Below are 72,089 nucleotides of genomic sequence, written 5' to 3'. Positions count from 1 at the left end.
GTGAAGACATGGCAGGTGTAGAGCTCCACCCAGGAGATGTTAATCTCCTACTGTAGAGCCAAGGAAAGAGTACTTGCCTTCACTCCCTGAGCAATGTAAATGTACTGATAGTGCTTTGCATCCTACCAAGGTAGGATCTTTTTCTCTATGAATTAGTCAACAGTCAAACCAGATTCATGGAAAGTTTTCTGCAGGAGGTCTTTTATTTCTCTGGTTGCCTTAAGCCTTTCTCTGGTTGCCTTAAGCCTTTCATACATTCCTGTATATGCATACTTAGCAAAAGCATAACAATTCCCTAGGGCAGAGGAAAAGACAGAGGAAATACCCAGTGATATTTGATTTCTGTATTTGAATAATTGCCAGCAGATATGTCTTTAATAATCAAGAAATTCCAGCTGTTTCCCTAAAAACTGCCTTAATGATTGTAGTTCACCCATCAAAAGCTGGCCCACAAGGCAAATATCAGATAAAAAGATTTTTTCAAAAAAATTATGGCAGGTCCATACAGAAACATCACAGCATTCAAAGCAGAATTGGCAATCAATGCATGTGCGACTTTTAAAAAAGCATCAGGGAGTGAATGCAACTACCTGATTGCCTTTAGGGGTGGATTGTTTGGTGGTATTTTTTTACGTAGTGTTGAGATTCTCATGAAAATATCCATTTCACACATCCCAAGGCTTATTGCAAGACAAATTGTACCTTGCCTTGTAAATTCAAGCATTCATGTGGTTCATGGGGAATTTTGGAAAAAGAAAAAATCCACAAAACCACATGTCATCTATATTTTATCAAATGCTCAGAATCCTGTTCAACAATAATAAAAAAGAACTTTAGTCAATGGGGAAGTGCACAGGAAACTACATACAAGTGTGCGAGAGAATGCATGGATTTCTGTGCAGGAAGGGAGGGATGCCACACAGCCTTTTACAAACAAGAAATGGAAGGAGAATGCAGGTAGAAATTGAAGAAATGTGAAAATATACTGTTTTTAAAATCCTTATTGGACTATTCTAATAGAAAAGATTATACCTAACCTGTCATATTATATTAACCTTTAGATCAGGGGTCCACAAACTTTTTAATCAGAGGGCCAGGTCACAATCCCTCAAACAGTTGGACAGCCAGATTATAATTTGAAAAAAAAACATAAATGAATTCCTATGCACACTGCACATATCTTATTTGTAGTGCAAAAAACACTTTAAAACAATACAATAATTCAGTTTTTTTGTGGGGTTTTTCGGGCTATATGGCCATGTTCTAGAAGCATTTCTCCTGACGTTTCGCCTGCATCTATGCCAAGCTTCCTCGGAGGTGAGGTCTGACCTCACCTCTGAGGAAGCTTGCCATAGATGCAGGCGAAACGTCAGGAGAAATGCTTCTAGAACATGGCCATATAGCCCGAAAAAACCCACAAAAACTGAGTGATTCCAGCCATGAAAGCCTTCGACAATACAATAATTAAAATGAAGAACAATTTTAATAAATATAAGCTTATTTCAATGGGAAGTGTGGGCCTGCTTTTGGCTGATGAGATAGGATTGTTGTTGTTGTTGTTGTTGTGTGCATTCAAGTTGTTTCAGACTTAGGTTGGCCCTGAGCAAGGGCCGGGTAAATGACCTTGGAAGGCCATATCTGGCCCCCAGGCCTTAGTTTGAGGACCCCTGCTTTAGATGATAGATTAGCTAAAGACTGGTGTTGCTACAGAACTATTGGTATATAGGAAAAGTCTCAAAAATATTCTGAGTGACTGGGAACATTCATAGGAAAGCGGGTAGTCCTTGACATATATTGTCTCTTTATATTTATGAGCTAAAAGGCAATGCTTTTTAGGCAATGCTTTCACTTTCTATTGGGCCTTGGAACTAACTGGAAGCCAATACACCCAGTACAGTCAACATTCGCTCGGTGTAGGGGCACAAGACCCCCACAAAAGTGGGAAAAGCGAAGGCAAAGAGCTATTTTTTTTTACCTGAGAGAATATCTACTTAGGAATCTCTAGGTCCCACAGCACAACAGTATGATCAACTTTCTATCATCTGGATGACCAGAAGAAACTTTTATCCGTTTGTGGCATGTGGCCAATGTAAACAGGCCCTATGATGAAAAGGAAATACAAATGGGCTTTAGAAAAGCTCAGTGAAATCAAGATTTTAAAAGGCTTTCTGAAATCCCCACATAGGACTATCAGTCATTTTAGCCTTTCATAATTTTAGTATTTCACTATTTGACATGATTAATGGTGTAAAGTGATCCATAATACATGACAGTATTATTATGCTGTGACATATACTGGCTTTCAGATTTTGGCTTGTTTGCCACATAAGATAAATGGCTTAAAATAATCAAAGTGTTAGTTAATTTTTTCAACTCCCCATCGCCCCAAATACCTGTACATTCTAGAAGCTGGTAAACTCTAGATGAAATCTCATCATCCACAATACCAGGTTTGGGGTTGTGATTATCTTTAGTTTTAAAAACATGCTTAGAGTTATTTTATCATTTCCATGTATTCTGAAAAGTTTACTATCATATCACATAGTGTTTAAAACAGTTTTAATTTACACTGCAATCCACCTCAGTTCCCATATTTGGTGAAAGGTGGGCATTACGTACTTACTTTACTTACTTACTTAAATTACATTTTCCACCAAGAATTTAATTAATCAAGGGAATTAATTAATTAACATAATGTTCAGTTGGATACCTCAAATATACACAGTAATGACAGACTAACAATGAGCAAATAAAGCCGATCCAGCAAATTTATGGATCATATTTTTCCTAATTAATTAAGTCAATTGTGGACTTAGACAAATATCCCTTTTATAATATGGAAATTGTTTCTCCAGTAAGTGGAAGAAGAAGAAAAATATGATATTTGTCTACTATATCTCTTGTAACAATGAAAAAGATAATTTTGGTTAAGTGCTTTGAAAGCCAAGCATTGTGTTTACTATAATGTTTTTCACTATTGTTCTTGTTTCCAGTCCTGTTGCTAAAAGCTAGATATGAAAACTTATTTATTATGAAAATTTTGGGTGCTTTTTTAAAAAAAGCAAACTTGAAAATTAAAATATAGCTAAACAGCAGAAAGAAAGCAATTTCAGATAATTACTAAAATACATCATGGAATGCAAGAAAAGTTCACCTAAAAAATCTCTTCCCCCTCACTATTCACAAGCTGCCCCCCTTTCCCCCTGTCATTCCTCCCCATATTTCCATAACAAAAAAATTCTGTAAAAATGTTAAAATGGAAAGCATGCAGGGCTGGTATGGGACAAAAAGGCAGACTTATGAAGGGGACATGGAAAGGTAACATGGGGACATTGATTTCAAAACTAGCGCTGTAGCTCTATTGTGGAGATGTGAGCTAATGAATGTTCTTATCCTGGGATATTTATGCCTCCTTGTGAGTGTGAATATGACAACATAACAACCTGGTGTTATAAAGCCCTTCAACTGACTCACTGCATATTTGGGATAGAAGACCTGAAGAAAACGAGAAAACCATAGAAATAACCATATATATATATTCCATATTTATATTCTACCCTTTTCATCCTGAAAGGGACTCAGAGTGGTGCATATAAAGGCACAATTCGATGTCATACAACACATATCAAGCAAATAAACATATACATTTAAAAAGCTAAATAATTCATTGCTAGAAAATGTGACTATCTCCAGCCATCAAATAGCATGAAATAATAGATATGCCCAGTCTGAGAAAATCTTATAATTTAGCTCTATAAAAATGCTAGCTACTTGAGAAGATATTTAAAGAAGGGTTTGAGAAACTAAATGTCCTGTGGAGAATAAATAGAGGAGAAAAGCAGAGCAAGTGGGAAATTCTAATATAATGTTAAGAACTCGTTGCCATCAATCTCAAGTTGCAATAATAAAGAAATTCACTTGTCCCACCACGTTCACTGCTGAGCACAGAATTTTTCTTTATCTGCACAATTCCTAGATGAAGCCTTCAGCTCCACTAGTTAATGAAGCATGAAGGCTGCAAGACCCAAAGGGAATTGTGCGAACAAAAAGGAAGTAAAAGAAATAACAGCAATGAGGCAACACCTGCCACAGGCTGCTTTCCTCCTTTTCTTTTTCTAGAACATTTGTGGCTTTGTCAACAACAACAACAGCAACATGATCACATTTTGGTGCTGACTTAATCAAAGGATCAATAGCTCAAAGGTAGATATATTTTTTTTAAAAAAATTGTCTCAAGGTACCTTATCAAATTTGATGAACAATACTATATATGTTTTTATTTTGAAATGAATCACAGTTGCTGCTTGAAGGGAAGCAGGTGTATCTATGTGATTGTGGTGGGGGGGGGGGGAAGAATCTCAATTCTACTGAAAAGGAAGCTGAACAGCTGTCCATTTTAATTGGCTGACTTGGAGTCTCAATTTTTCATCTTTTGGGACAATGGGTACCTTCACCATGCCTCTGTTTCTTGAAAATAAATGCACAGTCTTAAATTGTGTCCAAATATCTTCCCACCCCTATGATAGGTATAGGTAGTCATATAGGAACTAAGAATAAAATCCATATAAAAATATAATAAAGATGGGAGGGATATAATTTCCAAGTACAAATGCATTTAAGTTCCTGTATTTGTTCAGTGAGCGTGAATTAAGTGAACATTGATGATGAAGGAATTCCAGTCGTCCTACCCTATTCCTCCTCCTCCTCCTCCTCATCATCATCATCTTTATTTTTTAACCCACCACCATCTCCCCAAAGGGGACTTGGTGCGGCTAACATGAGGCCAAGCCCAAAGATACAATACAGCAAAATAAAATACAAAATGCAGACAACAAAAATTACAACAGAATAAAATACATCAGTAGCAAAATAAAATACATAAAGCAAATTGACATAATATAAAATTGAACACAATGGGCAGGCCAAATGGACGAGGTAAAATGATAAAACCCTGAATGAGGTAGGGATAGAAAAAGTGTAATTGAGAGAAGCCCCAAAAGGATGAACAGTGGGGTTAGGCTTTCATTTTAGGACAGGGGAAAGTGCATCATAGGGGCAACACTGTAGATGGAACAAACAGAAATGGGATAAAATGGTCAGTCTCCAAAGGCACATCGGAAGAGCCAAGTTTTCACATTTTTCTTGAAGACTGCTAAGGCGGGGGCTTGCCTAATCTCACCAGGTAGTGAGTTCCAAAATTGGGGGCCACAGCGGAGAAGGTTTTCTCCCTCATACCCACAAGTCTTGCCTGTGATGGAGAAAGGGGCGAAAGGAGGCATCCCCAAAGGATAGTAGGGATCATGCAGGTTGGTGGTAGATGCACCACGAAGGTAGGTGGGTCCCAAATTGTTCAGGGCTTTATAAGTAATAACCTGCACCTTGAATTGGGACCAGAAGATGAATGGCAGCCAGTTGCGCTCCTTAAACGGGGGGTTGACCGCTCCCTGTAATTTGCACCAGTTATTAATCTGGCTACCGAACGTTGGACCTATTGGAATGTTGGACCAATAGCATAGGACTCAATGACTCACTATGGTAGTTTAATTAAATATACTGTAAAGTCCATTTTCACAGTCTTCCTCCATTTTCTACCTTTAAATCTGGTCTGTGTGGGGGGGTTCCCCCCCCCCCCCAAAATCTGAGGTCTGGCAATATTTTGTATCTTTTCAATTACTTTTGATACTTTTCAAATTGTATATTTTCCTGCATGAAGTAACTCATTGACTTAAGTTTATATGTACATATTATTTCTAGATGGATTTTCAAAATGTGCACAGTGTGTCAGATATGTCTTTCTGAGGGCCCTTCCACACAGCACTATATCCCATAATATCAAGACAGAAAATCCCACAACATCTGCTTTGAACTGGGCTATCTGAATCCACACTTAGATAATGTGGGATTTCCTGCCTTGATATTCTGGGATATAGGGCTGTGTGGAAGGGCCCTGAATCGTGAAAGTTGCAGATGCAAATACAAAGCATTTCCATTTCCATTTTGTGTGAATTCAGAAAATACACATGAAAACATGCTCTGATACAACATATTCCTCACACAGCTCTCAGTTTAATACAATGCATTCACCCTGCATACATTTGCATTGAACCAAACTTTTCAAAAACTTTCTCTTTGAAGTGTAGGATTTAATTGTGTGTCTAGTCAAATGGCAATTATAAGCAGGTAGCTGATTAAATGCTCCAAGTGTTCATTCACATAATGATTAGAAGTGTCGTATGATGATAGCTATATCATGTCAGGTTTAGAATGTCTGATTATCACCTGCTGATTGTAAAAGCGAAAGTCTGTAATGGGATTAATTTTAATGGCAGCGCTCATTATAATCTAAGTGCGATCATATATTGCTACGATTATTTTGTTGTGTCAGGTCCTGATTTAAACAGATAGCATTCAGTGCTTGATCTACCCTGTCAACAGGGAAAGCACATAAAGGTGTATTTAGAAATTAAAATACTAAGCCATCATATCCTCAAAAGGGAGATTATGCAAATAATAACAAGTGATGTTGGAAGCAGTGCTGTTGAATGAAAGGATTGGTACAGAAATCACTCACCACATATTATATTACAACAAAGTTGTGAAAAGCAAATAACACAGCTGAATACAGACAGCAGAAATAAATCTTATAACAGCCAATATAATCCAAAAGATATTATAATGCTTCAAGAAAAAAAAAACAGTGTAGAAATGGTTGAAGTCAATTTCCAAGTAGTTGTAAAATACATTGGTAAGGGATACATTATGCAGTTTGCTCTATTCTGGGGTTGGAGAATCAAAATTTATCCTTGCCATCCTTTGACCTTTGATTAATAGCAATTTGCCCACCAATCCCCGAAATAAGAGACATCAACAACAGAATGGAGTAAACTAGGGCAACTTTGTTGAATGTTACCTATTGAACCTCAAGAACTGAAAATCAACTATCTGAAGTGACCTGAAAATTTGGTGTGTAATAAATCCGGGGTAGCGTTCCTTCCTGTCCTACCCCTCGGCTGCAAATGGGTGAAACACCAGCCTCTGGATGGAATAATCCAGGATGACCTTGTACAGCAACATAACGACTACTCTCCCCCAAGGAATTTGAGGTCAGAATATCTCATTTGGGCCATTTTGCATACACCCCCACCTGGCTATAAGAGTTATCAGTGAGGGTTTCCATCCATGACCTAAGCCAAGGTTGTATTGGTGTATGCCAAAATGTCTTTTCTTTTCTAATTTTTGCCATGGATTAGGGGCAAGGGTGCACTTAGCCCTTATCCCCCACCAAATCCTCTATAATGTGCCTAATACCTTCCTGTAGGTCAGCTAGGAATTGTGTGTTTCCTAACTCCGAAAGATGTATACCATCATGACAGTAAAATTCTAGTTTGTTGTGTGTAATCAGTGGGTGAGGTATGCAAGAACAAGAACTTTCCAACAGAACTTTGAGCATTGCATGATTGACCCTTTTTCTGGCCTCGTCAATCTTTTGTGGCTCTCCTCCACCAGGCCACTTCAATCTTGGTACCAACTCAGACCACGTTATGTGCGTCTGAGGCCAAAGTTCTCTGATCCTGTGGAGATCACTCACGGCTTGGAGGAACAGGGCCCTGCCCTTTAGCAGGCCCAAATCATTACCACTAAGGTGAATAACCAAAATGTCGGGTTGTCCCACATAACCGGAATTAAACAATAATGGGATAAGCCCATCCCAGCGGAGGCCTCTTCTGCCTCTCCAATCAATGGCTGACATGAAGGCAAGCCCCAGGTGCTAGCCATAGGGACCCTTACAATCCTGATGTCTGCCCAGTGTATGAAGCTATGACCGCAGATCAGTACCCATCTTCTATGTGCCATCCGCACCGCATCTAGGGAGAAACAACAAGTATAATTACAACTGAACTGTACGGACATACGAACGGTAGGCTCCCGATTTCCATCTTCCTAGATTCTTTATTTGACCCACTCCATAGCCCATAGCTGCTGCCGTTTATGCGGCTCCAATCCGGAATGAGTGAGTACCAAATTTTTGGTTGTGAATCCCCATCTCTTTTAGGGCTTTGGAGGTCATGGCCCAAAATTAGTATTTTGTTAATGGGGTTCTATCCTGATGAGCAAACAGGGGGCCAGGAATGTTTCCCCTAACTCTCATGTAATTTGTCATGGCAATAACTGGACACAGACTCAACTCACTACACCCCTTCAATGTAACCTGCAACCCTTTCCCTCTCTGATCAGATTTTGATGACCTTATGTGGAGCTGTAACTCGGCATGACCCAACTGTAGATCAGAAAATAAAAGTGCACGCTGAGATGTGTCAGTTTTTGATCTCACCACTAATTCACTAACTCTCAGCACGCCAAAAAAGGCAGTTAGCGAGGCTGCATGAAAAAGTAAACTGTCATAGTTGGAATCACATATCCGGGGCCAAGTCAATTGTAAGCCCCTGATAATTTCTGGCATTAAGGGCTCTTGAGTATCACGTGGGTTACCACGTTCCCTTGTTAACCCATCCAGCCATTTACGAATTCCAAACTCGCAGGTGTGGTCGGGGAAACCTTGTGCGTTTAGCCAGAAAGCAAGTGCAGCTAGCTTAGAGTGAATTGAGTTGGGGGCCAAACCCTTCTTTTGTAGAAAAATGGCAAACTGTGCTACCTGAGCGTACGGCACGGGCACTTCACAACTTAGCGCATAAACCTGTCTGAATTCAATAAACTCCTGTACGGCTCTGATGTAAGATCTTCTTGAACTTGGAGCCAAGGCTAACTTTATGCCTTTAACTGATTCGTAGCTCCAATTTGCCAAAGATGGGAAGGCATGCAGTGCGGGAGGAGATCTGCGTTGGGAGCAAGTATTCTGAAGCGATTGATCTGTATAGGGGACAGAGCATCAGCTATGGCATTGTCTGTCCCAGCAATATGAAATGCTCGAAACAGAATGTTGCATTGTAAGCAGTGTAGGGTAAAAATTCTCAGGGCCCTTATAACTCTATGGGATCTAGATGTAAGTGAGTTGATGATTTGGACCATGGCTGCATTGTCACACCAAAAATGTATGGTTCAATTAGCAAATTCTTTAGCCCATATCATGAGGGCCACTAAGATGGGGAAAAACTCTAAAAAAAAAGTAAGGTCTAAAGTAATCCCTTGTGTGTACCATTCTTTGGGCCATAATTCAGCACACCAGTGACGGGCGAAATAGACTCTAAAACCAAGTGCGCCAGAAGCATCAGAGGCTATTTGGAGGGCTCATCAACAGCTCTTGTCAGCAGAATGAGACTCCATTAAAATTTGATAAGAATTGTAACCAGACAGCACAGTCACTTTTAATTGACCTTGTTATTCTAATACGATGGTGTGGTGCCCTGACACCTGATATTGTGCTGCACAACTTATGCAAAAATGCTCTGCCTGGGGCTACGACTCTGCAAGCAAAGTTTAGGTGGCCTATGAGCTCCTGGAATTCCTGCAACATCACTTTATTGCGGTCTAGAAATTGACTCAATCTGGTCACGAGGCTGAAAATCTACTTTCCAAGGCTCTCTTCGGGGGAAGCAGGCAAATTTCCTTCCCCACCCCAGCTGTGCGGGGGCGGCGAAGTCCTGGTCTTTAAAAATACTAGTCTTGGGAAATTTACATGCTTCTAACTTTATTATCCTATTTAATATGCTAATATGCTTAATATTGCTATTCTCTTAATTTTACAACTTCTCCATAGCTGGGCACGTAAATTCAACAAAAAATGTAACATCATTTCCTTAAGATTTTTTTTAATCTTTATGTAACTGTAGAGCCTATCTATCTATCTATCTATCTGGATTGACTCAGGTTTTAGGCAAAACTTGCAGAAACACATTTCCCTGTGGTGACCAAAATCCACTGATTATGGTAATGAATGTATCTAAATTAACTCAATGCATACTTACAAATACACATATCAACAAAACACAAAGCTGTCACATTCACATTAAGCAGAAAAAATTGGTTCTTCTCTTGAAGTATGAAACAAAACCTCCATGTGAGTAAGAATAGTCCTTGAATGTCAATAAATGTCCTATTCTATATTGCATACGAGTAGACTCCAGTAATCACAATAGGTGTCCTATTTCCTTTGTTACGCATGAGTCAACTCCAACCTGCAACCAATTTTGACTCACAAGAGCCTTCATCAGGTGGTTGGGTCTACAAACAACACATATCATTAATACACACATACAGTTGAACAAATTGTGACAACAAATTTGTAAGTATGTATACAGGCACTCTACTGACTCATTTATCAACAAAGGCTCATTTATCAAAAAAGGCTAACCTTTGAGGTAAGTAATTCGCCAACAATGTTCTTGGGAAGTGGATTCTAAGGGGACATACATAGTGCCTAGAGGTAGTATTGGATTGTAACATGGATTATAAGCCATTCATAACAGAAATGTAATATATATGAAATAAAAATAAAATATAATACTCACAACTAGTCTCTTTTGATCAGTATACTCTGCAAAGGGTTTTATTCTGTAGCTAGTATGGGATTGAAATAACTCAACCCATTACTAATATAGCAAGTCCATTGGTCAGGTGATGATAACGTCATTATCAGTTCAGAATAGATTGGGGGAAACCTCCTCTGTTACAAAAAAAGTCATATGAATTGGTGTTGTTTAACCCTTTCGGATGTTCTTTTTGCAGGGTAAAGATCCAGAAGGATTCCTGTTGTAGAAGTTTAGTTTGGAAATCAGTGTCTCTGGGTGGAGTAACCACCTCTAAAATCTGTACTTGAAATGATTCAGGGCTGTAATTCAAGTCAACAAAATGCTTGTACAGAATAGAATCAGTGGAATGTTTCCTGATTTTAATTTGTGCTCAATGATCCTGAGTCTGACTTCTCTGCTTGTTTGACCAATGCAAATAAGTGAGCAGGGACATGTGATGGCATATACTACACATTCCGTGGAGCAGGTAGCAAAGTGATTGATTCTGTAAGGAGATTTAGTGTGCTGGTTCTGAAAGAACTTCGTTTGTACGAACTATGAGCATATGGAACAATGATGAACTGTTGGGGTAGTGGGGACGTTCCATCAAACCAGGCAGACACACCTCTTGTGAGCATAAGCTTTCCTGAAACAAAAGGAGGATGTTGGATCTAAACCTTTGTAATCAGAAATCTTTGTCCAATCCACTAAATTTTGACTGTCGGTGACACCTAACTAGATTACATTTTCTCAAACAATGTTGAAATGGTGAGTTATCACCTAAGCAAATCAAATTGGTTTTTTTCTGCTTTAGTTACTTAGCACTAAATATAGGATTTAGGGTTTTGTTTAATGAGGTGGTGCACATCTAATGAAATTTCTTGGACATGCTTTCTATGTGCTATCATTTGTGCCCTTAGTGAATCTCCCATTATTATTGTTGCTGTGTGTGTCTTCAAGTTGCCTGTGACTTTCCACTAGTTTTCTTGGCAGTATTTGTTGCCCTTTTCTGCGGCTGAGAAAATGTGACTAGCCCAAAGTCACCAAGTAGGTTTCTATGACTAAATGTAGATCCGAATTTTGGGTCTACATTTACAGACTGACCACAGATGTGTATATAGAAGGCTCCACAGTCTCCAGAGCCACAGTTCAAACCACTAGCCACACCATTATAGGTGACAAATCCATTTTAATTGTACTGTTCATCCTCCATCGGTTGCTTCAAGTAAAACACAAACTGTATGTTATCTTTTTAAAGATCTGGCACCAGCTGTGCTCTCCTTCACATCAGATAAGAATGACAATAAAATGGAGAAAAGATTTATTATCACAACAGCCATCTCTGCTATCACCCCCCCCCCCCATAGATGCACATAGGAATAGGCAAAAATAGCATTTGATTTTGTAGTTTTGATAAGACTTTTCCAAAATTCTTCAGTTGCTTCATAAATCCATCTTTCAATTATTAGAAAAAGCAAAACTGAAAAAAATCGCCACCCTAAAAGTTTGGCTTTTAATCCCATTATATTTAACCATGGTTCCATCCACAATACCATTGCAGACTATGATTCCACTTTTTCTGCTAAGGAAATTTCATTTCTATGGAATTGTGGAGTTTGTTGTTTGTGAGACCTAAATGCTCCCCAACTGACAAGTCTAAGTGCACTCTTCAAAATACAAATAGTGGAATTCCATAGGACTGAACCATGGCATTTGAAGTGGAATCACAACACTATGATTGATATTCACTAGTGTGAATAAACCCATGACTGTTTTTGTGAATTAGATTTGCCAATATTTCGGGGGAGGGGGAGAACAAATTTTTCATATTTAATATTTATATGGGTAACAAGTCAAACATGGTCATCCACACTCTTGAAATAGCTAGATAATATATATTGTAATTGGCCTGCATAGATGGCTCAGATTTCATTATTTTCTTTTTTATATGAAACTTTCAAATTTTCATAGAATCATAGAATCAAAGAGTTGGAAGAGACCTCATGGGCCAGCCAGTCCAACCCCCTGCCAAGAAGCAGGAATATTGCATTCAAATCACCCCTGACAGATGGCCATCCAGCCTCTGTTTCAAAGCTTCCAAAGAAGGAGCCTCCACCACACTGCGGGGCAGAGAGTTCCACTGCTGAACGGCTCTCACAGTCAGGAAGTTTTTCCTCATGTTCAGATGGAATCTCCTTTCTTGTAGTTTGAAGCCATTGTTTCGTGTCCTAGTCTCCAGGGAAGCAGAAAACAAGCTTGCTCCCTTCTCCCTGTGGCTTCCTCTCACATATTTATACATGGCTATCATATCTCCACTCAGCCTTCTCTTCTTCAGGATAAACACGCCCAGCTCCTTAAGCCGCTCCTCATAGGGCTTGTTCTCCAGACCCTTGATCATTTTAGTCGCCCTCCTCTGGACACATTCCAGCTTGTCAATATCTCTCTTGAATTGTGGTGCCCAGAATTGGACACAATATTCTAGGTGTGGTCTAACCAAAGCAGAATAGAGGGGTAGCATTACTTCCCTAGATCTAAACACTATGCTCCTATTGATGCAGGCCAAAATCCCATTGGCTTTTTTTGCCGCCACATCACATTGTTAGCTCATGTTTAACTTGTTATCCATGAGGACTCCAAGATCTTTTTCACACGTACTGCTCTCGAGCCAGGCATTGTTCCCCATTCTGTATCTTTGCATTTCGTTTTTCCTGCCAAAGTGTAGTATCTTGCATTTGTCACTGTTGAACTTCATTTTGTTAGTTTTGGCCCATCTCTCTAATCTGTCAAGATCGTTTTGAATTCTGCTCCTGTCCTCTGGAGTATTGGCTATCCTTCCCAATTTGGTGTCATCAGCAAACTTGATGATCATGCCTTCTAGCCCTTCATCTAAGTCATTAATAAAGATGTTGAACAGGACCGGGCCCAGGATGGAACCCTGCGGCACTCCACTTGTCACTTCTTTCCAGGATGAAGAGGAAGCATTGGCGAGCACCCTCTGGGTTCGTCCAGTTACCCAATTACTGATCCACCTCACTGTAGTTTTGCCTAGCCCACATTGGACTAGTCTGTTTGCCAGAAGGTCATGGGGAACCTTATCGAAGGCCTTTCTGAAATCCAGGTACGCTACATCCACAGCATTCCCCACATCTATCCAGCTTGTAACTCTATCAAAAAAAGAGATCAGATTAGTCTGGCATGACTTGTTTTTGATAAATCCATGTTGACTATTAGCAATGACCGCATTTCTTTCTAAGTGTTTGCAGACCATTTCCTTAACAATCTTTTCCAGAATCTTGCCTGGTATCGATGTGAGGCTGACCAGATGGTAATTGTTTGGGTCATCCTTTTTTCCCTTCTTGAAGATTGGGACCACATTGGCCCTCCTCCATTGCAACTATTGTCATATATTTAAGAAAAAGATTTTAAAGTATTAGTCCAGAAAGTTAGGAGCAGTGGCCCCAAGGAGAAAGAAACTCTGAGCCCTGATGAGAAAGAAACATTATACTTTTTTTTCTTTTATATGATGGGACCAGTCTAAATGCTTACTATTGATCTCATGGCTGGACTTGGCTGGGGAGCAGGAGGTGGCCCCAAAAAGAAGGGGAAAACATATTTATTTCTCCTCCATTTCACACATTCCCCAGCTGCTCCCAGTCACAAGATCAATTGTGATAATTATTAATAAAAGAATAAATTAGATCAACAGCATTAATGTTAAACACAGACCCCAACAAGGAGCAGTGAACATTTTTTTTTAAAAGGAAATGCTTGTCAGATGGTGCATGCCACCCTCTAATCTGTCATCCCATACTACTATGATCCAGATATCAAATAAATGTTGTTGTTTTTCCTCCTGGAAACTTCAGTGCAAGAAATGATTTTTTTTAAAAAAAAATCTCCTGAATGAAGTTTTTTCACTTCATATAGGACCTCATCACATTGGGCTTTTTACTAGGCCTGGGTAACAACGGAAAAATTTGTTTCTAATATCGTTTCGTTTTTAGGGTGCCTCAGCGTTTTGTATTTAAAAATATATCCGAAATTTTCCATAAAAAAAGTTTGGTATTTACGAAATTTCGTTAATATTTACAAAACGTTTTGTAAAGATGGCGCCCACGGTTGCGCATGCGCAAAGCATCAACGAAATTTTTTTCAATATTTTTTCAATATTTTTTAATTTAATTATTAATTTTTTTAATAATAATAAAAATATTTGGCAGAAAATGCTTGCCAAAAAGAGCCACAGGGCAAACAGACTGAGCCTCCCCGCTGCTCCCAGCTCCGTCCCACCCTCCTGAGTCCTGCAGGCTCTCTCTCTCTCTCTCTCTTTCTCTCTCCACCAAGAGGAGGGAAAGGAGAAGAAAGAAAAGAGGAAGGGAAAGGAGGGAAGGCAGGCACTCACTCTGGCGGGCCCTCAAGCGCTGCTGCCGAGTTGGGCCCGGCTCCTCCGAAGCACACCCACCGCAAAGGTGAGGAAGGAGGGACGGGGCCGCCTTCCCGCTGAGGGTCGCTCGCCCTCTCGCTCGCTTGCTCAGCTGGCGCCTTCCCCGCCCTCTCCTCCTCCTCTTTCAGGCTCTGACTGGCTAAGGAGAGGAGAGAGAGGAGAGCTCCCAGCAAGCATCTAGCCATCTTATGTATTTCCGAAATGGACGGAAATACAAAAATATTTGGCGCATGCTGTTTCGATTTTGAAAATACAATTCTGGGTTTGGTATCGTTTCGTATATGGGAAATTAACGGAAAAAAACAATATACAAAATTAACGAACGAAACCGCCCAGCCCTACTTTTTACCTCTCCTAGGATGCTACCAAGACAGAGCCAGGATGGAACCTGCCAGAGACCACCACATGATGCAAGGCTACTGCTGGCAGGACTCTATCCTGTCTCCATGTACACTGTGTCTCAGAGGCAGCCCTGAGACCATGGGCAACTACCCATGTTCTCATATACCAAGCCAAGAACAACACAGAAGCAAGCTGGGGACAGACGGGAAGCAGTGTGGGGTGGTAAAGGGGTACCTGATTGTTTCCCCTGCTGCTGCATGGATTTGCCCCAATGCTCAATGGATTCTGCTGCTGTCCCTAGCTCATGGACCTTCATGAGATGTGGTCCTTAGTCATATGTTGTGTGTTCCTACCACATTGAAACAAGGGTACATGCAGTTTCTTTTTGCTAGTTAGTCTAGATCTATGAATTTTTCCACTGATCCTATTTTATCAAATCTATAGATTCTGCCATTTCCAAAACCCAAACTTGAACTTATTCATAACCTTATACTGATAAGTATTGCAGGAACAGTTTTTTCTTTACATTTAACCTATGACAATTAACTATAGCAGCAAAATTATTATTAATATTATTACAAAGTACAGGGAGCAGCACACAGTATAATAATCTAACCATGTAATTTAAGTAATAATCCTTGGATTCAAAAGATCTTTTCCCATTTGTCTTCCCTCAGTATTACAAATAGCCTCAAATTGCTAATGATACAACAATCTAGAAATCTGTTCTCTGTTCACCCTTAACTTGTTTTATCTGAAGATCAAACAAAGTTTTTTTAAAAAAATAAAAGAAAATGGAGTAGGACTTACAGTCTCACTTATTGTGAATAAAATTACTTGTTCCTAAATTAAGTGTATCATTATGCAGCTTTATTTATGCTCTTGTATGCATACCTTTTATTGATCTAATTAGGGTGTCACTTAAAAATTACTTGCCAGTCAACCTTATCAGGGTTGTTGCAATTTATGGTTTTTTATTGCACGAAAAATAGAGAATTATAGGAGTCACTGGCAATGGTTATGCTGTATTTCTGACTGATAAATAGTTTGAAATAACAATTTCTCAAAAAAAAAGTAGGCAAGGAGCAGGCATGTAGCCGGGGGGGGGGGGGTGCTTGAGGGGCTTCAGCTCCCCCCCCCCCCGAAATTCTCATGGTGGTTCACGAAAAGGCCTTACTGGTGCATTATTTAAACTGTTATGTTCATTCATATCATGATCTGATCACCATACTCAATATATCCCATATGCATGGGGGTATTGGGGTAACAATACAAATGGGTTGCTACGGTAGACCCCCTTTCACTCAGATTCAGCCCCCCCCAAACAAACTCACCCCCCCCCCAAATCAAAATCCTGGCTACGGGCCTGGCAAGGAGCCAGCTAACACACACACACACACACAAAATAACTTTTATTATGAAAGAGAGAAAATATTGATTGGTGAACTTTCAGTATTTAGAGTGTATAGATTTGCTTCAAATATTTAAATTGAAACATTTTGCGAACATTAGAGATCTATATATGTTTATTTGAGCAGGATCTCAAAAGTTTTTTTAAAAAAATGTTTAGAATTGATCATAAGTCCAATTGTTATATAATATCTAATGTCTTTCTAATAGGCACTTAATTTTTATATTTGTATGGGAGTAACCACTTGCTCAACTTAGTCTAAGGGCACATCTACACTGACACTATAATGCATCTTCAAGATGACTCAAAATCATGGCAGTGACAAAATGCATACTGCCAATTTGTGCATTGATTTAAGACTATACACATTTTTTTAAAAAAAAAAAGTCACAGGAAAGTTCCAGTTAAGTTCTTTAATGCAGTGCAGCAAATCCCAATGTATCTCGATCCCAGGACAAAAATGACTCTGCAGAATGCAGAATTGCTGCATTACTTTGTAGGCTGCTGAGATATGTTCTAAGGGAATAGCTGGCTACCATGGGGCTAATTGGCCTCCTGTGAGGGGTAATTGATCACTCTTAACTGTCACATCCTCTTTTTTTTAGTCTTCCGTGCCTCTGGAAATATCTTCTGGAAATAGAAACAAAATCCATGCAGAGTGATTTGAAAAAAGGTTCTGAGGTTAATGTAATGATCCACCTGGCCTCAAATCGGTTCCAGACTTGTCAATCTAATTACCCATGCAGCAAAACCATTTCCTCCAAACTGGTTCCAAATTGTATTATAGTGTCAGCATAGATGGGGCTGAAGTGAATCTGCCTGTCAGAGTATTACTCAAACAAATGGTCTATTGACCAGTTTTGGTTTATTGGATATTGGACACCACTGGCTTGAATTTACCAGTCAATTCACACATTACATTGTGAATGTATAGAATCACACATACCTTGGGGGTGGGAGAATAGTATCATTTCTCTTAACAATGTGTCCTAAGAGATGTATAGGACTTCACTTGGATAGAAATTATGATGTCTCCCATCATCATCATGGGAAGTCACCACTATCCCACATTTCAGGAATGCTGAAGCACAACCAACAAGAGGTTCACATATGTTAAGGTCACAGTGAGTTTGTTTGGATGTCATAATTGAACTGGAGTTCCATAAACTGGAGCTTCCCAAATGTTACAGTGGAGTTTTCTAAACTTTAAATGTAGAATATGTTGCAACCTATAGACTCCTGACACCCTTTGACTAACTAATGGCTCTTCCAGGCCGGCCCTGTAACCCAGAAAACCTGGGATATAGTGCCTGTCTGGGATTTGGGGTTTGTCTGGAAAATAGCTGCAAGGGAACTGCTGAGGACTAGACCGGAAGACTGCAATCTCTGCATCGGGGGGGGGGGGGGGGGGGGTTAAAGGGTCAGAATCTTCCCTTCCAAGAAAACAATACACAAAATAGCTAAACCCATTTCAACTAAGAGGACAACTGAGGCTTGACAAAAGAAATCAATTAAAGTCTTTGTGGGGGCATGACAAACCCCTTCACTCAGATTAGTTTACTCAGAATATGTTTAAATCTGAGTTCAAATATATGTCTGTCTCCATGACTCTGAATCTACTATTCTATTTGAGAACATTATCACAAAGGGATTCTTTTGTAAGTAAATATTCATTGTATTTTTAATCATGCAAGAAAATATGTTTCTTTGATTTTTTATTTTAAATATATATTAACAGATAAGAAGGTTGAGATTCTTACTAAAACTATGCTTTCTAGTAGCTAGTTCTTTTTTCTTCTTGCCTCATTTTCTTTCCCACTCTTTCTCTTTTGTTTATTGACCCTTGGAAGTTAATTCTGCTTTGTACAGATGTACTACCCATATGGAGAATTGGGCCTGTAGGGCAGGATTGGGAAACCTTTTCTCATTCAGATAAATAGGATTACAAATCCCATTATCCCTTACCATTGATCATGTTAGTTTCGGCATGTGAGAGCTGAGGTTCTAAACAGATCCAAATTCATTCTATGCAAGATTAATTTCTTTTTTTCTTGTTAATCACATTATAAAAGATATACTACTCATACTTTTCTACAATTAGTATTACTGAAAGGTTCAGCAGTGTTGCCAGTGCTTCAAAAGTCTGTTTCTCTTTGTTTTATTTTGCTACTTTTGTGTGTAGCTCTAAAGTTAATTTATATTTGGGTTGACACATTGGAATTAAAGGGGAGGGAGAGGGAATTGATTTAGTCTCAAAATGTATGTGATTCAACATTTAATACTGAAATTTTATAATCTGCGAATCAAGTAGAAATAAAATAAATGTTTGTTTGGAATACTAACAGCTGTAAATAATGTTTTTAAAAACTGAACAGTTTATTTGCAACTGCACTTACTAATTGGCAAGATGCAAATTCCTACAAACCATTAAGAGCTCACACGGAGATTTCAGATTTTTCTTCTCTAATGAGAGGCCTGAATACCACTTGCGTGTCCAAACATATTGACTTTGATATTAGGAGAAGCTCTTTGGACATATCCATCAGCATTCTCTGATCACACTCTATTAAGGCAGGCTTGCTGGTTTATCCCTTAGCAATGATGAATATTAATGGACCTTGAGTCAATATTTTGAAGAAGATTAGAAGATAAAGTACAGGGCTTTTACTTCCAAGACAACATCCAATTTTGACCTATAACAAGACTTCATTAGTCTTAATAGGGAACATGAGGAAATTGTGAACCTATAGTATAGAGGTAGCTTTTTACCTTAGCATCCTTCAGTAAATACTAGGTTTTTTTGCCCTTTGGAAAGCTAAAACAAAGGATTAGAGGAATTAGCTATTGAAATGGCATGCTTAGCTTTTGCATATGTTATATTGACTGAGCTGTTTTGTCCAATATAAGGGGTGGACACTATGAGCACATTCTTCAATCATTATAAGTTGTGGGTAATATATACTAAAATTTTATCCAATAGATGTAGATAACCTTCTTTCTTTAGTAATTATTTACAGCATAGAACATGCCTGAGTGGAATGTAAGATCAAGGCAAAATCACAGTTAGAGACAGCTCTCAGATTCAGCCACAGTTTTGTCCAAGCAGAATCCAAAGTAAACTAGAATGGCTGGAGCATTATAATTACAAATCCAAAATGTGAGTAGGGATCAGTGGCTTCTGAGGGCAGATCTAGGCAGCCTCTTTATTGTGGAAACTTCTGCAATAAAAAGGGAGCTGTCCAGACAAAGTTCTGTCCAAACCTGGTTTGTGGTGAATTAATTTGATAGTAGGTTTATTCTGTACCTTCTTGGAAGGTGAGGGATAAGCCCACTATTTCCTGTGTCTGAACTGCAGAATACTGCAGTCCAGACAATATTCCCACAGTTTTCTGGGCTAAATTATCCTGGAAATGTGTGGGAATATCAACCTCCTCTCCAAAAGCCCCTTAAACTGAGTTTAAAAAGAAAAGAACTCACCCGGCCTCCATGGAACAGCTGCCAGAGTTCTCCTGGCATGTACAAATGACATGCCAGGAGAAAGGGAGGGTCAGGAGCAATTTCCTCCTCCTCCCTTTCTCCTGTATGCGCCAGGAGAACTCCAGGTGAGTTCTTTTCTTTTTAAATTCAGTTTAGGGAACTTTGGGGAGGGGGTTACGGTATCCCAGTGTTGTACTGGGAAGTCCCAGTACAACAGCTGGACACCCACCCCAGAAAGCGCATGCTGCATATATGAAGGTTCTGATGCTGCATATATGAAGGCTTTATCATACAAGGTAAACAAAATGGTACTGCAGTTGAAAAACCCACTAATTGCTCCACCAAATTTCTATGTTCCCACTACCTACCATAATGCAATGGGTCCCTTATGCTTCTGTGTCAACATGCTGTGGATAACATGATATCAGTGGACATTATCCTCCTCCTGTTCTTCTTCCTTTTCACTATTTCCAAGCTGACTCCCTTTTATGTCGTATTTATATTTGCCTTCTTTTGTTTAATAATAATAGTAGCAACAACAACGATAACTATAAATGAACCAAAAGATATGCTGCTTAGAGAATAGTGCAGGAATGTGGGTTTACAAAGGTTTATGGAAGTCTGATTGTTAAACCACTGATTGTTGTGAAATTGTACTACTGAAGAAATGTGTGATATGGGAAGACCTGTGTACCTATCTAGATAAATTCAGCTGATTCATACAAGCAAATACATTACTTGTTTACTTTCCACATGCTCACTTGTAGCTAAGAGTGTGAAGAGACTTAATTTAGGGTGCTTCCAGATAGAGTGAAACTCACATAGAAATGGTTTAAAATAACCTGCTTCTGTGTGGGTTCTAATCACCACCCCAACCCAAACCCTGGGCTTTCCCTAGGGGGAGGGTGGCTACATGAAGCCAATCTGAAGTCCCTGATTTTGCCCTAAAACTTACCCAAAAGGCACTGGCAGCCAAGCAGCCTGTTCGTAGCGCCCTCCTAACCGGAGGAAATGGATGTGGGAATGAGGAAAATCCCCCCTCCCCTCCTCCCTGCCTCCTGAGTCACCATTTCCTCCAGCTAGGAGAACGGTATAGACAAGCTCCTTGGCTACCAATCCCTTTTAGGTAAGTTTTAGGGGGTGAAATTGGGGGCTGGCGGAGGGGTGAGCACCCTCTCACACCTTGGGGCTCTAGAAACACAAAAGTGTGAGATTGCCGTGGAGATTGACCCCCAGCATCGTAGAAGTCAATCCCCACAGACCCAATACTTCATAAGATGCAGATTTTTTACTAAAGTCTAGATCTGATGAGGTATTTAATTGATGCAGAGTAAATTTGGTTTTATCAGAGATGTCGTTTTGAAGCCTCTGGTAAAATTGAGACAGGTCTTGTATTAAGGGTCTGTCTGGAAGAGTTCTTAGAAGCATCTCATCTGAGAACAAGTCTGGTCATATCAAAATCCTCTCCACTGTTGGATTTATGATGCAAGACATCATTCAGTTTGGCTACCACCTATTCATGTGGATATATTTATTTATTTATTTACAATATTTATATCTCCATCTTCTCAACCTCCACAGAGGGACTCAGACCAGCTAACAGCAAGGATTCAATGCCACAATACAGTCTAAAATATCATTCAATGACAACAGATTAAAATACATAAAAATAAAGTACATATAAGCCGGTTCACTGAAATAAAATTATGTCCAACTCAGTCCACATATGTCAATAACTGTAGTCTGTTGCTGCTCTCAGCCATTATTCTGGGAATGCTTCATTCCATAGCCAGGTTTTCACTAGCTTCCTGAAGGTCAGGATGGAGGGGGCAGCTCTAATCTCATTTGGGAGAGAGTTCCATAGCCGAGGGGCCACCACGGAAAAGGCCCTGTCTCTCGCCCCCACCAGACGCAATTGCAAAAGTGGTGGGACCGAGAGCAGGGCCCCTCCAGAAAATCTTAACAGCCTTGATGGTTCGTAGGGGAGAATACGTTTGGACAGGTAAACTGGGCCAGAGCCATATAGGGTTTTGTAGGTTAAAACCAGCACGTTGACTTGTGCCCGGAAGCTAATTGGCAGCCAGTGGAGCTGGCGAAACAGTCAGTAGCCTGGCTGCCAAGCGTTGGACTAATTGCAGCTTATGGGCAGTCTTCAGAGGCAACCCCATGTAGAGAGCGTTGCAGTAGTCTATACGGGCTGTAACCAGAGCATGGACCACCATGGCCAAGTCAGACTTCCCAAGGTACAGGCACAGCTGACGCACAAGCTTTAACTGTGCAAAAGCTCTGAGACCTGGGGTTCTAGGCTCAGCGATGAGTCCAGGATCACTCCCAAACTGCGAACCTGTGCCTTCAGGGGGAGTTTAACCCCATCAAGCACAGGTTGTAACCCCATGCCCTGTTTGGCCTACGACTGACCAGGAGTACCTCTGTCTTGTCTGGATTTAGTTTCAATTTGTTCTCATCCAGTCTGTTACAGTGGCCAAGCACCACTTCAAGACTTCAACAGCCTCCTTAGTAGCATGTGGGAAGGAGTGACAGAGTTGGACATAATCTGCATACAGATGACACCGTACCCCAAAACTCCGGATGATCTCCCCCAACAGCTTCATGTATATGTTGAATAACATAGGGGACAATACTGAGCCCTACAGGATCCCACAGTACAATGGCCATGGGGCCAAGCAGGAGTCCCCTAACAACACCTTCTGGAAACGACACTCGAGGAAGGACTGGCGCCACTGCAAAGCAGTACCTCCAAGGCCCATTCCTGCGAGACATCTCAGAAGGAGATCGTGGTCGACGGTGTTGCACTCCAGGACAGGAATAACCCTCTGACTTTAAAACACCACACGATGAATAGGAAAATAATACTTTTTTATTGAAGCATAGTAAAATAGCCAGTTGAAAATATATGCTTTTAAGAAAGCAGAGAAGTCCCAATAAGGTAAAAAGATCAGCAGGAACAAAGTAATCCAAAGCAGGGTTCAACAAAGTACAAAAGCAATCCAAAGCAGTGTTCAATGAAGTACAAAGGCAATCCAAGGCAGGGTATAACAAAGTAGAAAGGCAAGATCCAGACTTTTGCAATCTAATCCAAAAAGACCAAGAAGTCCAACCATGAACAAATATCCTTAACATGAATCTTCCAAGCAAGGCTTCCATGGAACAAGAACTAGGATTCTGAAACGATGTTTCATGTAACAAGTTTTCCCTTGAAGAAAACTTTATATTTCAACACTCAGAAACTGGTTTCGCTTTCCTCTGCTATCGCTCCTTGCTCTTATCTTTCGGAGCCTAGAGGAGCGATGGAACCCTTGACCGAGCTGTCTATTCTGGCTGAAAAGCCATCTATCTCCTTATCTTGCTGCTCATTAATTCCTCCACATCAGAAGCACCGTGATCTTGAAACAGAAACATAGGCTGAACTCCAATAGACTGTATCGAAGACCGATGAGAAGTCCAGCAGAACCAACAGGGACACACCCCCTGTCTAGCTCCCGGTGAAGATCATCAACAAAGGCAACAAAGGCTGTCACAGTACCATGTCCCAGGCTAAAGCCAGACTGCGCCAGACCTAGATAATCAGTGTCTACCAAGAATTCCTGAAGTTGCGAGGCCACCACACATTCCAGAACTTTGCCCAAAAAGGGGAGATTGGAAACTGGCCGATAGTTGACAAATTGAGGAGGGTCCAGTGATGGTTTTTTCAACAGCGGTTTTTTCAACAGATTGTTTTAAGCTTGCTGGAATGTTGCCTTCCCTAAGGGAGGCATTAGCCATCACCTTTACCCACTCTGACAAACCCCCTCTGGCTTCCTTTACAAGCCAGGATGGGCAGTGGTCTGGGATGCATGCGGTCACTCTCACCTCTCCAAGAACCTTGTCTACATCCTCAAGCTGCACAGATTGAAATGAATTCCTCAAAACTGGACAAGCAGATGCTCATGTTACATCCTCAGAGACTGCCATTAACATGGTGTCAAAGCCAGAACGGATCAAAGCAACTTTGTCTGCAAAGAACTGACCAAATGCTTCACAGCGGGCTGCTGAGTCGTCAGGGGACCTATCCTGAGAAGCAGGGTTCAACAACCCTCTGACTACTCGAAACAACTCCACCAGACTGTTCCTTGCGGACGCAATATTTGCCAAATAGAAGGAGTTTTTTTGTGGCTTCTATTGCCATGTCATATGCCATTAGATAAAGGCGTAGGCGAGTTCAGTTTGACTCGCTAGGCTTTTCCACCACATGCTCCCTAGCCTCCTCTTTGTTTGCTTCATCACTGTCAACTCCTCGTTAAACCAAGGAAATTGTTTAGCTCAGCTACTTAAGAGGGGGCGCTCCGGAGCGATTGTGTCTATTGCCCTGGTCAACTTGGTATTCCACAGAGAGACCAGAGCATCAGCAGAATCACCTACCAAGGATATGGGAAATTCCCCAAGAGCTGTCAGGAATCCCTCTGGATCCATAAGTCTCCTGGCTGGACCATCCTAATGGGTCCACCACCCCTGTGGAGGTTAGGAGAGTCTAAAGCTGATCAGGTGATGGCCGGTCCATGGCAACGGAGCAATGGTCAACACCTCCACACCACCACCGTTCTCCCATTCCTGGCAGAAAACCAGATCTAGTGTGTGGTCAGCATACTGGGTAGGGCCAGTTACTAGTTGGGACAGCCCCATAGTTGCCATAGAGGCCATGAAGTCCTGAGCCACTCCTGAAAGGGTAGACTCTGCATGGACATTGAAGTCCCCCAGCACTAAGAGCCGGTGGGACTCCAATACCAGGCCTGATATGACCCCTGCTAGTTCAGGTACGGAGACTGTAGTGCAGCGGGGTGGTCGGTACACTAACATAATCCCTAATCTGTCCCAGTCTCCTAACCTCAGGTGGACACATTCAAATAAGGTTGATTGCGGGAGGGGGCACCTGATCAGGGAGATGGAATCTTTGTGCAGATCATGGCTGATGCTGCACAGCATAACCTGGAGGACAAAGCTGGGTAAGATTAATCCCCCTGGCTTCATCCAATCTGGTCTCTGTAATGCATGCCAGGTTCGCCTTTTCATCCAGGATTAAATCCTGGATGGTTGTTGTCTTTCCATTGATGGACCTGGCATTCAGCAGCACAATCCTTAACCCGGAGGGGCCATCGTGCACCCAAAATGCAGGCCCTGTCAGATTTTTTACTTGAGGTGTTGAAAGTAGCCTCAGTAGCCACTCTAAAGTGAGTTTAAGCCTTGTCTGGAAGTACCTTAAGCTGGAGATGCCCCACATCTTCTAAAGTTAAGGTTGGTTCTATGCTGCTTTATATCCCAGGATCTGAACTCAGATTATCAGCTTTGAAATGGATTACATGAGTCTACACTGCCACATAATATGGATAATCAGATAATCTGGGATCAGATCCTGGGATAAACAGCAGTGTTGAAGGGGGCAGAAAAGAGGGAAGCAGAATTTTGTCCTAACTAGAAGGGTCAGGCAAATGTAAATGGCTTCAGCTTGGATGTTCTTTTTCCAGAATAACTTTTACCATCTTGATTACATTCTTATATGGCTTGACTGCCTGTGTCTTGGTTTTTGCCTAAAAATGTTGGAGTGTAGGTACTAAGTAATATATGACATCGGCGGTTGTATTATCTTTCACTGCCCTCCTATCATAATGGTTGTTGGCCAGTCAATTCACATTTTACCCTCTGAATGCATGGAGTTAATATATAAGCACCGGGATTGTGGCACAGCTGGCTGAGTGTCAGCTGCATTAAGATCACTCTGACCAAAAGGTCATGAGTTCGAAGCCAGCCCAGGTTGGAGTGGGTTTCCAACCAATTGTGTAGCCTGTTGTCGACCTTTGCAACCCAAAAGACAGTTGCATCTGTCAAGTAGGAAAATTAGGTACCACCTTAAAGTGTGGGGAGGCTAAATTAACTAATTTATGAGGCCATAAAAAAGACTCTAGCAAAGCACTCCAGCAAAAAAGCATGCAGGGAATGCAGAAGTACTTCATCAGTGTCACAGATAGACTATGAAAGTGACAGCTCCGCTGGTGTCCAGAAAAAGTTAAATAGCCTCTGTGTATGTCTGTATATGTTGTAAGTCAAAATTGGCATTGAATGTTTGCCATATATGTGTACACTGTAATCCGTCCTGAGTCCCCTGCGGGGTGAGAAGGGCGGAATAAAAATGCTGTAAATAATAAATAATAATAAATAATATTTTTCAGCTGACTACAATTTGTCATTATGGTGCATGCTCTGGGAATAACAGGAGTCTTCAACTGAACCTGAATTTTGCCATCATATTATAAAACTAATAGACTTTTATTTCCTTGGGCCAATGTAGGAGTATGATGGGACAACTTTGGAAAAAAGCAGGTGTTTTCAGCTTTTGTATTTTTGTCTAAAATAATCTTATTTCCCATGTATAATGTTGAGATCAGTTTCATCATATCGTACTTCTGAACATTTCAGTTTCTCAAAACTCTTTAATATTTTCTTTTTTAGATCTATTCAGTCAGGCTATCACCATTTCAATCTTGACTCACTTCTCTGAAGATCAATTCCATTCTTGTGAAAGGTCATTTGAAGCTAAAAAAACTGATAACCTTACCTAAGAAATATTAAATGTCGATGTGGAATTATTTTTATTTCCCCCCCCCCAAAACTCAAGGAAATGTCTATGTAGACACACAATTTCATCAAAAGATATACATTTGGGGATCTGTAGTATTTTCTTTTGAATTACAGAATGTCATTTCATACTGAATAGTTCCATCACATTTTAGCTTTTATAAAAATAAAAACATATAAAATAAAAATAACAGTTCCTCCCTAAACAAGATATTACCAGTCAAGGGTGGTAAACATTGCTGTAGCCTTTTCCTGAAATATATGTTGCTTTATACATTAGCAAATAGATGAAACGATTGCTATCAGACTGAAAAATTGGACTAGCAGGCCTATCTGTGTAGAACTTTGCACAGTGAATGACCAAAATAATTATACAGCTAGAAGGAGACCTATGGCCATCAGGTACAACCTCCTACTTCATGGAGGATCTCCAGCTAGAGCATCCCCGGCAGTCTCTTGTTGAAAACATCCAGATAAAGAGTTTGTACCACTTCTCTAGGCATTTGATTTCATTACCAAAGTGTTCTCACTGTCACAATGTTCTTGTAATGTTCAGGCAAAATCACATCCTGTAATTTAAAAATATTAGATCCAGTTATACTCTTTGGACAAGCCTTTGAGAATGTCTAACCTCAATAGTCTGCAATTAATGTCAGAGCACTGCGCCTTTGCCCCTGCCATAGTTCATGAGCTACAACTTGCACTATCCTATTCTCTTGATTCTGGCTATGGTTGGCCATGTTTTAAGACAGTTCTCACCATAGGTCATTGGGCGCTGTTTTGAGTTTAAATCATTGTTTTATTTGCAAATGGTTTTATCTTTTATTGTATTGTGTTTTTATGCGTTGTTCTAGGCACATTGTGCCATATGTAAGGCACCCCAAGTCCTTTCAGGAAGATGGAGGTGGGGTACAAAAATAAAGTAGTAGTTGTAGTTGTAGTAGTAGTAGTAGTAGTAGTAGTAGTTGTTATCCTCCAAGGAGGCCTGACCTCTCCTCTTTGCAGCAGACTTTGAGATGCTTTAAAAAGAGTGTGATCATGTTTTCTCAAGGTGAACATGCCAAGCTGCTTCAACCTTTTGCATAAGCCGAGCTGCTACACCTTATCACCATAATCACTGATGAAAAATATTGAACACAACCATGCAGCACTTGAGAGCTCTTTACAATTTGAATCACAGCTACAAATGAAAACACTTTGTTTCCTGGATTTGGGGGGGGGGGGGTGGGTGGGTGAGGGGAAGGTTGAAGAAAGGGGCAATGTTTGTTTGTCTACAGTCATTTGGCACCTCATCTGTTAAGGATTTCTCAGAAATGATGGGAAGTGGTTCTGTGAAGGACAACAAGTTCTTGACGGGTCTAGGATGCCAAAAATAAATAGGATAGGGATGAAGGAAGGTAATGCCATATTTATAACCAAAAGATCTGTGATAAAATAATGGACAATACTAGAATATTTATCTGTTACCATTGATAATTAATGAGTGAGTATATACATGCAAAACCAAACCAGGTTTTCCCTGAGAAGCTCAACTTTAGAACTCCTTCTCAACCGAAGCTATACTAGATCCTTCCCTCAGTTGAACAACAAAATGTTTTCATTTTGTATGACTTCTCATTGTGTATTTGTTTTGTGTTTGTTTATTTAATTATTTATAACCCGTCCTCTGTGTGAAAATATTGAGAAGAGGGGTTATAATAAAATTATCTTGAATAATTTAAAATAATGCAAAAAAGGGCTAAAAGATTGTAAACAATTTCACAAGTTAAAAAACATTTTAAAAATCAGCAAAACATGGATTATGACATGGATTTGTATTTTAAAACACACAGCAAAGGCTTACCCTACTACAGTAGGGATGAAGAGTTTCTATAGAATTTGGGTGCAATTTAAAGGGAAAGCATTCCCCCCCCCCCTTTCCTGTGCTCCTGCAGCATTTTGTATTTAAACTTATGGGACAAAGTAGAGGAAGCTTCAATTAGATCTCAAATATTGGGCATATGTCAACACATAAGCTACTTTGTGTAGTGAGCTATTGTCATTACCAACAACTTGAATGAAATTTTGAACCATATTGACAAGACATTCAATTCCTATAATGCTTTCTATCTATCTATCTATCTATCTATCTATCTATCTATCTATCTATCTGGTTTTCCAGTTAATGCTGTATGCATTTGTGTTCCAGTTAGTACTGTTCCACTAGCTACAACTTCCAAGTTGACATTAGGGCAACACCATCTAGAGTGCTTTGCAATAGTCTAATAATTCACCAGTGCATGCTCTATTTTGGTTAAATTATAATTGTTCAGGAAAGTCTGTAGCTGGTGAACATGTAGAAGCTGTCACTAAGCAATCTGGGCTACAGAGACCACCTGAACCTTCCATAACAATGATATCTGTAAGAATAGTCCCAAAATCTGTTTTGAATTTCTATGTTTAATTGTGGTGATTGTGTGCCATGTAATCCAGTTTCTGAATCCAGATTATCTGCTTTGAACTGGACTATATGGCTGTGTAAGGTAAAGGTTTCCCCTTGACATTAAATCTAGTTATGTCTGACTCTGGGGGTGGTGCTCATCTCCATTTCTAAGATGAAGAGCCAGTGTTATCTATTGATCTACTCACACTTGCATGTTTACGAACTGCTAAATTGACAGAAGCTGGGGCTAACAGTGTGAGCTCACCCCACCCCATGGATTCGAACCACCGACCTTCTGGTCAGCAAGTTCAGCAGCTCAGCAGCTTAACCCACTGTGCCACCATGGCCCCATATGGCTGTGTAAATTCATATAATGCAGTTCAAAGCAGATAATCTGGATTAAGAAACTGAATTATATAGCAGTGTGGTCCAGCCTGTATTAGTTCTGATGCCATTGTAAATCGAATGGGAAATTATTGTAAGGGTTGAAAGGAAATCTAGAATCATATGAATGAATGAATGAATAAGATGAGCATTTACTATTTCCTTCAACATCTAGAGTGATTTTGGTATTAGAACACCTAACTTGAGGCTCATCTACACCAATGGAAATCTGCTATAGAGGAGCTCTGAATTTAAGCAAGTCATGCTGAATGTGGGTCCTTAGTTCACATCCATTCCACTGGGCAACCGGTATCTTACCAACTCTGTGCTACCATTGTGGCCATTCCTGCCTGGCCATGGAATTCTATCTGAGTTTATGGGTATTGTGGGTGCCTCTGCTGGTGTTAGAAAGTAGTGCATGTATGGCAAGCCAGAACTTAATTCCTCTTTCACATCCATTCCACTGGGCACCCTGTTCTAACAACAGCAGGGGCAGCCACCATGGCCAGACACTCATCCAGAACTTTGTAGCTCAGGAAAAAGGCAATGGTGCCAGTGTCCAGTCTGGACAGTGGGTCAGTCCAAATTATGTCTGATCTCATTGTCCAGACTGCCCCTAAAACCTGAAATTTTCCAGTTTTTAGCAAATTGTGTTGTAACCCCTGGTTTTGTCAAAAGTAGGGCAAAGCAAAAACGAAATCCTCACCTGAAGTAATTGTTCATCATGAAAGCAGCCAGTGATCCATTTGCAATGCATATGGAGATTTTTGCAGTGTAGACAACCCCATGGTTGTAACATGTGAAGAAGAGTAGGGATTACGTGGACATCTAGAAATTGCTGAAAACCTAGACAGCATAGTAAATGAAAATGAATTCTGCAAGTTGTGGTCCAACAAAATCTAGAGGGTCAGACAATTTTCACTATTAATGTATGAACAACTACATATTTCTAAATGCTACATATTTCTAAAAACTGTTACAAAGAAATAAATGGCGGAACAATGATTTCTAGGAGCCAGATGCCACCTAGAATTTTTTCAGTGCCTCAAGTAAAATACCTGTCTTATATGTCATGAGGCCCTTGCACACAGCCATATAACCCAGAATATAAAGCCAGATAATCCACAATATCTGCTTTAAACTGTGTTTTCTGAGTCTACATTGCCATTTTATCCATTTCAATGTGGATTTTATACAGCTGTGTAAAAAGGGCCATGGTCACTTACATCAAGTAGGCAACCAGCTATATTTTTGGTTCTCCAGATATATATTCTGTTTCTAAAAAAATATGAAATTATGACTGTTGAAGACTAAATTGGCATCTTAAAATTAATTATGAAAAGCTTTCACTCTTGACATCTTGTAAAACCCATTTGGTAGGAAACAGAGAAATAATTGTTTATTCTTCCAAAGTCTGAAACTCCTTGCCAAGGGAGGCTTATATGGATCTTTATTTGAGGCAAGCTAAGCCAGTAAGCAAATATATTTTTCTTTCACTAGGTCAAGGATGAGAAACATGTGGCCTGGCAATAGTCATTAGGATACAACGCCAATTAACATCAGTAGCATGGCCAAAATGATAGGATTCATAATCCAATAGCATTTGGATGGCTCCATTCTTCCTGCACTTTGCTTTTTTTTCTTAGTGGGTTACACAGATAGTAATGTTTGTGTAGCTGGTTGCATTGGTTTTATTTAATTAACTTGCCTTTATTTTATCTTATTTTAATGACATTTAATTACAAAGTCAGCAGGACAAAATAATAATAGAAGAAGCATAAACTATGGTACGTTTTCACATACTAGTATAAGCCACCAATCTCATGACATACAGTTCTGAATTAAATTGTAATGATTATTGTGTATTTTACTTAGTGATGCAAACCAGCTGGTGGAAAAAAAGTTTTCAAATAAATCCCAACAAATGAACTGCAAAATTACTTCTAAATCTATCATTCAGCCAGCAATTTGATTAATTTCCCTTAAAATAGAAATCAGGCCTAAAAACGATGTGTATGTTAAATGCATATAGTGGAATTATCAGTTCAGTTCAACTATAGTTGAGCCATTGAATCAAGTGTTTAGTAGTAAGTCAAAATTTGATTCAATAGGCCTAGTTGGGGCTAACAATAGGATTCTGATCAATATGTACTAAGACTCAAGCACAGGTAGCTTGTAGGTTATTTTCTCTTTTAATGATTTCCTTTCTGATGTTGTATTACTCTAGCAGTTTGTCTTATTATCAGCACTGAAAATGTCACAAAAGCAGAAATCAAAGTTCTCTCCAAGTACAGGAGGCCATCATTTTCACAGGGGGTGGTGCAAAGGACATGCAAAACTGGAAAACTGAAAATTTTAAAAGATAATTTTTTAACTTGAGAGACCACCTTTAGATCCTCCAGATTGACTCTATGGTCATCTACACCTAGAAGTTGACCATAAAATCACATTGGAGGACCTAGAGATTCCTAAAGAGCACATTTCTCTAGAAATCTCTAGGTCCTCCAGCATTATAGAGCATGAACATATTAATAAAATCTGAAAATAATCACATCCACAAAAGTTAAACCTGCAAATGTAGAGGACCAACTGTAGCTGTTAGGAATTTTTTGACCTAATATTTAGACCTCTAGTAAAAGTGTATTAATGCAGAGTAAATGGAGCTTTCCCTGGTTTATACATTAATTAAACACCTCATTTGATCTGAATCTTTATGAAATATCCGGGTCTAATGAGGTGCTGTACCTGTGAGGATTGACTCCTGGGATTCATCACACATTTCCCAGGGGTCAATCTCCATAGCAATCCCACATCTTTGGGCTCCTGGATTTCCGCTTTATAATACTTAAAGCTGGTTCAAAAAATCCTCTATATATGACTTGGAAAAAAACAGAGCATGTGAACAATTTTGTTTGTTTCTTTTATAGCTAGCAATTCCAGAAGTTGTCACAACCCAAATGGAAACTTTTTTCTAAATTCAGGATACTATATAGATTCAAGAAACATTTATTTTTTAGCAATGAACCTAACTATGAGGTACTAGAAAAGGAAGGTGGAAATGAAAGAACAGAAGCTGGAGTTTAGAAAAATAGATAAAATTGAGAAACAAGGAAAGTGGTTTAAGGAACATGGTTGTATTACTTTCTGGTTATTTTATAGAGAGTACACTGCTTTTCCCAATGATGCTTTTATTTTAGGAGCCAAAGAAAATAGTTTGCTATCAAAAGATTCTCATTAGATTAGGGGGAGAATGAAAAGGGATTCAAGAGGTCCAGATGTTCCTCTTGTTATAAAAATTGTCTTCAATTTGGTGTATTGTCATAATTTCCACATTGCCATCAGATGCCTCCAGGAAGACAGATCACACATAGGAATCTGATAATGATTTAAGCAACTTAGGCCCCATGTAGGCTGTCATAAAATGCAGTTTGAAACCACATTATATGAATATGCACTGTAGATCATGATTCATAGCCTACTTTTGGACCCATCAATCCTAAATTTGTCTAACAATGAATTTGTCAAATCCACCAAATTCCCCACTCATGTTTGTTTTAATAAATATATTCTACATATCCTTTTTAATTCCATCATAGACTCTAGATTCAGAGAAATCAGTATAGATACCTCTTACCACTGCCTTAGAAATCATTATGAGCCATTATTTTAATTATCTATCCATTATTTGTTAGGGTATCTGATAAAAGACACCACAGAGGTCTGAGATTTATTTAGCAGCTGTTATTCAATGTTATTTCAATTTCAGATATTTATTTCAAACACATCTGAGCACCAGGAGGCACAAAATATGACCATGATCTTATTATCATCATCATCATCTTCATCCTTTTAACATGCTTCTAGACAAATAAGGAAGGCCTAAGCATGTTTATTTAGATAATATAGAAAAGAACAGGGTGGTCCCTGAATGCATTATTTCCCACAGCAGTTACATCCCCTCACCGCTGTGCAATTTTGTTCCCTGAGCTTTCCTTCAGTGCAAAACTACATGAACATTGGGATTAGAATACATGTGACTTTAACAGCACAGAATATTCAAACTGCAGTTTTGCAAGCTCTGTAGATGAATGTTTTCTGTCATTCATTCTGCAGGGAGAATTAACAGAGGTTGTGAATGTTTCTAACAAAAGATGCATTCTACTGCTGGTACATTTCAAAGTCACCTTTTGCATGTAATCTGGCACATGGCAGAGTTGAATGGAATTGTTATCTTCACACTGTTCTGAACTGAGAAATGGAAGCATCCATTTGTTCAATTAATCATTCAAGTAGCCTCCACAAAGGAAATCTATATTCTAGTCTCTGGAGAGCTGATTCAGGGTGTAAAAGAGAAGATATAATGAAGAGGACGAACTCAAATAGTCTAGCAGTGTTGGGGATTTGGCTGCAGGTGAGTGGCTTGTTTCTTGGGAAAAAGTAAAAGCATTTCCATACTAACTGCCCCACTTGCCGTCATGTTCATTACTGCCATTCTGTACAGAAAGACTTAACCCTTCCTTGAGCTTTCTCATTCACATGCACATGCTGAAGTCACTGCACCAACAATGGCAAGAATAGCTAGACAACTATAAATATGCAATAAAATCCAGGGGAAATGCCCCCAATGAAATAATATTTTAAAAAGGAAAAGTAGTACATCTTTAATTAAATGCACAAGTCAAACATGTCAGCTATAATGACTTTGGCTTTTTTCTTTCATGTCCTTTTGAGCACAGGGTTTTCACAGTGTGTAAAGCCGGGAATTTTATATGAACTCTCATTTCCCTGTGCTCTGTTAAACCTTTTTGCACATGCTGCTGGTTGATTTACACAAACTTTGTCTCACCCACAAAGTTATTATACATTATTGTGTATGGAATTAGTTACAGGCTATGTGTATAGGCAGTATATAAGAAACATCTATGAATTTTGTGTTTTGAATTTTGTCCTATCTTCAAGATATATCATTATGTATATGAAAATATTCCAATACCTGAAAAATATTTCTGGTCCCAAGCATTTTGGATAAGGGATACCTAATTTGTAGTCTCTTGGCTTTCTGATTATATTTTTGGTCATATATTATGTCCAGCCTTGAAATACAGATATGCAGAAATCTCTGTAGACAATGCAAATGCAAAGTGTAGATTATTGTCATTGTAGGCTAGCAAATTCAAAGTTTTACATTGTAATAAGGTAACCATTAGGCCTGGGCGGTTTCGTTTTGTTAATTCGTAATTCGTTAATAATTCGTTAATTTTTCCAATTACAAAACGATAACGAACCATTCTGGAGCAATTATTAAAAAAAACGAATTTTTAAACACGTTTTGTAAATGCTTCGTATTTCGTTATTGTATTCGTTTTGTTATTGTTCTGAGGTCGTTTCGTTATTATTTCCGCATGTCTGGGCCAGTTTTATGGTTTAATTAGTGAAAAAAAATTATAATATCACACCAACAGTCAAGAACAGAGGGAGAGGGAAGCTTCAGAAGTTTTTGGAGGTTTTTTAGCGTATTTCGCGGTCGCGTCCGCCAGTAACGAATCAATTCGTTATTGTTTCGGAAATCGATTCGTTAATTTTTTACCATTTACGAAATTTTGTAAATATCGAACTTTTTAAAAGGAAAATTTTGTAATTATTTTAAATATCGAAACAAAAAAACCCCCCAAATACAAATCGATTTTAGAAACAAATTTTTCCGTTGTTACCCAGGCCTAGTAACCATATATATTCAGGAAAAACTTCTGGAAGACTAACTCAGGGGTGATGGTTTTGTATAAGATACATAAGTAATACTCACTTTTTTCATTCTCAAGAAGAATATGTGTATCAACGCATTGAAACACCCACTCCAAAAGACAGACAATTGTTTTGAGATTTTGTTGGGGGGGGGTGCAGAATATTGTTTCACAAAACACACTATTATGCAAAAAATCATTATATTTCAAATATCTCCAAAATGTTACGAACTGCACATAAACTCTTTTAATTTTTCTGAGGTGAGTGAAAATCTTCAAAAATTTTGAGAATTTTGATCTTCATTCATAATTCCACATTTTAAAAAATATTCTAGTGACTGTTTGAAATGTTGTTTCTATGTACATTCAAATAATTTCAATCTTATGGTGAAGTGAATATACCATGTGGCTTTCCTGGTAAGATTTGTTCAGCAGGGGGTTGCCATTGCATTCCTCTAAGGTGAAAGAGAGTGACTTGCCCAAGGCAACCCAGTGGTTTTCCATGACTGAGCAGGGATTACATACTGGCCTCCTGGAATTGTTGCCCACCTCCAAACCACCACACAATAATATTTCCACTTTTCTATTATGTTGACTCCAATATTTGGCAACTCTAGCCTCTTGGCAATATTACTTTAGAAGAAGTTTCATTATCTTCCTCTGAGGATGAGAAGATGACTTTCTCCAAGCCATACTTTTGGGAAATAATACTTTTGGAGAAAGTATTTAAAACACCATATCAAACAGCCTTAATCAGCACTCAAACATCTATATCAGTGGTTCTCAACCTGTGGATCCCAAGATGCTTTGGCCTTCAATTCCCAGAAATCCTAACAGCTGGAAAATTGGCTAGGATTTCTGGGAGTTGTTGGCTAAAACACCTGGGGACCCACAGGTTCATAACCACTGGTGTACATCATCTCGGCTCTCTGATTTGAAATACTTCTCAAGTTATGACCTTTCTAGTTTCTTGATGTCTTTATATATAAAAGGCAGATTTATAACTCTGTAAAAGCCCAAGTGTGTTTGATGAGTGGAATATACTGTTTTGTAGTTTTTAATTAATGTTCTATTTATGCTTTTTATTGTTGTTGTATTTTGTATTTGTTATATGTAGCGGAATCGAATTGTTGCCAAGTGTAAGCCGTCCTGAGTCCCCCTTCAGGGGTTGAGAAGGACGGGGTAGAAATACTGGAAATAATAAAATTGTGCTTGCATGCATGTTTCTTCATGGCTCCTTATTTGTGTTTTATAGTTTTAATTATATATATGGAGCAATATTCATATTGTTGGTCATACCATTATCATTTCTAGAATGAAACTATCAGGAGCAGTGGTTCTTTTGGATTATCAGATTATAAATTAAATATATTTATCTTTTAAAAACAACTTTTAATGGCACTACAATATTTTTATTGCACTGCAAAACAAAAAGTAGAAGTTACATTTCATTGTTAACTGGTTGTTACATGACAAGTAAACTAGTTTAATTGTGTTATTCACCTCATTTACTTTAATGATTCAATAATAGATGTAACAGGAACCTCAGGACCAGATGGCACAGAGAAGAAAATATCCTCATGAACTACCTACTTCTTCATCTCAAGTATCAGATAAATATGTTAGCTCTCTGTTTTACAACTATGTTTTCTTGCCAGCTGGCCAGTTGCTCCAGACAGAAGTTGCAATCTTATCATCATACCTTATCTCCAACTTCTTGCAGTGGCTTTATGAGATATCTTACTCTTTCCCCATTTTTCTTTACAAATTGTCTTTAAGAAAGTTAATAATATGAAAAGCACTCTAACAGTTAATTACATAATATGGCATCCATCAATTCCTGGTGTATCCATTGTCCCTTGTCCCCTAAAACCAGAGCTGGAAAGGTTTAACTTCTTGGAATTCCCCAAGCTAGAATAGTCATGTTTGTATTTTCCCCAGATTTGACAGGGTTCATTCTACCTTCCAACATCCCAGTGTAGTCCTAGGGGATGACATATAGAAATGAACAGAAACCTGTTTCAAGTAGGGGAGAAATTATTACAATCTATAGTATTTTTAGAGTGTCAGATTTCTTAAAACAAGGAATATAGCATCACACATTTCAAGCTGCTATTATTATTCCCTATGAATGAGAGGAAACAGTTATAGGCCAGAATTTATTTTTAAATTGGGGATTTGTGATGGAAGGGTAATTGGATACCTCATAGATAGTGTTTACTTTACTCAGTGACAATATTTTTTGAAAGAAGGAGAAGAAACCATTCTTGGCAGAACTGAAAGGGAACTAGTATGTCATGAAATAGCCTGTAGTAGTACTCTAAATAATTAACACTCTTGGAACTAGATGACAGTGGCAATAAAAGGCTTGAGGCCATTTCAGCTGGATTCTACACATAATGATTACACTTTAAAGGGCAGAAATAAATGAGAGTTGGATGTTTTTCTTGGAACAAAATACAGTCTCCGTTGCAGATTAGTCATTCCTCAGTTGTTCCTCTAACTGAGCAACTAGAAAGTTACTTTATTTTGTTTTATTGAAGATGTTCAGAAATTACCTATAACAAACATGAGAAATCTTCTTTGAGTGCCTTGTCTATTGCAGATACTTTTGAAAAAAAGAAAACCTGGTTCTAATTGCTTGCGATCGCCAGTCAAGCAATGTTGGTTAGAAGGCCTTCAAGTCCTAGAAGGAATCAAACTATGAGCAGAAATGGAGTCTTTGGGTATCAGCTTTAATTTTGCAGCTGCAAAGACAAAAAAGTACATCACAGGAGCCTAAAATGTGGAAGAAACAAACTTTATCCAACACTCCGAAACTCTCTGCCTCAAAATGGCTGCCATTCTAGCTTTTAATCCTTTGTTGTGTTGTTCTGAACTCCTTCTTTTCATGACTCTCCTTTTGTCCTACTATCATTACTCTAGCTGACAATGTCCGTGTTTGCACTAGGATGCAATTAGAGCTTCTGATTAATATATCTAACACTTGTTGAACTTGAAACAAGACTAAACAAAAACTTCTACTTCTATTTCTATTATGACTAATACAACTGCACACTGCTAATTTAATTTTCATGGAACATGCATTTTGGCTCTTGTTGATGATGAAAGCATATTGTACAGTTGCTGCTGATCTGTTAGTGTTGCCCACATCTGTCCCAGCAACAAGCCAGCTGGCAACTACAGGCATGCCTGCTGATTGTAAGATGTAGAGAAATATGCTCCCATTACTACCAATGGTTCCCAGTCACTGTTAAGTACATCTGGACACGGAGGTTCCACTAAGCTATCAAAGATAATACATTTTAACAGACCAACCCATGAACAAAAAGATTGAAGATTTACACAACACATTATAGGGGATTTTGCATAATTAAAGCTGTAATGCTGCATTAAAGGCATGGGGGTGAAACATTGGAAGCTGAAAAACAACAGGATTTTAAATCTTTTTTATGAACCAATTATGTCTCTGTACTCATGAGAATTTCTTTTTTGTGGATTCAACTATCCAGCTATATTCACCCTCTAAAAATTGACAAGTCTATTTTTTCATACCGGAAACCATTTAAAAATACACACACAATTGCTATATCTCTCCCTGCATTTTAAGGTATATTACCTCACGTTAAGACAATTTATGTACTATATTTCATGTGATAAAGTGATGCAACACATCATAGAATAACATTGAAGCTGTAAATCAATGACATTCCCTAGTTCTTCAACAGAAGTTCTGTTTCCTTGAAAGTATGATGCTAGGGTTCACTTTTCTTCTTATAACTGGTATATTTCACTATTAAATGTTTTGTAATCAGATGTAAATGTATGTACTTGCCTGCATGCATGTTTTCACATGCGCACACAGAATGAAGGAGAGTTGAACCAATGGTAGTAAATCAAATTGAACACATCACTCTTTGCTAAAATTTGCTAGCAAATATAACACCGAACTTATAACTGATGAAGACAAAACCTTGGGTATGCTTGATAGCATATAAATAATGACCCGTACTACATCATTAAGGGGAGGTTGGCTATATGATTTAAATATTTGAACATTTATTTAGCATGCTAATTGCAGTCATCTGTCTAATAGACTTCTTTTCTGAGCCATAAAGAGTGAAGCAACAAGTACTTTTTCCTGCTCTGGTCAATGTCAACAAAGCAAAGATGAGAGTAACCAATCTATTCAACCTAGGTACTTTTTTTCCTTGCATGTTGAATGTTGCTCTCACAGTCTAGAGGTGTGCCTTTGCCTTCAAAGTGGCAGCACTGCTGACTTCAACTTCATTGTGTGATACAGAAGCGTGGGCTGTAGCCAATGAATTCAACACACAGCCAAAGGTTTCCCTGCCAAGCTGCTAATCAACTCAGTTCAACAACTGATATTAGTTAGGGGACTAGCGGATTAGAACAGTGTATTTGCAAAATGTCAGATGTGTTTGTTCTGTGATGGCAAGAGCTACAAATGAGGGAGATGAAACATCAATTTGTGTCCTAAGAGGGTAAAACTAGATAATTCAGTCAACAATTTGCATTAGAAGCAAATGGTCTAAAATTATAAAGCCAACTGGGTAGGAATAAATCTAAAAATGCAAAATGTCAGCTTTGCTAATACCATCAAAAGTTAAAACCTAGGCATGTCTGCTCCAAACTAACTTTAATTAACTATAGCCTATCTTAGGGCTTATCTACACCTGGTCCAGAATCTATACTACCTATGACCTCATCACATTGAGAGGAGAAAGCTGGGTGACCATCCCTTTAAGAGTAGAGAATTACTACTCTTCTATCATCAGCAGTCCCATTTTGAGTTCTGCCTTCCCATCACGCTCACATTTCTATGTGGAAACTTGAGAGCTGGCAATACATTCATCTTACATTCATCAAAAGATCAGTATAACTATTTTTAAAAAATCAGGAGAAACAACAATATCCAAAAATCAAGGGATCCCTTGGCCTGCCCAAAGCCCCTTACATTCAAGTTCAAAACCTCATCTTCCCATGGAAAAAAATGTTCTGCCAAAAACCCTCATGGAAGGCAATGGTTTTAACCTGGATCACTGCCTCTTGTATCCTCTGTGGTTAGATGCAGATCAAGAGGATTCCATGGTGTGCAGAAGTCATTGTTATTATGTTTGTGTTTAACTGTTTAGAGTATGTGTTTGTGTTTGTAACAGTAGCTAAAACTGGAGTCATCTGGTTTGAATCTACAGTGAGCGTTGCCAAGGAGACGAGGCTGGCTAGCTCATGAGAGGGAGAAGTGGGCGGAGCCAAGCAGGAAAGGTTTTGTGCGTTTTAAAAAAGGCCAGGGAGGGAGGCTTGGTAAGGTGAGAGAGAGAGAGATTTGTGTGTGAGCGGCTGGTGTTTTATCAGTCTAGGAGGGCTGAAGAAGGAAACCTGGCCAGATTCTTTAGTCAAAGAAGACTAAAGGAAGCCTAGTTAAGATCCCTAGTTAAGGAAGGACTAGAGACCAGAGATTTGATCGAGGAAAGATCAAATTGAAAGGCTATTTATAGTGGTGGAACATTGTTCACTAGAGAGCTTCACCTCAGTGAAAGTTAGCCACAAGCTGTGTTATCTGGAATAGTGGACTGTATTATAAACCACGTGATATTCAAAGTTCCATAAGTTATTTAATAGCCTGCAACCATAAGCTTTGTACACAATAAACTTGTTAACTTTTGTTGAAAACTGTCTCATCTCAACTAATCTGCATCTGTAGAGCCAGATCTCATCGGTGGTACCTCAAATACCTCACGTTGGTGGCAGTTACCTTAATATACAAATAATAATTGGCCTCCTCCATAATATACTCTTCTACGCAATTGAGGCCTGAGGTAAATTTCCTCCATAACATCCACATCTGTACAATTGGTGGCAGCGGTGAGATTAAAAAGTACCTGAGGTAAAATACCTCCATTATTAGGGCCTGCCGTTGCCAACCTCAGCAACACACAAGCACCTCCTTGCAATTGGTGATAGCGGTGGAAATCTTCAAAGGAAAATCCCTATACCCTGTCCATTGTTGAGTTCACATCTTCTCACATGGAAAGCAATGGTTTTAACCCAGATCGCTGCTTTTTTGTATCCTCTGGGGTTTGGGAGCCTCCCTCAGTAGAGATGGTTTTTCTGCCATCTGTTGGGCACATTCAGTGCAGGGCAGATAGTTTGTCTTTACATCCTTAATTAAGAACTGGATTAAAAGCTCCAGAATTAAGATACTACTCTTTCTGTGATCCTCTCCCTTCTGTCTTTTAAGGATACCTGGGTTTAAGGCAAGGGCTTAAGAAACCCCTTTCCTGCGATCCTTTCCCATCTGTCTTTCAAAGAGACCTGGATTTAAGGCAAGGGCTTAAGAAATCCCCTTCCTGGGATCCTTTCCTTTCTATCAGCTGCCTCCCTCTCCACACTCCATGTGTATCTGAAAGAAATCGAAAGTAGCCATTTCTCGGCACCCACTGTTCTGTTGCAGACAGGAAAAAAATAGCAACGGAGCCCATACTGTTATGGATGTCTGAAACAGCCAGACCAGCTGGACAAGCAGAAGATTGTTTTTGAAAATAAATCCATTCACAACCCTAGTGATGAGTTCGAAAGTCTCATTTACAGAACTTTACCCGAGTCTAGGTGATATCTTCCATTTGTAACCCTATTGTGCTCTCCCACAACATTTTCTAGGCTTTTTTTAACTGCTAGAAATTTATTCAGGAGGAAGAAGCAGTCTAAGTTTGTTTTGATTTGTAGCTGAAGAGCTTTCTACCTGAATGCACCAGTAGCACACTTTTAATTGGGAAATAACCAATTTTATTTTTATTTTTTTAAAAGGGATGAAAAAAAATCTGATTTTGGAATACCTATATGTATATATACACACATAAGGAAATTTCTTGGAAATGGAACTCAAGTCTAAACATGGAATTTGTTTCATAGATAATTTTATAAAAAGTATTAATACTTTTAAGCATTATATACAGGAAATTGCCTTCTACTGAAATGAACTTTTGGATGATTGCCCGAGTTGACAATATAGGTTGAAATGAACTTCTCATCTATCTCACCCTATACTGTCAAGTCTGACTGGCAACTGCAGTCTAGATTTTCAGGCAGTGTTCCTTCCTAGTCCTATTTGGAAATGTCAGGATTCAAACCTAAGCCCTTCAGTATGCAGGGCATGTACTTTACTACTGAACTATCATCCCTTTGAATGCCTTTCACATTGGAATGAGATCAAGACATCATTTTTTTCAACGTTCACTGTTTTTTATCAAGCTGCGCCTGCATGTGAAAATGACATACAACTGATCTGAAATGTGCTACTTGGAAAGTGGGCCACAGCCGTTCATGGTGATTCCAGCTGTCACGCAATGCCAAGGTTGTATTCTAATTATGCTTAATGAATGGTTACAAAGAGCCCTCCGGATGTCATAGAAGGGGCTCTGCTGTCTCTTCCATGATTTCAAGCTCTGCCTTTTCATGCTATTACTGTGTTTACTTTGAGCAGAGGACCATATCTGACAGGAACTGCCACACTGGTTCTTTGCTCAGGATCAGCTCTTTTCTTGATACACCTCATGTTTGATGCCATGTTGCAGGGAGGTAATTTTTCACAGAGGCTGTAGTGTCTACATCAGACAAAATACTTCAGAGTAGCCTTCTCTGGAGTTTCTTGAAATATAGCATGGAAACCTCATAAAACTCTTTTGGAGTCCATATTGTCAGATAAGCTGACAGCACATTGACACCAGTGCCCTATATTCTTGGGAATTGCCACCACTATTTCACCAGCCACCAACAGCTCCCCAGCAGAGCACTAGCAATGTCATTTCTGATGAGATCACAACTATGTGGCCTAGCCATGTGATCACTACCACAAAAACATAATCAGCAAGCCTCTACAAGGAGTTACTTGGAGCAGCTTCTGGGCTGGGAAACAATAGTGTGTGTGTGTGTGTGGGGGGGGGGGGGGTTAACATAAAAATAGGATCATCCCAGATCTAGCCCAATCCAGCTGTCCACATGTTAAAAGCACTGAAGTTGGGGGCGGAGTTACCATGGCCGGCTGAACAGACGTCTTTCCTCCAGCTCTTGTGGAAATATAAGCAAACAAGCAGTGAAAATGAATGGATAATTGTCCTTTCTGGATCAAAAGGGAGGCGAAAGTCTGGTGCATGTGGAAAGCCTAAGAAGGTAATTTATTACCAATTAATTGCTTTGATTTATGAGCTTTGGCAGAAGATAAGGCAGCTGCCGAAAAGTTGCTCGGAAGCTGCTGGTGAAAGTGAAACCAAGTTGCCAATTATAACTGCGCACTGACTTGGAGAAGATAAACAGCTTGCAATTTAAATACAATATTAAAATACTAGAAATATTGGACTTAGTGACTTAATGATCCGGGAAGGCAAAATAAAGATTAGAGGCAGATTCCTCCTTTGAAGAAGGATCGAGCTAGTCTCGTCATATTAAAGGCGAACCCTCTTGGCATTGCAAGGCATATTTGAGTGGGACTTTCTTGTACTGTGTGCTGTGTAGAACGGGAAAACTAAGTAATTAAAAAACTGATGAAAGCAGGAGGAGTAAAACTGAGGTTGAATGAGAAGGAATAAAAAAAGTCAGGATACCCCAAAGCCAAATCCTCTTTGGTTGCGTTCCAAACCTTCGGACAGATCGCTTTCGAGATTAGAAAGATTGGAAAGGACCCCTGAGGAAATGAGCACTGTCAGGAGAAGCCCTCCCCTCCCCACAATTAAGGGAAAGCAGCTAAAACGAACACCCCCCCAAACCCCCCCTCAAATGGAAGGGGGGGCAAAAGGGGGAGGAACTATTTCTACCTCGCTGCCATGTTTAACAGCAGAGTCAAAAGAAAGCAGGATGAGCAGTGAGAGGGAAGAATTGGGGATGGGCAGTAGTCAAATGCTAAGTAAAATAGCAGAATTGATTAAAGAAACGGCTGAAAGACAAACAAAGGAAATGAACTTGAATTTGAACCTGATGTTTGATAAAGAAAGAGAAATAAGAAAGGGCGAAATTCAGGCATTGAAGCAAGAAATTCTGACCAGCAACAAAGAAATGAGAGCAGCGTTGGACGCGGAACGGAAAAGCTCAGATGAAAAATTTCAGACAATAAGAGAAGCCCTGGAGGTTGCACAGGGAGAAATACGAAAAAACAAAGCAGAAATTGAAAGAAGTACACAGGAACAACTGGTACTCAAACAACAAACGCAAAAAAATGAAAATAGGCTCTTTGATGTGGAAAGAAAGTTTGTGTACATGCAAGACAACCAAAGAAGAAACAACGTAATAATAAAAAATTATCCAGAAGGAAACAAGAAAGAAGATCTGAAATCTGAGATCTTGAAATGGTTGCAAAAGATTTCGCCAACACTAAGCTGGTCAGAACTGGATATTGAGAGAGTTCATCGCCTTCCGGCTGGAAGAAATAGAATAATTCCTAGGAACATAATAATTCGATTTCACAATTTCGCAAAGAAAGAAGATTTGATGAAAATATTAAAGAAAAATCCAGATCTCCTAAAGATGGGCGACTCAAAATTGGAAATATTTAATGACTACTGTCCTGAAACTAAGAATTGGAGATACTCAATGAAGCCTATTACGACACAGTTAATGAAAGCTGGAATTGTGTACACCTGGGGATACCCTATCTTTCTTAAATTTCAATGGAAAGGCAAGAGATATAGAATCGACACACTGGAACAAGGTTATCAACTACTGGAGGAGCTTGGCATAGTAAGAAGACAAGAGAGAGATCGAAAGGAAGAGGAGGTGAAGGATCCGGAGGGAGGAGAATTGGAGGAATTAATCGGTGCCGTTGGAGGAATCGAGATGTAAGAAGAAACTATACACTGCAATCAAGCTTTTTATTGATTTAAAATGAGCACTCGGGGGGAGGGAGACTCTGGGCCACGGGATGACTTCGCCCCCCCCTCCCCAATTGGGAAGGCCGGGGGCCATGATTGGGATGAGTAGTCCCGAAGATTGGAAGGGGAGGAAGGGGGGAACGAGGGAAGTGGGGGGATTGGGGGGAGGGGGGAATGGGGAGTAAGGGTAGGGGAGGGAAAGGGACAAGGGTTCACGTTGTTTCAAGCCACAAAAAAGCTTTTAAAGGGAAATGGAAATGATGTCCCATAAATTAAGAATTTCAACACTTAACACGAGAGGGTTGGGGACGGTAATTAAGAGAAGGCGGATTGAATCTTTATTGAAGAAGGACGCAGCGGACCTCATCTTCCTACAGGAAACACATCAAAATAGGCGGGGCTCAAACGAGCTAAAGTCGAGCTGGATAAGGAACTATGAAACATCTTTTGGGTCATCAAAGTCAAGAGGAGTAGCAATAATAATAGCAAAGAAATGTAATTTTGTCATAAACAAGGTATTGAAAGATGAAGAGGGAAGATATATAATAATATATGGGGAAATAGGGGAGGAAAAATATGTATTAGTAAATGTATACGCACCAAATGTAAAACAGCAAGAATTTTATGAAAAAGTGTTAGAGCAAATAGAGAATTACCATCAACAAAATGTAATATTTGGAGGAGATTGTAATTGCTGTATGGATTTAAAGAAGGATAAAACCACGATAGCATCAAAAGCTAGAAATATTGAGACAACGGAATTAAGTAGAGTAATGAATAAATGGCAATTAAAGGATGTGTGGAGATTGATAAAAGGGAATGAAAGTAGATATACATATTATTCATCGGTACATAAGGTATATACAAGAATTGATTATATTTTTGTCTCCAAAAATATGACAAGTAAAGTACTAAATGCTGATATAGGTATGATTAAGGTTTCGGATCATGCTTTGGTTTCAATTGAGATTGTGTTGAAATGTGATTATGACAAAATGAAAAGGTGGAGGTTAAATACAAGAATACTAAATCACAAAGAGATAGTAGATAAAGTGCAAGCAGAATGGCAAGAAATATGGGGCTTTAATGAAAAGGGGGTGACAAAGGGAGTTCTATGGGACACTATGAAAGCAGTGACCAGAGGGTTATGTATAAAAGAGACAATTAACTTAAAAAGAAGGCAAGAAGAAAGGAAAAGGAATTTAGAAAGAGAAATAGAAGAGATTGAAAAAGCATATGTAATAAAGAGAGATACACGAATTTATGCTAGGTTAAGAGCAAAAAAAGAGGAATTGGATAAAATGGAAATAGACGAAGTTCAAGAAAATTTAATTTATTTAAGGAGGGAATATTTTGAGTTTAGTGATAGGAATTCAAAGATGCTAGCCAAATCAACACAGAAAAAGAAAATGGAAGGAATGATAAATACGATAAAAGATAAAACAGGTAAATTATGTAGAGCTATGAAAGAAAAATTGAAAGTATTTGAAGAATTTTATAAAGAACTATATCAAACCAAAGCAAGCCCCATAGAGGCAATTAGGAAATATGTGGAGGAAAATTGGGAAAGTAAGCTGGAGGAGAAAGATAAAGAGTTACTGGAACAACCTATTAAGAAAAAAGAAATAGAGGAAGTTATTAAGAAATTAAAAGTAGGGAAAGCTCCGGGCTTGGATGGTCTAGGTACAGAATATTATAAAAGCTTTAGAGAAGTTTTAACCCCAAAATTATTAGAATTGTACAATGGAATAATGAAGGGAGATAAAATACCCGAATCATGGAGGAAATCATTAATAATATTAATACCTAAACCTGATAAAGACTTAACAGACCCAGGGTCATATAGGCCCATATCATTAATTAATCAGGATGCAAAGATATTGTCCGCGATAATAGCCAATAGAATGAATAAATGTATGTATAAGTACATAAAAGAAGATCAGTGCGGGTTTATAAAAGGAAGACAAATGTCAAATTTGATAGGGAGAGCATTAAATAAAATTCATTGGGCTAAAGAGGGGAAAGAAAAAGCAGGGATATTATCATTAGATATTTTTAAAGCGTTCGATTGTGTGGAATGGGAGACATTAAGGGAAATATTGAATAAATTTGGAATGGGAAATAGAATAAAAGGAGTACTAAAACAATTTTACTCAAGGAACTCAGCAGTGGTAACTATAAATGACGGAGTGACAAACGAAATAAAAGTGACTAGAGGAACCAGACAAGGGTGCCCTTTGTCTCCGATACTATTTGCCATGGTGATAGAACTGTTTGCTAATAATATAAGGAATGATAAAAATTTAGAAGGGTTAGGAAAAAAGGAGAAACAGAAGGTGAGTTTATTCGCTGACGATACATTGTTATTTATAGAAAATATAATGGAGAAAATGGATAGAATAAAAGAACATTTGGAGATATTTGGGAAAGCAACAGGTTTACAAGTTAATTGGAACAAGTCAGAAATGATGCTACTTAATTATACAAGAGAAGAAGAAAAAGATTTTATAGAACAGAGCAAAAGGGGAATAAGAATTAAGAACAAACTAAAATACTTGGGAGTAATAATAACTAAGGATTTAAAAGAGATAGAGGAAGTAAATGTAGTAACATTAAGGAAAGAAGTCCAGAAAAAGTTAATAGAGTACGAAGGTATACGCTTATCCTGGTTTGGAAGAATAGCATTAGTAAAAATGAAAATACTTCCAAAAATAAATTTTATATTTAGGATGCTACCACTTCAAATTACAGAAGAAGAACTAACTAGATGGCAACAAATGATTAATAAGTACTGTAATGGAAGTAAAAGAAACAGACTAAATAAACAATTATGGTACAGATCGCAAAAGGAGGGTGGACTGGCGTTACCTAATATAAAAAAATATTATGAAGCAAGTAGATTAAGTTTGGTTATAGAAGGAATGGTCAAAAAAGAGGGAATAGATTGGCTTAGTAATGATTCAGGAAAAGTGGAAGATGAAACTTGGAATATATTTTTTAAACAGTTTACTAGAAAAGAAATGAGGGAAATTAGAAACCCAATGTTGAGCAACATACTGAAAGTATGGAATAAATATAAGGGGAGGTTAATAAAGGAGGGATCAATCATAACCCCAATAGTGATGGAAAAGAAGTTCCCAAAAATTTTTAAAAAAGTAATGGATAAAAAGGTAAGGGAAATAAACTTAGATAGGATAGGGGATTGGATGAAGGTGGAAATGAAGAGGGAAATGATGTTGGAAGAGTTTAAAGAAATAAAATTGTCATGATTTCATTGTATACAATTAGAACAATGGTTAATAAACTGGAAAAAAATTAATAGAAGTGGAAGCCAACTCAATCAATTCGAACAAATAATACAGAAGGGAAGGACTGTAGAAGAATACGAAAACTTGAGAGGTATAATTAGCAAAATTTATAAGATACTAATTGAAATGAAAGATGAAAAAACAAAAAAGTACACCCTTAAAGAGATTTGGGAGGAGGATTTAGGGATAAAAATAAGTGAAATAGAGTGGCAACAATTATGGGGACAAAGACATTTAAAAAATTTATCGATACGAGTTAAAGAAAACTATTACAAGTTAATATGGAAGTGGTACTTGACACCGGTAAGAATAGCATACATGAATAAAAATAACTCAACAAATTGTTGGAGAGGGTGTCAAGAACCAGGAACATATATACACATGTGGTGGCAATGTAAATATGTAAATAATTTTTGGGAGAAAGTATTTAGAGAAATAGAAACTATAATGAATATAGAATTAGATAAAAGCCCTAGTATAGCCTTACTATCAATATATAAAGATAAGCAATTGAAAAAGGAGGATAAAGAAGCGATAACAAACTTACTAACTATAGCAAGACTGCTTATAGCAAGGAATTGGAAAAAAGAAATTAATATACAAATAGAGGAGTGGTATAAAGAAGCATGGAAAATAGCAATAAATGATAAATTGACATGTATATTAAAGGTTAAAAAAGGTATATGGAAACAAAGCGATTTTGATGCTGTATGGGGAAGATTTGTGGTAAATGGATTAAAAAATAAGGAAGGAAAATTACCGTCACAAGAAGAAATGAAATTCTGGACAGATGAAATGTAAGAATGGTGGCTTGAGACGGGTGGAGGGGAGCACTGTGGTGAAAAAGGGGGAAAAAAAGAGAAAAGGGGTGGAAATGTCAGAGCAAAACAACAAAACAACATGTTAAAGAGGTTGATGTACAAAATGTAATAGTATGTAATAAATGTGATAAAACAATAAAAAATTATTAAAAAAAAGCACTGAAGTTTCCTTTGTTGTACACAATTTGTTGTACACTATTTTTTGGGCTTCATCCCTGTACTGCACAAGTCTCTTGTGTCGTCAAGCTTCCAGACCTCAGTGAGAAGCTAGACTAGAGTTAGGATTAAGCTGAGGGATACCATGCATGTTTCCCAAAAGGGCTTTGTCTTTCCTCCTACTTTGTTGTACACAATTTGTTGGGTTTCATCCCTGTACTGCAAAAGTCTCTTGTGTCATCAAGCTTCCAGACTTCAGTGAGAAGCTAGACTAGAGTTAGGATTAAGCTGAGGGATACCATGCATGTTTCCCAAAAGGGCTTTGTCTTTCCTCCTCCTTTGTTGTACACAATTAGTGGTACACTATTTGTTGGGTTTCATCCCTGTACTGCACAAGTCTCTTTTGTCAACAAGCTTGGAATTATGTGAGGGAATTTCCTTTTTAAAGGTATTTTTATTGCTCTGGGTTGACCGTGCAGTTTTTCCACCATTTTCCAGTCTCTTCTGCTTTTCTTTCTATCTATGAGGATGCACATTTTGCCTCTCTCTAGGTAAAATGTAGCTGCATGGACTTCTTACCCTTTTACTTCTTTAGGAGATGAGATTTAGTAAGCTAGTTAGCTACAAGACCTTTTCTATCAAGAGTGTATTTCTTTTACTTCAATAAATACTTTTGAACCTGAAGTTCTGACTCTGTAATCCCGCACCATCCTAAGGAATAGAAGCTTATCCCTACTCATCACATGTAAGTTTCTGCTGATTATGAAGCTTACTTCTGGTACTATGCTATATTTTTAGTGGAATCACCCCAATTGAGGGTTATTTCTGAGCCTAACAGCTCAGATTCCCCAACAAAGATTCCCCAACACAATTCATGGCTGGAAGGGAATCAAATCTCAGTGAATGCCAAGGGCTCACTTGAGTTCATAGAAAGCAGTAGCGGGGCTTCTTGACTTTTAATTGGAATGTATAAGAAAAAGGGAGTAACGTAGCTTCTACGGTATTGGTCAAGTTCTCTGCAGAAAGATACAAATCCCAAAAGGACTTCAATTGGGCTTTGTGGGAGGTTATGCTTTCATTCTGTGAGGAGCAGCTGTATTCAGTTAAACTATGCTTCTTCAAGGGGAAATATCATTCTGTGTTTCAGGAGATTTTAATAAATAATTTTAGTTGAAGATATATGTGTGTGATGCTATGTTCCCTGTTCAAATATGAACTGCTGATATCATTGTTTAAAAAGTCTCTAGGGAGGCCTTGTGAAACCTTGCATGACAGGAGTAGGGATGCAAATCTTCATTTATCTCATCTTCACTCAGTTAATTAGAAAATGCAGCAAGGACAACAATGTTCACCATCAGCATCTGATGATAGTGATAACAATGATTTCTTAGTTTCCGAGAGTTTTTGTAGATTTCCAAACTGGACTTTGTGCCTTTCTGTAAAATATGCTAAATTGAAAAACATAATTGTTGTTACTTTGTTGCATGGCCTGTGACTTTGTCTTATAGACATGAATCTATAAAATTATGATCTTTTCTCCTTTTTGAAGTGTCATTTCTATCTTTGTGACAAACTAGTCCGTCCTTTTGGATTCAGTGTGTGTATCTGTGCTTAGATTCAAAAAGGAGGAATGATAGTAATTTTGCACAGAAGCAAATGCTTTGTGAAAATATTATGTGCAATTTTCAGGAACCACAACCAACTGCCCCAACCCTGATTTATAATTTCATGCTGTGGGTAATATCTCTTGAGATGTTTTGATAATCCTGAAGATGCCGTTTTACCATTTGCAGTTGGACTGACCCACCTAGAACCCCACCGACTGTAAGATTTCTTTGCAAAGCTAGTCAGGACACCCTTCTAGATCTAGAGAGAAGCAAGTACAGTTTTAGTTGTTCTGCCACTAATGCTGTAACACATTCAGCCAGACCAGATAACAAATGCATATACTCTAACTATCCTGATTTGGTAGTGACAGTCCCAATGAATCATCTGCCATTTCACTTTCTCAGTTGATTTTAAAATGTCCCAGTTTCCATCTCCTCCTCTTACTTTGCCCCTCTGTATTTGGCCTACTTCCATTGCTGTAAACTCAGATAAAAAAGCAGTTTGTATGGGGTTAGAGAAGAGGGTGCAGAATTTTGCCCTTCCCTGTAGATTCAGTGAAAAGCTAACTGTTGCAGTCACTTCTAGACAATCTCTTCCTTCTCATTAATATCTTCTGTCATCTTGACCACACTGATGTTGCTTGGACACATGTGTCCCAGGTTTCATTTGAACGGGCAAATGTTATTTTAATATTTGATATGTTCAGAAAGACAAGCACATGATTAAAATGGAAAAATAAAATGTTGACTGAAAATGGTCTGCAGTGTTTGCTTTTGCAAGTAAATAACCATACCAAAAGGGATGGATTTTTTGCTGTTGTGGGGAAAGTTTGGAGTATTCAGCAATCTCATGAACATAGTTTTCAATATGCAATCACAGTATTCCTGATGTATATTTACTTTACAAGCTTAGGTTAAATTCCTGGTAAACATGATCCTTCTTCATTCATATTCTGCTTGACTGTATAACTATGCTGCAAGGTAGGTTAAAAATGCTGCACTTTCCCCCATGTGATTAATGTTAACAGGGAACACCTAAAGCACCATTTGTCACTGGGTGCACTTTGACACCCGATAAAGCCTGTTTGTCTCAAAGTGTTCTAAAATATACTTGTATAAACATTCTGTAATACATAAAGAATGGTACTTCTGCATAGGCTTGAAAGTAAAACGTGTGTTTTATTCATCAGATGAGAAATGTTGTGTTTTCCCAAGAGAGCATGACTGTATAATTTATTTTGTTTACATGAAGATGACTCTACAGCTACGAATGTCAAGGTTCAATGGAGGAAGCCAGGATGCAAAGGGGGGAATCTTCAATAGGGATTTCAGATGTTGAATGTAAGACAGCTTTTTGAAAGGAGGGGGTGGGCGAGGTGGACTTTGGAATTACATAATTCTGCAGGAGCTCATTCAGATGAAAGTTATGTTGCAGCTAGGGAGCCATCAAAATAGAGTAATTATTATAGATATAACTGAGGGTAGAAATCTCAAGCTTGCTAGAAATCAGTGATCATGAGAAAAAATGCAAACAATAGAGGAGGCCACTCTAAAGGTGTTTTACGTGTTTCCAAAGCACGGAAATGATGTCTTGTGCATAATGTCAACTTAAAAGAACAAAACACTTGCTAGGGTTTATAAGGACCCAATGGGTCTCATATTTGTAAAAGGAAATAAGTCACTAACTAGTAGGAGCTTATGTACAGGCGGTGTGCGTTTATTCATTCATGCATGCATTTCTTTTATAGAACCACCATTGTGCAGTGAAAACTAACATAAGTCAAAAGCAAGGCTTCCTGTTCTTAACAGAACAGGAGAAAACAGAGAGGGAAGGTAAGAAAGACTTCTAACAGAGAAGGATGTTTCTGTTTGTTAGGCTTAGGTCTGAACTAGATGTGGTAACATTTAGGCAATGAATAATTTCATGACTTTTTTAAAAAAGAAAGAAAGAAGTCAAAGATATCTGAGATCTGATTCAGATTGTCTTCTGGTGAATTCAGAGTCAGACCTTTGTGGAACACCACCTTTCTCTCAGGACAGGTATTAAAAACTCACCCAAGTGAAAGATAATGGAGCAAGTGCAATGGAGGAACTCCTTGCCTAACACAGGGGGTCAGAAGTGCAATGGGCTGTTATGATTAGAAATAGCTCATCAAATCTGTGTTTAAAATATGAAAAAAATAAGTCATTGGCGTTCCTGCTAGGCACTTCTGGATTTACAACGGTGAAGAATCAAATAAAAAGGATCTTCAGCATATTGCCAGATGTGTGCTTTGAAATGGGAACATGAAATGAAATGATTAACTAACAGATCTGTGTTCAATTTATCTTGATAAGGGTGAAAGATAGCTGCCATGATTCAAAATATTCATTCAGCATGGGCAAAACACACACATTTGCTTGCAATGGTCAAAGATATTCACTAGACGTGACCCAACTTGACTGGCTCCTAGGTTGTTTCTGAGCTCAGTTTAAGTTGCTGGCATTGACCTACAACATAGGACATCAACCTTGTTTTTTTATTACTCTGTCTGGAATATTCTGCAATAGTCAAGAAAAATAATATTATCAGAATCTTCTATGGAATTTATGGTTTCAATCCTATGCAGTGAATCCTGGCCTGGCTTAGGCAGCGAATCCATTCTCATTTATGAGGAAGCAGCTGCCATGATTAAAAGGGTCTTTATTACTCAAGAAGCAGTGGCTACAATTTCTTCCACTTTCTGTGAGTAATCTCTAGCAACAGAAAGAAGAAGAACCCAAGTCAGAATTCCCCTTTGTAATTGAGATCACTCACAGAAGGGAGTGAGTGTGGAACAATGAACTAACTGCTCTTCGAATAGCAGGTGAATGGATTCCAAGTGATCTCAGTGGCTGCTACCCAGTCACTAGGGAAGTGGTGAACTTTGCCAATCTGTACATACTCCTTAAATTAGAGGCTAAATTGGGATCGTGAATTATGTAACTATGAGTGCCCAACTCTAGGTTACACATTCTTAACTGCTGTAAAGGATTCTGGTCATCTTTTTTCATGTAAGAAAATAATTGAAACTTGCAGAGTTAGTTGAAGACTATTCATAGTTGGGTACTTATTCTGAAAACAATGCATTACTTTGGTTGCTGAAAATATGCAGGAAACAAATCAATTTATTCCACACATACACACACTTTTTTAAATCTAGAATTTGTCCTGAACTGAAAAGATTCCCTCCCGTCTAGAATTCTCCTCATTATAGTTCCTTAGAATCATAAAATAATAGAGTTGGAAGAGACCACATGGACAAGCTAGTCCAACCCCCTGCCATGCAGGAAAAGCACGATCAAAGTATCCCTGACATATGGCCATCCAGCTCTATTTAAAAGCTACAAAGGAAGGAGCTTCCACCACACTCTGAGGCAGAGAGGTCCACTGCTGAATAGCTCTTACAGACAGGAAGTTCTTCCTAATGTTCAGGTGGAATTTCCTTTCCTGTAATTTGAACCCATTGCTGTAGTCCTAGTTTCCAGGGCAACAGAAAACAAGCCTTCTCCCTCTTCCTTATGACATCCTTTAACAATATTTGGGAGCTGGGCCAAAATTAACAAAATGAATTTCCTTAAGGATATTTCGCTTAGCCAAAGCAAAAATAGTAATAATGAAATGCACAGATACAGGATGGTGACGCATGGCTCAACAATAGTATATCTAAAAAAGATTTTGATGTCTTGGTGGACAACAAGTTGAATATGAGCCAACAATGTGATGCAGCAGCTAAAAAGCCCATCTTCTCTGATGCTGCCATGAAGGTTTTCTTCTTCTTCCCTCAGCATAGTTCTTAACTACCGGGTTACTGCAAAGAGTTAAAAGCTAGGAAATAAATGGACACAAGAGCTCAATAGATGTTTTACTACAGAGGAGCCCTGTGGAAAGTTCAAAAAATGTGTAATTGACTTCAGTCATCATTACCTCAGTACACTCGAGCCAGGCTCACAGAGTTATTGCACAGTGTTAGTGTTATATCCAGTGCATATTTTTAAATGCATACATATGCATGGCAAATGAAACTTTGAGAGAAATGCTGTAAAAAAATTAAAATTACCAGCCTGGGAATAGTTACAGCTAGTTGTTGCTTTCAAATCAAGCAATATGTATTTTAAAAGAAAGAGTTTTTCTGTAACTTTGGAAATACAAGCAGGGGAAAAGCCTATAAACAAGGGGCATAGTTCTTATATAGCATTAGCCAGGATAGAATGGGCAACCTGGGAGTATGAGTCTCATGAACTTTGTCAGTTTCATAAAAAGGAGTCGCATGCCTGTCCATGTGGAGATGGTTAGAATAATTCCAGAATGGAAGCCCCATAATCCTGATGTCTATAACATTATCCCTGGGAAACTGGAAAATGTGAAGCATTTTAAATTAAGATTGTTGATTGCCTGCGTTAATAACATCTTTATGTAATAACGATTGCTATTCCTGCCTGATTTATAAAGAAAATATCAATCTTGTCCTATAAATCTGTTTAGCTGAAGGAATTTACCTTTTCTCCAGTACTCATAGTCCTTTGAAAATACATCAGTTGCAGCAAGTGGAATTTGTTGTTCTGACATTAGGAACATGTGCATATTGGTCCAATATAGGCTCATGGTAGAAGTATTTCCCTCTCTGTGAGACTGTGCAAAACAGAGACACCAATGATGTTATCACATTGACATATGGATTCCCCATGCATTGTGGCAAATCCGTGTGGTCACTGCAGGGTGTGTGAAGCCCCACAACCTGCATCTCCTGACTTACACTTGGCCTCATCCCATGGGGGAAGCATCCACTGCCCAGCTTCCCCACATTGTTTAAAAAGTAACACAGGAAGCCTTGAGTGTTGCTGTTATGGCAACATATGCCGCTTGCTCTCTTCTTTTGCTAATGAGCCCAACCAAAAGTAGATATATATTGTTTAATGGGCTCCTTGGTGAAATGGGCATATTAACTCATATGATGAGGTTGCAAAAGCATGTGTTTACTTATCTTGTAATTCTAATTCAACATGCAAATGAGCAGTATAATGAGCTCTAATCTGTGGATCCAGATTAGTGAGCCCTAATCTGCATCCACAGATTCATTCATTCATGGGTTATAAATGTTTGATCAAGAAAAAATTTGTTTCTAAAATCGATTTGTAATTGGGGTGTTTTTTTGTTTCGATATTTAAAATATTTACAAAACTTTCCAAAAAATTGTTTTGTTATTTACGAAATTTCGTAAATATTTACAAAACATTTTAGAAACAAATTTTTTCTTGATCAAACAGGCCTAATAGATAAACTGAAACTCCATTTGCCTAGTTTCCAACAGACCTCTGAGGATGCCTGCCATAGATGTGGGCAAAATGTCAGGAGAGAATGCTTCTGGAACATGGCTAGCCGGCTGCTCCGAGCGCTGCTTGCCCCTCAGCAGCGCCGCCGACCGCCGCGACACCCCCGACTCCCAACACAGCCCCTCAGACCGGCCGCCATCTTAGCCATTCCCTCCCCGTCCCCCGCCCCTCCCTCCAGAGAATTGTTGGAGCGGTGCCTTGTGGGAAACGTAGTTCCAAGGGGCACGGGGAGGCTAAAAAGGCAGCTCCGAGGCACCAGAGACAACCCAGCCTCTTTTCCACTGAGCTACTCAAGCGGTGCCCTAAAGCATCATGGGAAACGTAGTTCTAAGGCGCTGTTTGGGTTGCTAGGGAGGAAAGGGAGTGAGAGGAATTATTGGGAAGTGGAAGCTAATGGTGCAGTAGCAGATAAACTGAAACTCCATTTGCCTAGTTTCCAACAGACCTCTGAGGATGCCTGCCATAGATGTGGGCAAAATGTCAGGAGAGAATGCTTCTGGAACATGGTCATACATACAGCCCTGAAAACTCACAGCAAAAGAAGAGCCTGAAAACTCACAGCAAGAGCGCCATCCGATCGGCTCCGGCTGCTGCGCCCTCCTCCTCCTCCTCCTCCTCCTGGCACTTCCTGCAACACAGCTGGGAGGAGGAGGAGGAGGAGGAGGAGAGCGCAGGAGCGCGCGCGCCATCCGATCGGCTCCGGCTGCTGCGCCCTCCTCCTCCTCCTCCCAGCTGTGTTGCAGGAAGTGTCAGGAGGAGGAGGAGGAGGAGGAGGGCGCAGCAGCCGGAGCCGATCGGATGGCGCGCGCGCTCCTGCACTCTCCTCCTCCTCCTCCTCCTCCCAGCTGTGTTGCTCGCGCCGCCCCTTCGCGCCGCCCGCCCCATTTACTGCTGGGGTGCTTGGGAGCGCCGGATTGGCTCCCAGGCACCAGCAGCACAGCAGCCTCCATCCCATTAACGAGACGAGCTGAAGCTCGTAAAAAAAATGGGGCTGCTGTTTCGATATTTTTAAACCCTTCCGGGTTTGAAAATATGTTTTGAAATCGCGTCGGATATGCTAAAAATAACGATTTAATTACGAAATAACGAATTAACGAACTAAAACCGACAGGCCTAATTTTTAATAGAACACCCCTTTGCAGGGGTGGAGGACCAATTAAGATGGTCCGCCCCAGGAGACTGATGGATCCGGACGGATTCCTGAAGAATCTTGGGGTTCTTCCTGTCATGGAGCCTGGTGATACTGTCAACGCCCTGGTTGATCGCTATAACAGCGAGATGGCCAGGGTGATAGACACGATCGCTCCCGAACGTCCCCTCTCATTGAGCAGAGACACACCATCTCCGGGATGGGCCTTGGAGGCACAGTGCTGTCATGACTCCAGTCCTTCCTGGAGGGTCGTTCCCAGATGGTGAAGCTGGGAGACACCTGCTCAGACCCCTGGCCTTTGACCTATGGGGTCCCGCAAGGTTCCATTCTGTCCCCCATGCTTTTCAACATCTACATGAAACCGCTGGGAGAGGTCATCCGGAGTTTTGGAATTTGGTGCCATCTCTATGCGGATGACACGCAACTCTACTACTCTTTTCCACCTAACTCCAAGGAAGCCCCTCAAGTGCTGGATGAGTGCTGCTATGGCTGTCTGGATGAGGAGGCAAAAGCTGAGGATCAATCCCAACAAGACAGAGGTCCTCCTGGTCGATCGTAAGCCAGATCGGGAAATAGGGTGGCAACATGTGCTGGACGGGGTTACACTACCCCTGAAGTCACAGGTCCATAGTCTGGGTGTCCTCCTGGACTCATCTCTTACGCTTGAAGCTTAGGTGTCGGCACTGGCCGGAAGGGCCTTCGCGCAATTAAGACTCGTGCGCCAGCTGCGACCATACCTCAAGAAGTTGGATCTGGCCAGGTTGGTCCATGCCTTAGTCACCTCTAGATTGGATTACTGTAATGCAATCTACGTGGGGCTGCCCTTGAAAATGCCCCAGAAATTTCAATTGGTACAATGGGCAGCAGCCAGGTTATTAACTGGTGCTTCTTATAGAGAGCGGTCAACCCTCCTGTTTAAGGAGCTCCATTGGCTGTCGTTCATTTTCTGGTCCCAATTCAAGGCGCAGGTTCTTACCTACAAAGCCCTGAACGGTTTGGGACCCACCTACCTGCGTGACCGCATTTCTGTGTACGAACCCACATGATCTCTTCGCACCTGCTCGCACTCCCACCTCCTGCGCAGGTGTGATTGGTGGGGACAAGAGGGAGGGCCTTTTCGGTGGTGGCTCCCCGTCTCTGGAACTCACTTCCCAAGGACATCTGACATGCCCTAACTCTGGCAGCCTGAAAATGTGGTTGTTCCAGTGTGCTTTCCCAAAATTAGGAAAACCCTCAGCAATATGCCCTCAAAATGCACTTTACCATTGATTTGGGATTGATTGTGTTCCTTCATCAATCCTTGAAAATTGTACCCCAGTTATATCCTACCTTGTCCATGTCCAGCATTATTTTTAATTTTAATCTATTACATTTGGCCCAGCCATTGGTTTTAAATGCTCATGTGTTACTGTTGATGGTTTATTTTTTGTTATGTGATTTATATTAATTGTATTGCTTTGATTGTTTTGTTATTACTTTTGTTTATTGATGTACTGTGGGCTTGGCCTCATGTAAGCCGCACCGAGTCCCTTGGGGAGATGGTAGCAGGGTACAAATATATTATTATTATTATTATTATTATTATTATTATTATTATTATCAGCATCTTATTGTCTTATGAGAAGAAAAGTTTGCATCCACCTCCAAAAGTTGTAATTTAGCACTAACATTCTTTTCTTACTTACTATTTTCCTTGCTTCCAAGAGACTGAAAACTCCTTTCTATCTCTGAAAGTTTACTAATACAGTGGAAAATATCAGTAAAATGGGATTGTTAATTAAAAATGGTAAAATGGGTAATAATTACAGTTCTTTCCTGTAATTCAAAAACAGTTAGTAAGTACCTTTCAATCAACTTCAATGAGGTCCTTGTAAGCATCTTCCAATATTATTACAAGACTAAAATGATACCACTTTAGGAAGCAGTAGTCCCGCAGGGATGATACAATGTCTTGCTTAACTCTTATTAAGTATAGAATTTAAGCTTCATTAAAAACACTAAGCTTTGGAAAGTGCATGTGTTCTTGGTTTACAGTTTTGTAAGGTTGAAAATATGCCCTCCTCCCTCCTTCTGAGATTTGCACATTCAAACAGTTTATCCATCTTAGAACTTGTCTAAATGGGCATAATAATAAAAAATAATAATAAACAACTTTATTTTTATACCTCGCCTCCTGAAGGGACTCGGGGCAGCTTACAAAGGGACAAGCCCAAGGAATTCAGATTAAAAACAAACACAGAAAATACAATCAACAACAAAAATCAATTGCAATCGATAAAATGTCATAATCAGACAACATCATAAAAACATTATCAAGGCTGAACAACAAATGCTTAATTGCATGCACTCACCTTGTAGTTGCTCCTGGCTATCTTAATGACATTCAGGGACTTCCAATACTCATTGTGTGGTATACTGGGTCCAGTTCAACCCTGCATTAATGAAACTTGGGGGATGTTCTGGAGTTTGGCACAGTATGGATGGCAGGACTAGATCTGATTTGGACCAGTCCGTTGTCCATATGGGCCATTGTTGTCATTCCCTTTTCCTTTTGCTAATCAGCACAAGGAAAAGGAGCAGGGCCAGGCATGTGTTGCTGCTGCCAGATGTCTGCAGAATTCTGTGAGAATTCCTTCCTGTGCTGTGATCTCCTTCTCCCTGTCAAGCAGGTGACTTTGCTGGTGAAAGCATGAGGCACCCTCAATGGCGAGGAGCTCTTATGAAGCTTTGTAGCTGACTCTCATGTGCAACAGCAACTGAGATGGTAAGGTAATGGTCAAGAGAGGGTTGAAGTGGCCCATCTAGCTAGAACATTTGATCTCTGCTCCACTATTGCTGTGATGCAGTGACAATGCCCCTCGATGGATTGTCACCTTGTCGTGGTGAGGGGACTTGTGAATTCCGATGAACCTGCAGTCATAACCATCAAAACCATGCACTCCTGGGGGGGGGGGCACAGGCCAAGCACAGACCAAGCACAATCCAAAGACCCCAGTGGCAGATCAGGCAGAAGATAACATGATACATGTTACATTGGCTGTGAAGGTGGAAGAAGGCTGCAACAGACTAAGAAGCCACCATCGTCATGTTAAGCATGCCACTGGCTGGGACCCTCAGTCTGTGAAGACTGTGTCGCTCAACTGTGCACCAACCTCCACACATTAAAAAAAAAACGTATAGGCATCTTCCAAGAACTTTGAAGGCCATCATACTTGGACAATGAGGGATCACCTAAGTAAGTAATTTCTATGACTTGTGGATGGAGTATTACTACTGTGGGGTATTACTACACTGGAGCATTACTACTCACATATCAAGTGACCAGGGGATGGCATGGGATGGGATGGGATTATATTTATATCCCACCTTTCTCCTCATGAGGACTCTTTAGTCATGTGGCTCAAATGTGATTTTTAATCTGTAGATGAAATTGATAATCTATTAGTTAATTGACTTATGACTTTAAAGTTTTGCACAAATTCAGATTTCTTAAAGTCACCTGCTTTTCGCTACAAAATAGCAAGCAAGCCACTGTATCAGTTCCCCTGTCTTACTTCAGCTTTGAAGAACAAACCCCTGCAGGGCCCACACATTACTGCAATGGCACCCTACAACAAGACAGCTGCTGAATTCAGAATGGAAGTATTACCTGCCATTGCTTCCTATTATTTCTTCAACTGATGGGCAGTGCTTTGGAGAAGTGCCATTCCTGGAAGCCTGAGGTATTGACAACCCGCAGGATTTGCTTTAGACCAGGGCTTCTTAAAACTTTTCCACTTGCAACCCCTTTTGACCTGATAAATTTTTACATGAACCCAGGTATATAAGTATATAAAATGTATAAAAATCAAACATTTACTGAGAACAAATCAGCATGTGCGAAGCTTTTTGTGAAGCGTAGCTGAGGCACCTTCTGCAGAGTTCACACCGAACAACAGATTTGTGTATATGTCTAAAATAGCCCCTAGGTGATGTTCAGAAAACTTTTACTGTTGCCATTATTTTTGAGACCCCAACACTAAGCTAAGGAGATCCCATTTGGGGTTGGGACCCACAGTTTAAGAAGCAGTGCTTTAGACAACTCAACCAGTGACAATGATTTACACATACCTGAAAGTGACATCTGAAAATGACTTCTGAGCTACCTCCAGCAGTGTTCCATCCCAGCTCTGTCCTGGCAGCCAGCTCAGAGGAAGCCCTGAGTATACAGGTTGTCACCTGTATCATTATTGAGGAAGCCAGGGACAGCATGGTGTGATGAATTACCTACCTTTAGACCAGGAAAAAGCTCAGGAATTAGGCCCAGGTTTTTTTTGGCAGCCATTTTGTGTAATGGTGCCTGGGGGCAGCCATCTTAGGTTAGTCATTTCCTAGTGGAGTTTAGAAGCAGCCTGGAAATGTGGAGAATCCTTGTGATTGGCTGGGAGAAAGTGGGCGGAGCTTGGTTGAAATGCAGAAAAAAATGAGCCTTGAGGAGTGCTTTTTAAAATCTGACAGTTAGCTGGGTTCTGGTGTTTGAAGAAGAGAGTTAGGAGAAGGAGAGGGGAAATAGAGAAGCCAAAGAAGTTAGTTAGAGAGTTCAGAGAGCTATTAGGAAAGAATAGCTGGTATAAAGATTATAAACAGATCCCAGGAATAGGACTGTTTGAAGTAAAAGGATACTAGTCAGGAAGACGTTTTGCTAGTTTCCTGGGGAAGTTAAGAGTTGTTATTGGAGACCAAGTACTGAACTGTTTTAAAGAAACCAAATAAGCTTCATCTCATTCTTGTAACTGTTACATTTAAGTGCCTGTGTTTTTGAAAACCACACAAATAAACATCTTTGTTATTTATTAACAAACAACTGTCTCAGTGTGCCTATATGTGAAGAAGTTCGATAACAAGTCAGGGAAACAGAGTTTCCAGTTTAGTGGCAGCAACTACTTAGAATAATCTCAATAATATCCACCTATTACCAAATTTTACCGAAAGGAAGAGGTACTCGGAGAACAGATAATGAAGTATCTCTGTAAACTAAACCTCACAAAACTAACTGACAGGCAAAGAGAAATACTGAATCACTCTATAACAATGGCTGAAATTGACAGTGCAATCGGTAAACTTAAGAATAATAAAGCTCCAGGGGCAGACGGCTACACGGCAATTTTTTATAAAACATTTTAAAATGAACTAAGTCCTTTGCTAAAAGACATATTCAATAATATATTAGAAAATAAAGAACTTCCCAACTCCTGGGTAACGGCTAACATAATATTAATCCACAAAGAAAACACAGACTTGACTGAAATCAAAAATTACCAGCTGATCTCGCTACTAAATAATGGTCATAAGATCTTTATGATTATCATGGAAGACAGATTTAAAACCTTCCTGAATGATTGGGTCTCTGAGGAACAGAGTGGCTTCCTCCCAAATATTTATTTATTTATTTATTTCTGTTACTTGTACCCCAACCCTTCTCACCCCCGAGGGGGGACTCAGGGCGGCTTACAAAAAGAAGGCAGAATTCGATGCCCATATCAAATACATACATATAAAAACAATTAAAATAATTAAACAATTAACAGATTAAAACATCAATATATAACACAAAAGCACAATAGTAACAGTCTCATAGTCAGTGTTTCGAGTTCCATAGGTCCATTACGTTTCGTCATTATTTGCCCATCATTATGGTCTTTCTTTCTAGCCGCCAGAGTTTCCAAAAGCCTGGTCCCACATCCAAGTTTTCAGCTTTTTCCTGAATGAGAGAAGGGAAGTCGCTGATCTGATCTCCCCGGGGAGTGAGTTCCACAGACAAATTAAGGACAACACTAGAATCTTGATAGACACAATTGAATATTTTGAAAAACACAATGAAAAACAGCTAGCATTGCTCTTTATTGACGCCGAGAAGGCATTTGACAAAGTTATTTGGGACTATTTAAAATTATTATTAAAAGAATTGGATGTAGGACATTAATTCAAAAATGCGGTTGAGGCAATATATTTAAGGCAAGAAGCAACATTAATAATAAATGGTCAAGAAATCAGAAAGCCCATCCAAATTAGCAGAGGGATGAGACAAGGGTGTCCATTATCACTGCCTCTATTCATTTTAATAATTAAAACACTGGTCAGAGATATTAATGAAGATAAAGAATTAGAAGGATTAAAAATAAGAAACCAACAATATAAATTGAGAGTATACGCCAATGATGCAATCTGCATTATCGAAAATACTTAAAAAAAATCAATCTTTGGCTCAACAAAATAGAAACCTTTGGAAAATTATCAGGATTCAAATTAAACAAGAAAAAACCAAAATATTAGCAAAAAATTATCAACAACAAAACAAAAGAGCTCCTACAAACAAAATCTGAAATAAAAATAGAAAATAAAATAAAATACCTAGAGGTGTCAATAACACCAAGCAACACAAAACTTCTAAAAAAACAACTATGAGCAACTATGGAAAAAGATTTTAAAAGATATGGAAAAATAGAAATTCCAAAACGTTTCTCTATTAGGACATATTGCTATAATAAAAATGACCATTTTGTCCCAATTACTATTCTTCTTCCAAACACTACCAATAATTAAAAATGACTACCTCTTTAAATAATGGAATTCAGATATAATAATATTCATCTGGAGAAACAAAAAAACCAAGTATAAAACTAAAAATACTGACAGACGATAAAAAAAAGTGGAGGTCTAGGACTGCCAGACTTCAAGGCATATTATGAAGCATGCAATTTGGTAGGATTAAAAGAATGGTCTACTCTGAGGAACACGAAGCTACTGGCACTAGAAGGACACAATCTCCGAGTGGGTTGGCATGGTTATCTGTGGCACAACAAAAGGAAGATTGAAAAAAACTTTGGTAACCATTACATCAGAGCAGCTCTAATTAGAACATGGGAGAAGTTCAAAACAAGACTATATGACAAAACCCCATTATGGATCTCCTCAACAGAGGCAAGGCACAAAAGGGAATTATCAGAGGACAATTGGCTAACATACCAACAAATACTAAAAACAAAAGACCAACAAGAATTAATAATCAAACCATACAAAGAAATTAAACTAATAAATCAAAAGATAACATGGTTCCAATATTATCAAATACACGAAGGATATAAGGAAGATGCAAAAATTGGGTATAAACAAGAACAAGGTACATGAGAACTGATAATGCAAAAGGGAAAAAATAATTAGGCTATTATACCAACAACTACTGCAATGGACAACAGAAGAAGAACAGATAAAAGACTGCCAAGTAAAATGGGCAAAGGATCTTGGTCACAACATATACACACACCAGTGGGAAGAAATTTGGAATAAAAAACTAAAATAAGCTACAGCCACTGACATCCACAAGAGCTGGTATAAAATACCATTTATATGGTACTACACCCCCGCAAAACTCGCCAAATTTAATAAGCACATCTCAAATAGATGCTGGAAATATGGAAAAGAAATAGGCAATTTTTTCATCAATGGTGGACTTATAAAAAAGTAAAAAGATATTGGAAAGAAGTACATTTAATAACCAAAAAATTACTAAAAGTCAAATTCCCACTGTTATCGGAAATATACTTATTAGGTATAACAAGTACAAAATTAAATGAAAATCAAGATAGAATGCTCTTCCTCATGGGCATGGCCGCAAGGTTAACTTTAGCCACAATATGGAAACAAAATAAAATACCAACTACTGATGAATGGGTGCTAAAACTATTCGACTTAATACAAATGGACTACTTGTCACAAAAACTAAAACATGTACGAAAGAAAACAGACTGGTCAGGTTTCAAAGATTTTATTCAAAATAATAGAATAACCTTCATCATAGACTTATCTGATGTATGAAAAACAGCAACTGAAGAAGACAAACTGGCAGAGATAATCAGAATATAAACTTTTTCATCAAAAAAATCTTTTTTTTTCTCTCCTTGGAGGACAATGGGAAGTCGATTTTCACTATTTTATTTTTCATTATTTTTGTTTGGCTTTTGTCTTTTTTTGTGTGCACCGCCTTGTTTTTCTCTCCTATCTCATTCTTTCCGCTATCTATTTGCCCTCTCTGATTTTCACTATTTCACTACTTCACTGTACTACTCTTCTTTCTCGTTTGCTGTAAATATTATCTTAAATGGAAAAAAAATTAATATCCACCTCAGTGTTCTGCGCCCTGAGGTCGAATTCAGCACAATCCAGTTTACTTTCAATACATTGATCAAACAATCCCTTTTGACTCTGGTGGTAGCCTGTTTCCATAGTAAAAACTCAGAATATTATGTATTGATGGCAAAGTCTCTACAGCCTCTAATTAATTAAACAAATAAACACAATAGTTCTTGTTATACATGGCAAGAAGCAGGGAAATGTGGCATGGTAAGGTAACAAAGCTGGGTGCTGCCCCATGGGTTCCCCCCATTGTCCTCTGGCTTCTGGGCCTCCATCTGATGAGGTCCTTTAACTATTCTGAGCAAGTGCCACAGATCCACTTCTGCCCCCACACAACCTTCACATTAATGTTTAATCCAGGCTGAGGAATGTCTGTCTTCATTACCATCTTGGCAACTGTATGTCTTCTTTCCATCTGCTGTGGTCTCATTGCCTTAATAAGGTCTGAAGAACCATCTCTTCATCTTGACTAATATCTCACAGTATTTTTTGAATTGTCAATTTCTCATTTCTTCCCCTGACCACATTGTGCACCTGCAAACATAGTCTTCTTCTTAACTTCATCATCAGGTCAGTAAGTGACATTGATTGTGAAAACAAACATCTACCAGACACAGAGTAATTCTGAATCTGGACTATAACAGGAATTGCATGTGATTCTGCAATTGGCAACCAATGAAACTCACATGGCATATTTGCAGGTCCTGAGCCAAATGGCATCAAAAGGTATCAAAAATAAAGTCTGGCTTTCAGTAGCAACACCCAATTGGGTACATATTGTAAGCAATCCTTGAAACGTTTGAAAAATAATTTCAACAGAAATACTAGGATTTCAGCTAATTTTTCCCCTACAAAAGTAAATGCCCCCTCCCATGTGGTTTTCAATCCAGCCACTTTAGTTTAACTCATTTATGGGGGTTAGATGCTAGCTGCGTAACAAAACTGACAAAAGCTCCATTGACTTTAAATAAGGTCTCCCATGGATCACCAATTTGATAAAAAAAAATTGAAAAGGCATGCTTTCTTGCCAGGTCCTTTTTTTTGCTAGCCTTCAAACAGGCCTGGTTTTGATGCAGAGCAAGTGAGCAATTGACCAGCTACAGTGACAGAAGAAGCAGTCCAGTTATAACATACAAAAAGCACACACTGAGGTAATAGAACCTTAAGGCAAGGTGGTTTTAATAAAGAATTCTCTTTATACTGGAGGCATTACTTGAGATTTATATCCTGTAGACCATGATGACAACTCAATAATGATTGCTCCAGACCTCTATATTAATAAGATTTAATATTGCAATGTTTCCAGAAATGTGGTTTTTGAAATATTATGAGTCAGAAAATACTCTTCTGAAGCTGAACCTCATCAACAGTTTTTATGGGGTTGGATTCAAAGAATTATAAAGCATGCTTTAAAAAGAGGGGGAGAGGAGAGAGGGAGAGAAAGGAAGAGACCCCCACCTGAGCAAATTAGTTAACTAGTCATTATTTATGGCTGGGAGTGAGTCAGAATGCAAGACATCTTTTCTTTTCTTGTTCACCCCACCCCAACCCTTTTGAAGTCCACCTTTTTAGAACAAAGTGGAATCCAGGCATATCCAGATATATAGCACCATAGTGGTCTGTGTGGTTTCACAAATGAGTAGTAAAGTATGTTCAAAACCAGTGGAAACCTGACAAAACAAGAGTTTTGAAATCCAAGGTCTTTGATATTAGTAGGGGTTTTGCCACAGATTTCAGCATAGGTGAGATTTGTTTTTAAAATCCTTAACAGCAATTGAATGCCACTCAAAAGAGAAGTGGAATGGGTTGCCAATGTACAAAGTACAGTAATCCACCAAAAATTTGGTTTAATAGTAAATTTCATGTTTATATATGCCAGTGAAAGCACATCCCAGCATACAACCACCAGTGACACTTTTAAAGATATTTCTTAAATGCTGTAGAATTAATGGATTTTTATGTCACCCCATTCAACTATTACAAAATAGATAAGTGCAGTAAAATAAAATGCAACCCTTGAGAGAAGAGATGAAGGAGTGTCAAAAACCAAACTGCCAATTTATTGAATTTATTTATTGTACTTACATCCTGCAGTTTTCTCAGAATGTGATAAAATTCCATTTACAATTCTGATAAATCCACCTCAAAAGAAGGAGGGGAGAATCATAATTAAGACTGAGATTGAGGTTTTCCAAATGGATTTTTGAGTGAAACAGTGAAGGAAGATGTTCTAAAAATCTTATTCATGCTTTATCGTTAATTTATCTTATGCAGCATGACAGAAACAAAGGAATATTAACCCATTAAGGCAGTGGTTCTCAACCTGTGGGTCCCCCTTATTATTATGTTTATTCAAATTGGCTGGAGTGGCTAGGAAGAGGAGTCCAAACAAATATTTTTACCAAAATCTGATACATCAGCCAATAATTGTGATAACTCACTACAGACTCCATTTTGTCATCTTGAACCCATGTCCCCTCCAGCTGTTGTTTTATCCCTGCTATCTACTTAGGGATTCTGATCTCCTGAGATCAAGGATATGAATTTCAATATCTCTTATAATTCCTTCCCAGAAGTAAGCAAAAGGTTCCTACTGTATATTAAATATAGCTTTGTTCCAGAGCTAACAAGGTAATTTTTACTGCTTTCAGTAGTGCTGTAAATCCATTGGATAGCTTGTAAAAGAGTACATGATGAGTCCAAGAGGACATGATGAAGACAATGTCCATATTGACAAAAGAGGAAAATGTGGTCCAAAATATAAATCTTACATTGTGTAGTAATTTTAAAACAATTGTATAGGGATAATTTATAGATGTTACCAAATTCCAAGTTAACTATAAAAAATGTTCCAAAATGTTTCTAATCGATGTTGGGGATGTCAAGATAGGGATAGCTTCTTTTCATATCTAATGGACTTGTAACACAACAAAGTTACTGGTCTAAAATGTATAAATTAATAAAAAAAATTAAAGGTAGATTTTGTAACTATAGATGTTATTGCGGCATGATGAATAAAGAACTAGAGGGTAAACATTATTACTTCTTCAACATATGACAAGAATATTGTCTGCTAAAACTTGGCCTGAAGCTCCAATGATGGGAGAACAGATTGTTAAGGTTGTTAATTTGGTCAAAGTGGCCTAATTAACACTCCCAAATTAACATTATCATTATCTAAATGATAAGCCAACTAAAGACTCTTTGAAAGTATGGAAACTTATGTTTGAAGCTCAGGCATCGGTGGTGGCCAGGAGGGCCTTTGCACAATTAAGACTTGTGCGCCAACTGCGACCGTATCTCGGGAAGGCGGATCTGGCCAAGGTGGTCCATGCCTTAGTCACCTCTAGATTGGCTCAAACCCAGAACCTCAACCAATGGCTGATACCAAATGAGAGACTCCCCCCTGGGCACACAGAGGACTGGGCGACTTGGAAGGCACTGAAACAGACTGCGCTCTGGCACCACAAGATGCAGAGCCAACCTTCAGAAATGGGGCTACAAAGTGGAATCCTCGACATGCAAGTGTGGAGAGGAGCAAACCACTGACCACCTGCTGCAATGCAACCTGAGCCTTGCCACATGAACAATGGAGGACCTTCTTGCAGCAACACCAGAAGCACTCCAAGTGGCCAGATACTGGTCAACGGACATTTAATCAACTACCAAACTCACAAATTTTGTATTTTGTCTGTTTGTTTGCTTTGTTCTGTTAGAAATGTAATATAATTTGACTGGTTGTCCTGACACGACAAATAAAAAAACCCTCTAGATTGGATTACTGCAATGCGCTCTACGTGGGGCTGCCCTTGAAAACGGCCCAGAAATTTCAGATATCCAACGGGCGGCAGCCAGGTTGTTAACTGGGGCTTCTACTGTACAAGGAGCTCCACTGGCTGCCATTCATCTTTCGGACCCAATTCAAGGTTCAGGTTCTCACCTACAAAGCCCTGAACGGTTTGGGACCCTCCTACCTACGCGATCGTATCTCTGCATACAAACCCACATGATCCCTTCGATCGTCCGGGGAAGCCCTGCTCTCGATTCCACGAACATTGCAGGCGCGTTTGGTGGGGACGAGGGAGAGGGCCTTTTCGGTGGTGGCCCCTCGACTCTGGAACTCACTCCCTAAAGATATCAGACAGGCTCTAACTCTCGCAGTCTTCAGGAGGAGCTTGAAGACGTGGCTGTTCCAATGTGCCTTCCCGGAATAATGATCCCATAGCACTTTGTCCTCCAAAGCACTTTACATTTCCCTGAGTATGTTTGTATGCCCTCCACAAACACCAGTATCACCTTACGTTCATGGCCCAGCATGATTTCCAATTTTAACTCTACATTTGGCCTTCCCACTGTTTTAATTATGTGTTCTTTTTTTTATAATGTTGTGTATTTTATTGACTATGTTTTTTTAATTTGCTGTATTGATGTTTTATTGCTTGTATTGTTGTGTTTGGGCTTGGCCTCATGTAAGCCGCACCGAGTCCCTTGGGGAGATGGTAGCGGGGTACAAATAAAGTTAATACATAAATAAATAAATAAACTGCTTAAGACGTCTGTGTATGGAATGTCTGAGATAAACCTTTTAGAATGGACTTTTTAAAATCCCCATGTTTTAGCTTTAAAAATTTTTTTTGAAAAATGGGAAGAAAAAAAATCATGTGTGCATTATTTGCACAATCAAGAATAGCCTTGTCTTAGGTTTCTCTATACAGTTCTCCAATATTTCTCAGCTAAAAATCAATCCTACTTGATATATTTACTGTAGGGTTTTCTCATACACCAGTTTACACAACCTAACTTCCCTTACAGTACTATGTGACACTTGCAGGGCTAGCTAGTCCATAAACAAACATACCGATTAGTCTCTGAATGGAAACAGATTTCAGTAGATAGCCAGATTTTTTCTTTTCTTTCTAAAACATGGTTTTATTTACTTTAGGGTCTAATGTCAATCAGGACTAAAAAGCAGAGCTTAACTGGCTTAAAATTCCTTCTTAACTCCCGGTCAGTAGTGTGAAAAGGAAATAAGATCAAGTATCTAGGTGAGAGGGAGGAGGGATGGGTATGCTCCACTTATTTTACCTTCTGCTACACAACCAAAGTAAGTAAACAAAGCTCCCCACTAGCCTTATTTATAAGAGATCCTGTCTACTTCTTTTGCACCTAACCACTCCTTCAAAATAATTTCCAATGGTAATTAGAATTAAGAATTTTAGAAGGCCATAGCCAGACGAGAACAAAGGTCCATGAAGTTCAGCTGAGATGTGTTTATACTGCAATTGTTCAGTGGTGAGAAAGCCAGAAGTTCATGGAAACATAAATTCAAATCTCCTAGATTAACTTGGATCACTTACTTAAATTACCTTGGCCTAAATCAGCTCACATCTAGCCCTACATTTGGCAAAAAGGTGGTCAACTCAGGAAGTAGACTATAGGGTTCAATTTGCAGGTATTGTTAGTGATATTCATTCAATAACAGGAGTAGGGTGTATGCTTGTGAAGTTTTCGTCATCATGTGTCAAAATGGTTATCTTGGATGCTATGTACTTTCCAGAATATAAGGAGAGAAGGTCCCAAATCAATTCCAAGACTTGGAGAGTGGGCTGTTTTCCAAAGATGTATCCAGTGAGAAAAGAAGCATATCAATGGCTCCTATTTTTAGCAGTGACATGAAAAACAACCAAACTTCTTTAAGTTAATACAATGTTTTCTTACATTTGGATGAACACACCAATTTTCTTAATTCTATCAGAAGATAGCAAGGGGAATTGCCAATGTGAATAATGTAGGTAAGCACAAATAATTGGTCACTTGTGTCTGTGTCACACTCAAATCCACACTGTCCTTCTGCTAAGATATCACTTCTGCTATCATTTATCTCTCCTAAATTTGACACTTGCTCAGCAAAAACCTGCTGAGCAAGTGTCAAACATGATGTTAAATTCTAAAATGACAACTAAAATCTAAAGTTGTGATCCATACAATGATATACAACCTGCTTTCAGACTTCGGTCAATCTGCAATCTGGCTAGGGCTTTTGGGAGTTGGGAGTCCCAAACATCTTTAGGGCAACAGTTTGTGCAGGCTTGTTTTAAATGCTGTTGGTCTGCTATTTCTCACCATTGACCAAGCTGCCTGGAATTTCCTGGAATCTAAGAGTCCAACTCTGTTTGGAAGTTACAAGTTCCTCAGCCCTATATTAATGCCAACAGTTCTAGCTGTTGTTATAAATTCTAAAGGAGGTGGGAATGTGTTGTGGTGTGTTTTAGTAACTATCTCACTTCCCTTGTTGATAACCTATGGTAACCTCTTTCAGTATGAATCT

The sequence above is a fragment of the Anolis sagrei genome, chromosome 3 (genome assembly GCF_037176765.1).
Source record: "Anolis sagrei isolate rAnoSag1 chromosome 3, rAnoSag1.mat, whole genome shotgun sequence".
NCBI classification, from domain to species: domain Eukaryota; kingdom Metazoa; phylum Chordata; class Lepidosauria; order Squamata; family Dactyloidae; genus Anolis; species Anolis sagrei.
Note: the sequence above shows the minus strand (reverse complement) of the source record.